Source organism: Carcharodon carcharias, chromosome 29, assembly GCF_017639515.1.
Source record: "Carcharodon carcharias isolate sCarCar2 chromosome 29, sCarCar2.pri, whole genome shotgun sequence".
NCBI lineage: Eukaryota > Metazoa > Chordata > Chondrichthyes > Lamniformes > Lamnidae > Carcharodon > Carcharodon carcharias.
Window position 1 is genome coordinate 8,072,060 of NC_054495.1, and position 72,089 is coordinate 8,144,148.

A 72,089-nucleotide genomic window follows, 5' to 3' on the forward strand; every position below is an offset into this window, starting at 1 on the left:
TGTGTCTCTGTTTCCCTCTCCGTCTCTCTCACTCCCTGTCTCTGTTTCCCTCTCTGTCTCTCTCACTCCCTGTCTCTGTTTCCCTCTCTGTCTCTCACTCCCTGTCTCTGTTTCCCTCTCTGTCTCTCTCACTCCCTGTCTCTGTTTCCCTCTCTGTCTCTCACATTCCCTGTCTCTGTTTCCCTCTCTGTCTCTCTCACTCCCTCTCTCTATTTCCCTCTCTGTCTCTCTCACTCCCTGTCTCTCTTTCCCTCTCTGTCTCTCTCACTCCGTCTCTCTTTCCCTCTCTGTCTCTCTCACTCCCTGTCTCTCTTTCCCTCTCTGTCTCTCTCACTCCCTATCTCTCTTTCCCCCTCTGTCTCTCTCACTCCCTGTCTCTCTTTCCCTCTCTGTCTCTCTCACTCCCTGTCTCTCTTTCCCTCTGTCTCTCTCACTCCCTGTCTCTGTTTCCCTCTCTGTCTCTCTCACTCCCTGTCTCTGTTTCCCTCTCTGTCTCTCACTCCCTGTCTCTATTTCCCTCTGTTTCTCTCACTCCCTGTCTCTATTTCCCTCTCTGTCTCTCACATTCCCTGTCTCTCTTTCCCTCTCTGTCTCTCTCACTCCCTGTCTCTCTTTACCTCTCTGTCTCTCTCACTCCCTGTCTCTCTTTCCCTCTCTGTCTCTCTCACTCCCTGTCTCTCTTTCCCTCTCTGTCTCTCTCACTCCCTGTCTCTCTTTCCCTCTCTGTCTCTCTTACTCCCTGTCTCTGTTTCCCTCCCTGTCTCTCTCTCTCTCTCTCTCTCTTTACCTCTCTGTCTCTCTCACTCCCTGTCTCTCTTTCCCTCTCTGTCTCTCTTACTCCCTGTCTCTGTTTCCCTCCCTGTCTCTCTTTCTCTCTCTCTATTTGCCTCTCTGTCTCTCTCACTCCCTGTCTCTGTTTCCCTCTGTCACTCTCACTCCCTGTCTCTGTTTCCCTCTCTGTTTTTCTCGCTCCCTGTCTCTATTTCCCTCTGTCTGTCTCTCACTCCCTGTCTCTGTTTCCCTCTGTCTCTCTCACTCCCTGTCTCTGTTTCCCTCTGTCTCTCTCACTCCCTGTCTCTGTTTCACTCTCTGTCTCTCTCACTCCTTGTCTCTGTTTCCCTCTCTGTCTCTCTCACTCCCTGTCTCTCTTTCCCTCTCTGTCTCTCTCACTCCCTGTCTCTCTTTCCCTCTCTGTCTCTCTCACTCCCTGTCTCTCTTTCCCTCTCTGTCTCTCTCACTCCCTGTCTCTCTTTCCCTCTCTGTCTCTCTCACTCCCTGTCTCTCTTTCCCTCCCTGTCTCTCTCTCTCTCTCTCTCTATTTGCCTCTCTGTCTCTCTCACTCCCTGTCTCTGTTTCCCACCCTGTCACTCACTCCCTGTCTCTGTTTCCCTCTCTGTCTCTCTCACTCCCTCTCTCTGTTTCCCTCTCCGTCCCTCTCACTCCCTCTCTCTGTTTCCCTCTCTGTCTCTCTCACTCCCTGTCTCTCTTTCCCTCTCTGTCTCTTGCACTTCCTGTCTCTGTTTCCCTCTCTGTCTCTCTCACTCCCTGACTCTATTTTCCTCCGTCACTCTCACTTCCTGTCTCCGTTTCCCTCTCTGTCTCTCTCACTCCCTGTCACCGTTTCCCTCTCTGACTCTCTCACTCCCTGTCTCAGTTTCCCTCTCTGTCTCTCTCACTCCCTGTCTCTGTTTCCCTCTCTGTCACTTTCACTCCCTGTCTCTGTTTCCCTCTCTGTCACTTTCACTCCCTGTCTCTGTTTCCCTCTCTGTCTCTCTCACTCCCTGTCTCAGTTTACCTCTCTGTCTCTCTCACTCCCTGTCTCTGTTTCCCTCTCTGTCACTTTCACTCCCTGTCTCTGTTTCCCTCTCTGTCTCTCTCACTCCCTGTCTCTGTTTCCCTCTCTGTCTCTCTCACTCCCTGTCTCTCTTTCCCTCTCTGTCTCTCTCACTCCCTGTCTCTGTTTCCCTCTCTGTCTCTCTCACTCCCTGTCTCTGTTTCCCTCTCTGTCTCTCTCACTCCCTGTCTCTGTTTCCCTCTCTGTCTCTCTCACTCCCTCTCTCTATTTCCCTCTCTGTCTCTCTCACTCCCTCTCTCTATTTCCCTCTCTGTCTCTCTCACTCCCTGTTTCTGTTTCCCTCTCTGTCTCTCTCACTCCCTGTATCTGTTTTCCTCTCTGTCTCACTCACTCCCTGTCTTTCTTTCCCTCTCTGCCTCTCTCCCTCCTGTCTCTACTTCCCTCTCTGTCTCTCTCACACTCTGTCACTGTTCCTCTCTCTGTCTCTCTCACTCTCTGTCACTGTTTCCCGCTATGTCTATATCTCTCTGTGCCTGTATTTGAGTGTGTAAGTGTCTATATGTGTAAGAGCAGGTATGTGAGTGTGTCTCTGTGTGCATGTGATTATGTGCCTGTGGATTTGTGAGCGTGTGTGTCTGTGGAGCTGTGTGTGAGATTCTGTTTGTGTGTGCTTAGTTTGTGTGTCTGTGAGGCTGTGTGTTTGTTTCTGTATTTTCTTTATTCATTCACAGGATGTGGGCATTGCTGGCTGAGCCCAACATTTATTGCCCATTCCTAGTTGTCCCTTGAGGAGGTGGTGGTAAGCTGCCTTCTTGAACAACTGCAGTGTATTTGCTGTGTGTTCATGCGTGTGTGTGTGTTCATGCGTGTGTGTGTGTGAAAGAGTTTTGTGCATCTGTGTGTGTGTATGCATGCATACGTGTGAATGTGAATCTGAGTGAGTGGGTGTGTCTGTGTGTGTGTCTGGTTGTTTGCGTCTGTGTGTGTGTGTGTGTGCGTGTGCGTGTGTGCGTGTGCGTGTGTGCATGTGTGTGTGTGTGAGTTTTTGAGTCTGTGTGTACTAATTGTAAGTTAAACCTTTTCTTACTGTTGTGGGGATCATGTGACTGTACAGATGAACCAGCCCTAAGCACAAGGAATCTTAGGGTGGACCTTTTTAGTCTTGGCATTGGAACAAGCATGTAGCCTCACTAGGAGTCTGTAAATAAAGTTTACTGTTTCTTACATTCCAAAGTTATTACAATTGGTGATGAGAATAAGTAGCGTTGACATAGCACCTCGCCCCACGACTGAGAGTATTTGGATGTTAAGGAATGAAAAGTAAAGAAATAAACTCACCAGCAAAGCTTCTGTTTGGCAGAATTGGCCTGTCGAGGACTGAAGTCAGTACATGTCGTTCAACTTTTTGGCAAATGAAATAACGGAGGAGGAGAAACAGAAAGCAATTCTCCTAAGTGTCTGCAGGAGCCGAGCGTATAACCTCATCCGTAGTTTTAACGGCTTCGATCATGCAAAATTCCAGATCCTTCACCGGGCTAGTAGACCTCATGAAGGACCACTTTCAGCCTAAACCACCAGTGATCAAGCAAAGATTCGAGATTAACACTCAAGTAAGGTCCCCCCGGAGAGCCGATTGCAGCACACCCCACGAAGCTTAAACAGTTAACAGAGCACTGTGTTTGTGGTGATTCTTTAAATGACATGTTGCGAGATCGTTTGATTTGTGGCGTACACAACTGCACCATTCAGCACCGTCTGCTTGCAGAAGTTGAGATGGACCTGAAGCGCGCCATGGAGATAGCGCCAGCAATGGAGAGTGCTCAGAGGGACTCGCAGGCTCTGCAGATTGGGCAACATGGCACTGCTCAACAGTTACCACAGAAGCCTGCCGGTGGGCGCGGCACAAAGATCAGGGAGGCTACAGTGAAGCGGGACACGGTGCCTGCTGCTAGAAAAATTTCAAAGAAATAACGGAAGCAGCTCAACAGTAACCCTGAAGTTAAAGTGCTACCGTTGTGGGGGAAAATCATGCGCCTAAAATCTGCAGATTTAAAGAGGCAGAATGCCATCACTGCCACAGGAAAAAAAGGGCTTGTTGTTAAACAGCATGGAACTCGATCAAAACAGCCAAGTCAGGCATCAGGTTCAAGTTTAAGTGAAGTGCACATCATGGAAGAGCCAGGAGTTACTGAGGCTGGCGTTTATTCCCTACACAATCTGAGGGCCAGGAAAACTGAACCAATCTCTGCTACACTGCGAGTAAATGGAAAACCTCTGCTCTTGGGGGTGGACATGGGAGCATTGAGAACACACCTTTTAAATACTTCAGAGAAGGTACCCAGCCATTGTGTTTGGAGATATCCGCTGCTCAGTTAAAAACATATACAGGCGAAAGCAACACAGGCGAAAGGCATCGCCTCTGTACCTGTATCATACAGGCAACAGGCATCTCAGCTGCCAATAGTTGCTGTAACAGGAGAAGGACCTAGCCTCCTGGGCCGTGATTGGTTGACAGAAATCAGACTAAACTGGTCGGAGATTTCTCAGGTCAGGACAGGAGGAATTCCAGCGTTGACATGGGAATCTGATGGTGTCTTTTGGAATGAGATGGAAGAACCAAAAAAAGGACATTCACAGGAAGCGAGCGTCCCTCAGGTCAGAGTTGGCTCCACGGGAAAACCATGAAAGGAGGCTAGATGAATGCAGTGCCACTCTGAACCAACCAAAGAAACAGTTGGCAGAAAAAAAACACCCAACAGTGTTCAAATAATTCCAGGAGGAAGCCGAAAGATAAAAAAACAAGAGAGAGAGAGAGAAATGGAGGAATCAGTTGACGGAGACAAAAGAGGCTTTAGAAGGAAAGGTCATGGAACTTTCCAAGAGGCAATTGGATAGCCCAACCCCCCGAACTGAACCCAGTTAAGATTTCACCAGAGGGAAATTTGGCCGACTGTAAAATCGGAACGAAGGAGGAGATAAAACACTAGAGCAAACACAAAAAGCAGAAACAGAAATCCAACCTGAAAAGCCGGTGGGATATGTATCCAGGACCCTTTCTGCAGCCGAGAAAGATAGCTCACAAATTGACAAAATGGGGTTTATCCATTGTACTTGGAGTAAAGAAAGTTCCATCAATATTTGCACAGTTGACGCGTCACTATAGCATCAGATCGCTGTTAGGTTTGTTCGATGAAGATAGGGCAGTCCCACCGATAGCCTGTGTTCGAATTGAAAGATGGGCTTTAATTCTGTCGATGTGCGGGTACACTTTTATGCACCATCCGGGTGTGCATATAGCAAATACAGAACGCCCTCAGTCATTTCCTTTTGCCAGATAGTATTACATTCGCACCGGTACCTCAAGAGGTGGCACGTGTGTTGAATTTCCTGGACTCTTCGCCAGTCTGCGCGAGAGAGGGATGTGGAATTGGGCAAGTCGGGATCCAATTTTTAGCAAGAGTCCGTGGACAGGTATTGCAAGGATGGTCAGATGCACCAGCCTCTGAAGAATTCTAACCATTCTTCCCCCGTATATCCGAACTGGGCTGTCAAGACAGTATCTTGTTTCGGGGAGTGAGAGTCGTTACCCCTGTGCGAGGAAGAGAACCATTATTGGAAGGACTTCATAGTGCGCATCCTGGCATTTCGAAAATAAAGATGCTCACACGAAGTTATATCTGGTGGCCAGGTATAGAAAAAAAGGTTAAACACTGTCTCCAGCGCCAGCCACAGCAGAGGATGCCCATTCCAGCTCCACTGTGAGTGGCCTGGTTGACCCTGGGTTAGGCTACATATAGACCGTGTAAGTCCTTTTTCTAGGTGCCATGTTTCTTGTGATTATCGACTCACTTTCCAAACAGACGGATGTGTTCGAAGCGAGATCACCAACATCACCTGGAAACATTGAAAAAACTGCACCAGAGCCACTGTGTCCATGGTTCACCTGAAGTTATTGTGTCAGGACAAATGATATTGGCTTTCACTGGCACTGAATTCCAAAGATCCGTGAACCTAAATGGGATTAAACACATCAGAACAGCACCGCATCATCAGCTCTGATGGAGAGTCATACGGACTCGAAACGTTAACTGTGTTCCTCTCCGCAGATGCTGTCACACCTGCTGAGTTTTCCCAGCTATTTTTGTTTTTGTACCATTTCATCTCTCATCCAATCTGTTAACAGGAAGGGCAGTACAAACCTTTAAAACAGGCGTGAAGAAACTATCCGAGGGAACGTTAGAAACATGAATTTCAACATTCCCGCTCAGCTATCGCACAACTCCTCACGCGACCACTGGTTAAACACCTTCAGAACTGTTAATGAAGTGCCGACTTCATACAAGATTGAGTCTAGTTGTCTCTAATTTAGAGGGGAAGATGGAGAGTTTACTGTGGGGGAGAAGAGTTTTTGTACGAGATTTTGCAACCGGACCGAGAGGGGTCCCCAGTACAGTCGTCTCTGGAACAGGACCATCATCTTATCAAGTGGAAGTGGAAACAGGATTGTTAGGGAACACGTGGATTATCTCAGAAGCTGAGAAACCAGTCAATCCATCTGAAATCAAAGTTGAAACCTCGACCCCCTGAGGCGCTAGATCGATAAAGAATAGACAGACCTGATGTATCTGTTGAAGTAAATAATTCTGAGCTGCCATTGTCTAGGGATGTCCCCGGAGCTGCAGTTCCTGCTCAAGTCGATCCAGTGGAGGAACCTCCAGTTATAGAGTTGCGTCCCTCTACCCGAATCCGAAAACCACATCAAAGACTAAATTTATAATGGTATGAACTGTGTATAAGTGTATATAATATGGGTTAAGATGTTTTTGTAAATAAAAAGGTAAAGCAAAGTTAAAGGGGAGGAATGTAGTAATTATAAGTTAAACATTTCCTTACTGGTATGGGGATCATGTCACTGTACAGATGAATCAGCCCTAAGTGCGGTGAATCTTAGGGGTGGAGCTTTTTAGCCTTGGTCTTGGAACAAGCATGTAATCTCGCCAGCTGTCTGTAAATAAAATTTGCTGTTTCTTACAAGAAACCAGCTCTGCATTCCAAGTTTATTATGGTGTGTATGCGTGTCTGTGAATCTGTGTGCGCGTGTGTGCGCGCGTGTGTGTGTATGTGCGTGTGTTTGTGTGAGTCTGAGTGTGTGTGCATGTGTGTATGTCTGTGAGTCTGAGTGTGTGTGTGTATGTGTGTGTTTGTGTGTGTGTGTGTCTGTGAGTCTGAATGTGTGTGTGTGAGTCTGAGTGTGTGTGTGTATGTGTGTGTGTGTGTGTATGTGTGTGTCTGAGAGTCTGAGTGTGTGTGTGTTTGTGTGTGTGTGTGTGTGTGTGTCTGTGAGTCTGTGTGTGTGTGTGTGTGTGTATGTGTGTGTGTATGTGTGTGTCTGAGAGTCTGAGTGTGTGTGTGTGTATGTGTGTGTGTTTGTGTGTGTGTATCTGAGATTCTGAGTGTGCATTTATGTGTCTGAGAGTCTGAGTGTGTCCGCATGTGTGTGTGTATGTGCATGTGTTTCTGTGAGTCTGAGTGTGTGTGCATGTGTGTATGTCTGTGAGTCTGAGTGTGTGTGTGTATGTGTGTGTGTTTGTGTGTGTGTGTCTGTGAGTCTGAGTGTGTGTGTATGTGTGAGAGTCTGCGTGTGTGTGTATGTGTGTGTGTCTGTGAATCTGAGTCTGTGTGTGTGTGTGTGTGTGTGTATGAGTCTGGGTCTTTGAGTCTGAGTGTGTGTGTATGTATTTATATATGTGTGTGTGTGTGTGTGTGTGTGTGTGTGTGTGTGTGCGCGCGCGTCTCAGAGAGTCTGAGTGTGTGTGTATGTATGTATATGTGTGTTTGTGTGTGCGTCTCAGAGAGTCTGAGTGTGTGTATCATTGCCTCCCTTGCTCTTAGGAATCATTTCAGGATTGAGACAGGCTGTGAGGAGAAAGCAGAACACTGGGGTTAGCTGGTGACTGACAAAGAGCTGTGGGGTGAGAGCGGGGAATTGGAATTAGTTTGGGATTGATAGAGGGCTGTGGGGAGAGAGAGTGGGGCAGTGGAATTAGTTTGGGATTGATACAGGGCTGTGGGGAGAGAGAGTGTGGCAATGGGATTAGTTTGAGATTGATACAGGGACATGGGGAGAGAGTGTGGCAATGGGATTAGTTTGGGATTGATACAGGTCTGTGGGGAGAGAGTGGGTCAGTGGGATTAGTTTGGGATTGACACTGTGCTGTGGGGAGAGGGCAGGACAGTGGGATTAGTTTGGGATTGATACAGGGACATGGGTAGAGAGTGGGGCAGTGGGATTAGTTTGGGATTGATACAGGGACATGGGGAGAGAGTGGGTCAGTGGGATTAGTTTGAGATTGATACAGGGGCATGGGGAGAGAGTGGGGCAATGGGATTAGTTTGGGATTGATACAGGGACATGGGGAGAGAGCGGGGCAGTGGGATTAGTTTGGGATTGATACAGGGACATGGGGAGAGAGTGGGGCTGAGGGATTAGTTTGGTATTGATACAGGGACATGGGGAGAGAGTGTGGCAATGGGATTAGTTTGGAATTGATACAGGGACATGGGGAGAGAGTGGGTCAGTAGGACTAGTTTGGGATTGATACAGGTCTGTGGGGAGAGAGTGGGTCAGTGGGATTAGTTTGGGATTGACACTGGGCTGTGGGGAGAGGGCAGGACAGTGGGATTAGTTTGGGATTGATACAGGGACATGGGGAGAGAGCGGGACAGTGGGATTAGTTTGGGATTGATACAGGGACATGGGGAGAGAGTGGGGCAATGGGATTAGTTTGGGATTGATACAGAGACATGGGGAGAGAGCGGGACAGTGGGATTAGTTTGGGATTGATACAGGGACATGGGGAGAGAGCGGGACAGTGGGATTAGTTTGGGATTGATACAGGGACATGGGGAGAGAGTGGGGCAATGGGATTAGTTTGGGATTGATATAGGGACATGGGGAGAGAGCGGGGCAGTGGGATTAGTTTGGGATTGATACAGGGACATGGGGAGAGAGTGGGGCTGTGGGATTAGTTTGGGATTGATACAGGGACATGGGGAGAGAGTGGGGCTGTGGGATTAGTTTGGGATTGATACAGGGACATGGGGAGAGAGCGGGACAATGGGATTAGTTTGGGATTGATACAGGGACATGGGGAGAGAGTGGGGCTGAGGGATTAGTTTGGGATTGATAAAGGGACATGGGGAGAGAGTGGGACAATGGGATTAGTTTGGGATTGATACAGGGACATGGGAAGAGAGCGGGGCAGTGGGATTAGTTTGGGATTGATACAGGGACATGGGAAGAGAGTGGGGCAGTGGGATTAGTTTGGGATTGATACAGGGACATGGGGAGAGAGTGGGGCAGTGGGATTAGTTTGGGATTGATACAGGGACATGGGAAGAGAGTGGGGCAGTGGGATTATTTTGGGATTGATACAGAGACATGGGGAGAGAGTGGGGAAATGGGATTAGTTTGGGATTGATACAGGGACATGGGGAGAGAGTGGGGCAGTGGGATTAGTTTGGGATTGATACAGGGACATGGGGAGAGAGTGGGGCAGTGGGATTAATTTGGTATTGATACAGGGACATGGGTAGAGAGTGGGGCAGTAGGATTAGTTTGGGATTGATACAGGGACATGGGGAGAGAGTGGGGCAGTGGGATTAGTTTGGGATTGATACAGGGACATGGGGAGAGAGTGGGGCAATGGGATTAGTTTGGGATTGATACAGGGACATGGGGAGAGAGTGGGGCAGTGGGATTAGTTTGGGATTGATACAGGGACATGGGGAGAGAGTGGGGCAGTGGGGTTAGTTTGGGATTGATACAGGGACATGGGGAGAGAGTGGGGCAATGGGATTAGTTTGGGATTCATACAGGGACATGGGGAGAGAGTGGGGCAATGGGATAACTCTGGCATGGCTCCAGTGAAGAGATGCCACAGACACAATTGGCTGAATGGTTTCTGTGCTGGGACGTTTAACGGTTCTAAGGTTTGAGGTATCTCTGGTGTCTGCACCATCGGCATTGAGTAATTACACGGACTCTCTCTCTCTCTGTCTTCCTCAGCGGTCCCCGACTCCCAGAGGGAAATGGTCACTTCGCTCTTGAGGATGATGGCTCAGTCAGTGACGCGCGATAACCTTAACCCCAACCCCAGTGTGCACATTGCCCTTAGGCTGGCCAGGGACCACAACATGGAAATGGAGAAGGTGCTCCTGCAGGAGCTGAAGGAAGGTGCTGTCAGGAAGGTGCTGGCCGGTACGTTATAGGGACGCGACGAGATGGCAACTCTGCACAGAGTCAGGCCATTCAGCCCATCTGTTCTGTCCTGGTATCGATGCTCCATCCGGGTCTCCTCCCACCCCCTCTTCATCTTACTCCATCGCCATAGCTTTCCGTTCCCCTCTTTCCCCCATGTGTTTATCAAGCCCCCCTCTCCCGTTAAATGTATCCACACCATTCACCTCAAGCACTCCCTGTGTGAGCGAGTTCCATATTCTCCCCACCCTCTGAGGTGAACAGCATCGATGCATTTAAGGGGGAAGCTGGATAAAGAAACGAGGGAGAAAGGGATAGGAGGATATGGTGATGGGGTGAGTTGAAGAGGGGGATGTGGGAGGAGGCGCATGTGGAACAGAAAGACTGGCACAGAGCAGATGGGCCGAATGCCCTGTTTCAGTGAATTTTCTGCAGCTCTTAAATTTGTTTGTCTTTACGAAACAGGTGAGGATTTCTCCTCAGGTTTGGTTGCTCTGTACACGTTGGCCGTGTCTGCATCCTGTAATGATCCCACTCAAGTCACCGCCAATGGCAACACCATCAACCTGATCGAGATTCTGCAGGAGAAATTAACAAACGAAATCAAACACATTGGTAAATATCATCCAACATTACTACACCGACAGCGTGTCCCACACTTTGTACCCAGTGTCAGCTAGAAACTCTCCCAGGACAGTGTTAGATATAGAGTAAATCTCCCTCTGCACTGTCCCCATCAAACACTCCCAGGACAGGTACAGCACGGGGTTAGATACAGAGTAAAGCTCCCTCTACACTGTCCCCATCAAACACTCCCAGGACAGGTCCAGCACAGGATTAGATACAGAGTAAATCTCCCTCTACACTGTCCCCATCAAACACTCCCAGGACAGGGACAGCACGGGGTTAGATACAGGGTAAAGCTCTTTCTACACTGTCCCCATCAAACACTCCCAGGACAGGTACAGCACGGGGTTAGATACAGAGTAAAGATCCCTCTACACTGTCCCCATCAAACACTCCCAGGACAGCTACAACACAGGGTTAGATACAGAGTAAAGCTCCCTCTACACTGTCCCCATCAAACACTCCCAGGACAGATACAGCACGGGGTTAGATACAGAGTAAATCTCCCTCTACACTGTCCCCATCAAACACTCCCAGGACAGGTACAGCACGGGGTTAAATACAGGGTAAAGCTCCCTCTACACTGTCCCCATCAAACACTCCCAGGGCAGCCCTAGCAGAACATTTTGGTATTAATTTGGAGTTCAAATGCACTCAATGTGCTGATTAATGATCAGCGATCATCTGACTTATAAGTTTGAATTTGGAGCATGTTCCTCAGGCAGTCAGCAGCATCATGGCTGCGTTTAACATCAAGTGCGATCAAAAGTGATCGTGAGACCTCTCCACCCCCTCGCACTAACCCATGTCCTCCTTCTCCACCTTCCCCTCGGGATTTTACCTCCTTGCCCGAATGTGGGAGGGAGCTCCCACCCCTCCCCCAGTCCTCTGCCTGTCCTTGGACCCTGGCTTGAATTGCCCCAGCTCTGCCCACTGCTGACTGAGGACTATCTATCGCCTGCTGCCTGCAGCTGGAGCAGGGACTCTGCCTGGACTGTCCTCCACATGCACCACTGCTGGGTCAGGCATGTGGTAGGCCAAATCCCCACCAGAACATCACATGCAGACTCAATTTATTCCCCAGTCTTAACTGCTCTTTGTGTTGGGACCTGCACCCGATTGTTTGTGGCACCTGTCAGTCAGTGTGTGTGGAACCCAGAGCACACCGAGAGTCAGAGTATGCGGGACCCGTACCCCAGTGAGAGTCAGTGTGTGTGGAACCCGTACCCCAGTGAGAGTCAGTGTGTGTGGAACCCGTACCCCAGTGAGAGTCAGTGTGTGTGGGACCCGTACCCCAGTGAGAGTCAGAGTGTGTGGGACCCGTACCCCAGTGAGTCAGTGTGTGTGGGACCCAGAGCACACCGAGAGTCAGAGTGTGTGGGACCCGTACCCCAGTCAGAGTCAGTGTGTGTGTGGAACCCATACCCCAGTGAGAGTCAGTGCATGTGGAACCCGTACCCCAGTGAGAGTCAGTGCATGTGGAACCCGTACCCCAGTGAGAGTCAGTGCATGTGGAACCCGTACCCCAGTGAGAGTCAGTGTGTGTGGGACCCGTACCCCACTGAGAGTCAGAGTGTGTGGGACCCGTACCCCAGTGAGTCAGTGTGTGTGGGACCCAGAGCACACCGAGAGTCAGAGTGTGTGGGACCCGTACCCCAGTCAGAGTCAGTGTGTGTGTGGAACCCGTACCCCAGTGAGAGTCAGTGTGTGTGGGACCTGTACCCCAGTGAGAGTCAGTGTGTGTGGAACCCATAACCCAGTGAGAGTCAGTGTGTGTCTGGGACCCGTACCCCAGTGAGAGTCAGTGCGTATGGAACCCGTACCCCAGTGAGAGTCAATGTGTGTAGGACCCGTATCCCAGTCAGTGTGCGTGGAACCCGTACCCCAGTGAGAGTCAGTGTGTGTGGGACCTGTACTCCAGTGAGAGTCAGTGTGTATGAGACCCGTACCCCAGTGAGAGTCAGTGCATGTGGGATCCGTACCCCAGTGAGAGTCAGTGCATGTGGAACCCGTACCCCAGTGAGAGTCAGTGTGTGTGGGACCCGTACCCCAGTGAGAGTCAGTGTGTGTGGGACCCGTACCCCAGTGAGAGTCAGAGTGTGTGGAACCCGTACCCCAGTGAGAGTCAATGTGTTTGAGACCCGTACCCCAGTGAGAGTCAGTGTGTTTGAGAGCCGTACCCCAGTGAGGGTCAGTGTGTGTGGAATCTTTACCCCAGTGAGAGTCAGCGTGTGTGAAACCCATACATCTCTGTCTCTCTTACTCCATCAACATCTCTCTGTCTATCTGTTTCTCTGGTCCTATGTCTGTCACTTTTGTCACTCTCTCTACCAACCATGCTTGTCAACCCTCTCTCTCTCTCTCTCTCTACTTCTCTGTCTCTCATTCTATCACTCTGTCGCTCTATATCCATAACCATTACTTACTTTGTCTTGTTTAGAAGCCACAACATTCCCCCTCAGTAGTTACTACGAAGTTAGCCTGGACGTGCTAACGCTGTGTGTGATGAATAGCCCGATTTCACAGTGCAAAATCCAGGTACTCATTGACGCAGTGTTGAAGGATAAATTCATATATGGATTGGACTTCTCAGTTGGTAAGAATTACAATTCTTGTCTCCTGTCTCTGGCTGTATGTGGGGTGAGTTGACTAAGATAGATTCAGTAAAAGGCATGATGATGGATAGGCAATGGCTAATTTTTAAGGAATGAATGTATGCATTGCAACAGTTCTACATTCCTTTCTGGTGCAAAAACTCAACAGGGAAAGCTGCCCAACCATGGCTAACAAAATATATTAAGGATAGTATTAGATCCAAAAAGAGGAGTCATATAAAGTTGCTAGAAAAAGTAGCAAGCCTGAGGATTGGGAGCAGTTTAGAATTCAACAAAGGGGGACCAAGATATTGACTGAGGGGAAAAATTGAATATAAGAGTAAACTTGCAAGGAACATAAAAGCGGACCGTAAAAGCTTCTATAAGTGTGTAAAAAGAAAATGATTAATGAAGACAAACATATGTTCCTTGCAGCCTGAAACAGGAGAATTTCTAGTAGAGAACAAGGAAATGGCAGAGCAATTAAACAACTACTTTAGTTCTGTCTTCATGGAGGAAGATGCAAATAACTTCCCAGAAATGCCAGGGAACCAAGGGTCTGGTGAGAAGGAAATTGAAGGAAATTATTATTAATAAAACAATACTGCTGGAGAAATTAATGGGACTGAAATCCTATAAATCTCCAAGGCCTGATAATCTACATACCAGGGTACTAAAGGAGGTGGCCATGGAAATAATGGATGTGTTGGTTGTCATCTTCCAAAATTCTGTAGATTCTGGAATAGTCCAGGGAGATTAGAAGGTGGCAAATGTAACCCCGCTATTTAAAAATATTTTAAAAATTTAAAAAACAGGGAGGGAGAAAACAGGGAATTACAGACTGGTTAGCCTAACATCAGTAATAAGGGAAAATGCTAGGGGCTATTATAAAGGATGTGATAACAGGACACTTAAAAAATATCAGTGGGATTGGAGAAAGTCAGCATGGACTTATGAAAGGGAAACCATGTTTGGCAAACCTATTGGAGTTTTTTGGTAAAGTCCCACATAAGAGGTTAGTGTGCAAAATTAAAGCACATGGGATTGGGAGTAATATATTGGCATGGGTTGAGAATTGGTTAGCAGACAGGAAACAGAGAGTAGGCATAAATGGGTATTTTTTGGAGTGGTAGGCAGTGACGAGTGGGGTGCCACAGAAATCACTTCTTGGGCCCCAGCCATTCACAACATATCTCAATGATTTGGATGGGGAAACCAAATGTAATATTTCCAAGTTTGCTGACAACATGAAACTTGATGTGAATGCGAGTGGTGAGGAGGATGTTAAGAGGCTTCAAGACAATTTGGACAGGTTGAGTGAGTGGACAAATGCATGGCAGATGCAGTATAACGTGGATAGGTGTGAAGTTATCCACTTTGGTAGGAAAAACAGAATGGCAGAGTATTAATTAAATGGTGATAGATTGTGAAATGTTGATGTATAAAGAGACCTGGGTGTCCTTGTGCACCAGTCACTGAAAGCAAGCATGCAGGCGCAGCAAGCAGTTAAGAAGGCAAATGGTATGTTGGCCTTCATTGCGAGAAGACTTGAGTACAGGAGCAAGGATGTTATGCTGCAGCTGTACAGGGCCTTGGTGAGACCACACCTGGAGTATTGTGTGCAGTTTAGGTCTCCTTACCTGAGAAAGGATATACTTGTCGTAGGGGGAGTGCAGTGAAGGTTCACCAGCCTGATTCCTGGGATGGCAGGAGTGTTGTATGGGGAGAGATTGAGCCAACTAGGTCTGTATTCACTGGAGTTTAGAAGAATGAGAGGGGATCTCATTGAACTGTATATAATTCTGATAGGGCTGGATGCAGCTGGAGGATCTAGAACCAGGGGCCACAATCTGAGGGTAAGGGGTCTGCCATTTAGGACCGAGATGAGGAGAAACTTCTTCACTCAGAGGCTGGTGAACCTGTGGAATTCTCTACCACAGGAGGCTGTGGAGGCCAAGTCACTGAATGTATTTAAGAAGGAAATAGTCAGGTTTCTAGGCTGTAACGTTGTCAAAGGGGTATGGGGGATGAGAGCAGGAGTATGGCTTTGAGATAGAGCCTCAGCCATGATCATATTGAACGGTGGAGCAGGCTCGAAGGGCCGAATGGTCTCCTCCTGCTCCTATTTTCTATGTCTCTATGTTTCTATGTCTCCCCCTGTCCCTGTCGGCCCCCTGTCCCTGTCTCCCCCTGTCCCTGTCGGCGCCCTGTCCCTGTCTCCCCCTGTCCCTGTCGGCCCCCTGTCTCTGTCTCCCCCTGTCTCTGTCGGCCCCCTGTCTCTGGTTGTATAAGCACAGACGTACATTCATACAGCCACATATGCAGACACACTTACGCAAATATGTTAAGATATACAGACATAGCTGCAGATATATTCTGTCAGAGGTACACCAATATGCAGATGCACATATACAGACCCGCCCACATTAAAACAGACATGATGCATATACACGCACGCGCATACAGACACACATGCACACTTATACAGACACGTACATATTCAAACACACATACAGACACACATGCAGACAGGCACACATAGAGACATACACTCACAAGCACAGACAGGCACACACAGACACACGCACGCACACACATAGATACACATGCACAGGCATATCAAGTGGTTCTGGGGAGGCACTCACAAGAATAGTTACACACAGTGGTATATAATAGCTATGAATTGTGATACATACATCAACAACTGTTGAGGAGACTGTCAGTAACAGATTGACGGAGTGGGAAGTAAACCTGATCTCACTGTCCTTTCCCCTGTAGATACAGGAGCTGTCGCTGCACTGGCTCTGAGGTGTGTGAAAGACACAGGGAACAATATGAAAACAACAGACCTTGAAAACGCTTTGTTGAAGGTCCTCACTCAGATACTACACCATGTAAAGAGTGATGGGACAATTGGCAACCGTTACAGTACAGGGCTGGCCATTCAGGTAACTCACACCGGCATGTCCGCGCACACACACACACACACGTGTACAGTGTTATGGCACAGCTGATGGTAAATGCTGAGCTGTTCAAATCCCAGAGGGGGACTTGAAACAATTACAGAATTACCTGGAAAAACTCAGCAGGTATGGCAGCATCGGCGGAGAAGAAAAGAGTTGACGTTTTGAGTCCTCATGACCCTTTTTGTTTTGGATTTCCAGCATCTGCAGTTTTTTTGTTTTTAGACTTGAAACAATTATTTGACAATTTATACTTATTTTCAGATGTATGCCTTGAAATCTTTTTCTTTATTCATTCATGGGATGTGGGCATCGCTGGCTAGGCCAGCATTTATTGCCCATCCCTAATTGTCCTTGTCCAGAGGGCATTTTTAAGAGTCAACTGCATTGCTGTGGGTCTGGAGTCACATGTAGGACAGACCAGGTAAGAACAGCAGATTTGTTTCCCTAAACAGCATTAGTGAACCAGATGAATTTTTACAACAATTAACAATGATTTCATGGTTATCATTGGACTTTTAATTCTGGATTTTTTATTGATTTCATGGTGGGATTCGAACCCTGGTCCCCAGAGCATTACTCTGGGTCTCTGGATTACTAGTCCAGCAACAATACCACTGTGCCATTGCCTCCCCTTCAGTGCTAATAAGGCCATGGAGACATCCTGTTCTTCTTGTTTCAACCTATAAGCCTGTGATCTTGTTATTACACAGTCTGGAAACAATCCAGCATGCTCTCTCTGCATCACTTCCATTGAAAACACTTCTACAGGTTGTTCAACTACCATAGGCTTCATGCACATCTGTGATCTAGCTACATCATTAGCCAGAATAAATTGAATCCCGGCAATGGGCAATTTTTCCACAACTCCAACAATCACCTCATCTGTTTTCCACTTACTCCTTAAATTTACTTTCCATAATGGAATAGGTTTAGCTTCTTCATGAGCCCCACTTGTTATCACAAGCTCCTGCAATACTCCTTCTGAACAACAAATATCACTATCCCACAACATTAAGGATTGACTAGCTCCTGTGTCTCTTAAAATTTTAACATATTTACCTTCTCCACCCTGTAGGCATGGAAAGACTTTCCCTTCACAGACAAAATATTTAAACATTTCTACAACCTGCTCCTCAGAACTCTCTTGGGTAAATTGTGAACATATTCCCACTTCTTTACCTACCACTGATTCTTCCTGTTTCACTTGTGCACAAACCACTGGTTTCTCCTGTGCCTGAACCTCAGAATTCACAATAATTTTATTTCCGGAACTTTGCTGTACCCCTATAATTCCAACAGATTTTTTCCTGCAATTTCCAACACACTGACTTTATGTGCCCCACTTTACTGCAATGAAAACGTCTCAATTTTCGAATGTCAATTCTACCCTCAGCACCTTCCTTTTTATTCTGAAAAAAAAACTTCCTGCGAATTTCTACCTACTCCTTCCTGACTACCCACCTTCCTTTCACCTTCCCACTTTCTATCCTTTACTGATTTAAAAGTGTGACGCAATAAAGATTTAGCTCTATGAACTAACTAATAATCATCAGTTACCTCTGCTGCTTGTCTTATCATTTTAACCTTCTGTTCCTCCATATGTGTTGTCACTACCGAAGGAATTGAATCTTTAAATTCTTCCAAAAGAATTAACTCTCTAAGAACTGCATTTGTCATCTTTAATGCCCATATCCAATGGTCAAAATTATTTTGTTTTACTCTTTCAAACTCAATATAAGTTTTTTCTCATATTTCTAAATTTGTTCCTGCATGCCTCAGGACCTGACTCGTATGCATTCAAAATAGCCTTTTTTAAAAAAACCACATCATAGTTCACATCTCTTCTGACAATGAAGCATAAACCTCATGTAATCTACCCACCAACCTGGATTGTAACAACAATTTTCCTGTGGCCATTTTGTCTGTTTAGCTATCTTCTCAAATGAAATAAAGAATGCTTTAGCATCTCTTTCCTCATACTTTGGGAGATTTTGTACAAATTCAACTTTCTCCCCAATGGGTTCTGATCTGGGAATAAGTCCTTCCTCTCCTCCTGGTGTCTCTTTAACTGCCAGCATTTAAAGCTGGAATCCTCTGTTTCTCTCATTTTCTCTTTCCTGCCTTTCTACCTGTTCCCTTTGAAATGCTCTTTTTCTGTCCTTTTCTTTCCCTGCTGCCTCTTAGCTCAAGTTTTTTTGTTTCATTTGTAACTGAATTTGAGCCCATTCCAATGAACCATCCCTTGGAGAACTCAGTCTCTTGGCTATTCCTTCCAGTTTTGAATGCTGTGTTATACCTTCAATTATGTCAGGTTTCCTTAAACCCTGCAAGTAACCCTAACTATAACTTACCTGCCAATTCCATTAACTTAGCCTTATTTACCTTTTGTAAACCAACCAAAATTATGACTTCAAATCCCAGACAAGTCTTAGCAACTGCCAAAGCCATATTGCAGTCTCACCACTTAAAAAAAAACTCACACCAATTCCTGAATTCAAAGTGCTTCTCGTACTCATAACCTTAAGATTCATCAGCTCTAAACCAATCCAGGGATTTCAAATATATCCCGCAAACAGCCCCCAATTTTCATTATGGCACAGTGGATGGCAAATGCTGAGTTGTTCAAATCCCAGGGGGAAACTTGAAACAACTGTCATAACCCATTTTTGCAATTTGTATTTATTTCGAGATGTGTGCCTTGAATTCGGTAGTAATAAGACCACCAAGTCTTTTAGGTTTCTTACAAAACTAAGTTAAACATTTATTAATAGAAAAATGATTTTAAGCACATACATAGGTTTACAAATTACTACTATGATAACTCCTAGCTCCCCTAGTTAATCTAACTCCCAGTTAAGCCTCCCTTAAGGCAACAGTAAAACACATAGATTTTAAAAAGACTCAGGCAAAGTGACACAATACCCTGAACAGAAGGATTCAAAGTGAGTTTTCTTCACTTCAGTTCATGTAGACAGCAAGTTGAGGCTTAGAGGCTGGAGGCTTTCACACTTGTTAGATCTTAGAATGCCTTCTCTTACACATAACCTCATCTCCTTTATACAGGTTTCTCTCTCTTTTAATGTAAATCCCATTGTCCCAATATGTCTTTTCAACTCTGCTTTTCTAATAATAAAAATCTTACATAAGACCAATTTGATCAGTAAGCTTTGGGAAAAATAAACACATTACATTTCACCACCTCTTTTGAAATTCAAATTCCTCTGGCTTATTTAAAAACGCAAATTTTCCCTTTACACCTCACATTCTAAATATTCAACCATGTTTACCCATTTAATATCTCAAACCCAGCTTCTCTTCTGACTCATGAAAGCCTTTAGACCAACTGCCTTTAATTCAATTAAGTCCCCCCCTCACTCACACTCATGTGCACAAAGGCACGTACTTCACAGACACACTCTCGCACACACACATTTAGAGACACATACTCTCAGACACACACTCGCACACACACTCAGAGACACACACTTAGTAAGACATACACTTGCAGAAACATATACACTCACAGACACATCTACACTTGCAGATACCCCATCACTCACGCAAACACACTCAGAGACACACACTTAGTAAGACGTACACTCGCAGAGACATATACACTCACAGACACATCTACACTTGCAGATACTCCCTCACTCACACAAACACACTCAGAGACACACACTACACACACACAAACACTCACACACTCACACACACACACACACACACTCATGGAGACACATAGGCCTGAATATTGTGTTCCGAGGTTGGGTGTGCCCTCATCGCACACATGAGAAATACTGAGGTTGGCAGGCGGGCGTGAGTCAGAGCAGCACCCGCCGACAATTAAAGGGCCAATTAAAGTCATTAAAAAGCCTATTGACCGGTGATTTGATGCTGCCCGTGTGATTTCTAGCTCGTCACACGGGCGAAACGGGTGGGCAGAGTTCACGTTTTGATCAATTCCTCATCCACGGGCAAGGTAACAGGCCCCCGGGGCAGCAGCACATTCTCTGTCATTGCCAGTCCTCTGCTGTGTGAGTACAGGGTTGTCCCAGAGTTTCTTGGTGTCTCGTTCGACTGTCCAGCCTGCCTTTCAGCATCTCAGGTCCTCATCTTCCCTGGAAGGTTCCCCTGAATATCGCAGCACAGAAGCCGCTTTCATTTTCAAGGCGATGCTCCTCTGTGTCCCCATCTAATGGGGACAGTGTATTCCACTGGTGGGACCTCCTCTGAAGAGGGAGAGGAGGTCAGGTGGGCACGGGGAGTGTCCCAGGGACAGAGCTTTAAGAGGAGAGGCAGGGGCTCAGTTGGTGCAGGGCCAGCAGGGATGCCAAGGCAGCAGGGCACGCTGAAGACGCAACTACCCAGCATCTAGGGTGCTCAGGCAGGGCTCCGAGTACCTCCAGCTGTCCGAGGCCCAGTGCTGCAGGGGGCTCCGCCTCTCCAGGGACACAGTGACAGCGATATATCGCACGATAAGTCCGGACTGTGTGGGCGGACACCCCATGCCAGTGACGTTGAAGGTCACAGTGGCCCTGACCCTTCTCTGTCTCCAGTTCTTCTCAGGACACAGTGGTCGGAGGAGGGGGGCGGATCTGAGCTGCGTTTCTCAAGCAACTGCTCACAGTCGTGTCAAGCCCGTGACTGACGCCATCTTTAGACACATCCGCACGCTCATCCCCTTCCAGACACAGGAGGCAAGCAAGCCGGGCGGAGAGAGTGTGAGGCTTCGCTGGGATGGCTGGGTTCCCCCTACATCCGGACTGCACTCACCTGGCCACCGAGGCACCAGTAGGTGAGCCTGGAGCCTTCCTAAACAGAAAGAGGCTCCACTCAATGACTGTTCAGATCGTCTGTGACCACGGGACGCAGGTTCTCCAGGTTTGAGCCTGTTACCCTGGGAGCTCACATGACGCTTACATCTTGCAGCACTCACAGGTACCAAGGCTGATGGTGTCTCCTGTACAGGACTATAATACCATAAGACCTGGGAGCAGAAATTAGGCCATTCGGCCCATCGAGTCTGCTCCGCCATTCAATCATGGCTGATAAGTTTCTTAACCCCATTCTCCCGCTTTCTCCCCATAACCTTTGATCCCCCTTACCAATCAAGAACCTCTCTATCTCGGTCTTAAATACACTCAATGACCTGGCCTCCACAGCCTTCTGTGGCAATGAATTCCATAGATTCACCACTCTCTGGCTAAAGAAGTTTCTTCTCATCTCTGTTCTAAAAGGTCTTCCCTTTACTCCGAGGCTGTGGATGGACAAGTAGATGGAAGGCTCGGGGGGGTGACAAGGGCTATCCCCTTGAAGAGGTGGCTGATGACCGATTACCCAAGAACTGAGGCTGAGGAGAGACACAACAGGAGTCACGCCTGCACAAGGGCAGTAGTGGAGAGGACATTCGAGCTGCTGAAGATGCATTTCAGATGCCTGGAACGGTCAGGGGGGAGCACTGCAGTGTCCCTCAGAGCGTGTCTCCCTGCACATCCTGGATCTGGCAAAGGGGAACCAATGGGGGCTGAGGAAAGCGAGGCAGCTCCACAGGCCACCGAGGATGACTCAAGTGAGGGCTCAGGAGGAAGATCCTGGGGAGGGGCAGGGTGAGGACCTCGAGGTAAAGGACAGGAACCCTCATGGAGGCAGGGACACCAGGGATGCTTTGATGCAGCGAACCTTCTGCTAGGTATCCAAGGTATCGATGCCTCATAGAGCCAATGGCTCTGTCTCCTTTGCTAAGAGTCAATAAACGAGAACCCAGCCCTGTACGGCAACACCACACAACACCATACATTTACAAGCCTGTGCTGTGTCGGTAACTATTCATAGCATCCAGCCAATTCAGCCCACTTAAATCAAAGAAATGGTTATGTTACTTCAAACAAACAAGCAAAGAATGAACAAAGTGTCCATCCCTGACACAAACGTCAAAATAATTCACGCAAACAATGTCAACCATGACACGCCCATATTGGGCTCAAGGTGCCTTCAACTTACATCTGTGGGTGCTGTGTCTTGGTGCCTCCTCCTCGTTGATAGTGGCATTGGGGGCGGCCTGCCCATTCTGCTGTCCTGGTGACCCTAATGACTGTGCCGGTCCTCCTCTGGCTGCCAGAGCCTGAGTAGCCTTCGCCCGGGAGGGTGAGTCCAGCCCCATTGGCTGGGCACTCCTCAGTCATCATGTCATGGTCAGACGCAGCGTCCACTGGCAGAGGAGGGGCAGAGGAGCTGGTGCCCTCGTCCAGAGCGCCCTGAGAGAAGCCCACAGAGATGACAGGCAGCTGGTCTGTCAGAGGGAAGTGCATATGCACCTCCCTGCTCACCACTGATGGAGGGGCACCCTGCAGGGAGACGAGCTGCCTCACCCACCTCTCACCCTGGCAGTGCCCTCCCGAGGTGCGTGCCCGTGTGAGGGCTTGGAGGTCCGAATGCTAACCCCAGGTACCCCCGAGCCTGGTCCTGAAGCTGCCTCTCTGGGAGAGCCGCCACTCTCTCAATGGACGAGGCCGTGCGCTCGGTGTCAAAGGTCAACGTAGAACTTGTGCCCCGCATGTGCATTGCTCCATGGTGGAGACCATGGCACGCAGACGCTCATGGATCTCCGCCAGTTCTCTCCGCGCATCCCGCTGGACATCCAGCATCTGCTGCCCGATGGACGGCTCCAGAGGCTTGACTCCTGCCTCGGATGCGGCATGGACTTGGTATCCAGCTGTGCTCCAATGTCAGCTCCCTGGGACCTCTCAGCCTCTGCCAGGTGCTCAAGCGAGTGTGATGTGCCCTCACCACCGTGCATTACCTGCGGAGCTGAGTGCCTAATGCCCACTAACAATGGAGACCTGCTGCATGGTGCCATCTGCATTGGCGCTCAATAGGCTTTCTGACTACGACAGTTCAGTTTCTGAGCGTTAGGACTTCTCTTCTCCTGACAGGGACAAATGGAAAGCCTCATTACTGCTCCATCTCCCCCAGAGGTCCTTCCCCTGGTTCCCCACCGCCCCCCCCACCCACCCGACTCTCCACTTCCCACCCCGGCCTAAGGGGGGCCGTGTCACTGTGGCACATCCCACCCTGCAATGCACTGAGTCCGGCCGCGCTGCCATCCTGGCCTTGGCAGGGGAGGCTTCAGTACCAGCTGGCACAAGCGCTCTTTGGCCCCTGAATGTTCTGAGCAACGGGTACCCAACTGTCCACTCAGGTCCGTGCCATCTCTGCGCTTACCCTTACTGACCGCAGCAGATCACTGAACCTTTGGCCACCCTGAAGCCACGTGCAGTGTGCCACATCGTGCCCACCGACCTGGATGCCGACCTCTGTCCAGACCTTCTTGGTCAGGTGGGGAGGCCTTCTCTTGCCGTCCCTGGGCATTAAGGTCTGCCGCCTGGCACTGACCTCCTCGACTAGCTCTCCCAGGCACTCAGCTGAGAAACAGGGGGCAGACTACCCTCCCCGACTTGCCCTCCCTCCTTTCCATGACCACCAGGGGCAGTAATGAGGCTCTCTATTTGACCCTGTCAGGGGAAGAGCAGTCAGCACGATGTGGCTGGGGCCATGACTGCACACCTGGACGTTCACTGGATTGCTGCCAGACAGCTTCCCCCACAACTCCTGGCAGCCTCCAGTGAGCTGCCGCTTTCAAACACCTTGCCGGATCCCCATTGGAGTGGCCATACACTCACAGACACACTCAGACAAACACATTCACACAGACACACTCACAGACACACTCACAGAGACACACACACTCACAGACACACTCAGACAAACACACTCACAGAGACACTCACTCAGACACACTCACAGAGACACACACACACACAGAGACACTCACACAGACACACTCACACAGACACACACACTCACAGACAAACACACTCACAGACAAACACACTCACAGAGACACTCACTCAGACACACTCACAGAGACACTCACACAGAGACACTCACACAGACACACTCACACAGACACACTCACACAGACACACACACTCACAGACACACACACTCACAGAGACACACACACTCACAGAGACACACACACTCACAGAGACACTCACAGACACACACAGACAAACACACTCACAGACACACTCACAGACACACTCAGACAAACACACTCACACAGACACACACACTCACACAGACACACACAGAGACATACACACTCACAGACACATTCAGACAAACACACTCAGAGACAGACACACACACTCACAGACACACTCAGCCAAACACACCACAGACACACACACACTGCCTGCTACTCTTTGACACACACACACTCCCTCCTACTCTCAGACACACACACACACACACACACTGCCCTACTCTCAGGCACGCACACACACAAACATACTCTCTCACCCTCACAGACACGCACACACAAACTTTCTCACACTCTCAGACACACACACTCCCTCCTTCTCTCAGGCACACACAAACAAACTCACACTCTCAGACACAAACAAACACACTCTCTCACTCTCACAGACACACAAACACACATACATTCAGTGTTGGACCCTGGACCATGGTTTGTTGGGACTGAAGGATCCAGGTTCCACACTTGTTTTGGGGTGACAGAGTTGGTCCCAAAGACAGAGAAGATCGTAGAACATTCTTAGAAGAAACACATTCTGTTTACTTACAAAAGGAACTCAGCAGCTACACTTGTGGGCTTACAACTCAAAACTCTGCCTTTACTCTTCAGACCCTAACTCAAGACCACTGACTGCAGAGGTAGCCGTGCTACTCTGCCATTGGATACCAAGATCATATGATCTTATATTACAACATTTGTCTTAAAGGTAAATGACACATCAGATTATGACACTCAGACACTCTTTCACACTCACAGACCAACTCACAGACACTCTATCACACACACACACTCAGATACTCTCTCACACTCTCAGGCACACACACACACATACACTCAGACACTCTCTCACACTCATAGACACACACACACTCAGATACGCTCTCACACTCTCAGGCACACACACACACACATACACTTAGACACTCTCTCACACTCATAGACACACACACACTCAGAGACACATACTTTCACAGAGACACATAGACGCACAGAGACACAAACTCACAGACACATACACGCACACACACACACATACACACAGACACATGCACTCACAGATAGACACACAAACACACTCACAGACACACACAGCACTCACGAGGCACACACACACACTAACAGATACATACACTCACAGACACTCATGCACACACATACACTCACAGATACATTCTGACATTCACAGACACACACACTAACAGCTATGCACACACTTACACACAAACATACAGTCACAGACACAAATACTTACACACATTCACAGATACACACACACTCACTGACACACACTCACAGACGCAAACACTCACAGACACGCACTCACAGATGCATACACACACTCAGACACACACACAGATGCATACACACACACACACTCAGCCACATACACTCACAAATGTGCACACATACACACACGGACACACACGTGAACTCACAGACACAAACACTCACAGACATGAACTCACAGATGCACACACACACTCACAGACACATACACTCACAAACACACACTCACAGATGCACGTGCACATACACACACACACAGATACATACACTCATAGACACACACTCACAGATGCACACACACACTCACAGACACATACACTCACAGTCACACTCACAGATGCACACACATACATACTCACTGATACATACACTCACAGAGCCACACTCACAGATGCACACACACACACACTCAGATGCACACACATGCATTCACAGATGTACATGCACACACACACACACACACACACGCAGATGCATACACTCATAGTCACACACTCACAGATGCACACACATACATGCTCACTAATACATACACTCACAGAACACGCACACTCAGATGCACACACACACACACACACACACACACTCAGAAGCGCACACACACTCAGATACACACACACACACTGAGAAGCACACATACACACACTCAGATACACACACACACACACACAGACACTGAGAAGCACACACACACACACACACACACTCAGATACACACACACACACACACACACCGAGAAGCACACATACACACACACTCAGATGCACACACACACACACACACACACACACTCACAGATGCAGACACACACACACTCAGATACACACACACACAGTCACACACTCCAGATGCGCACATACACTCAATCAAAGATGCATAAAATGGAGATTGGGGAATTGGAAAAATTGGAAAAAAGATGATTCACTCAGAGAGATGATACAACAATTGTGAGGCTGTTCCTGCCGGACAGACTGGACAGGCTGGAGCTCTTTTCTCTAGAAAGGAGAAGGCTGAGGGTTGACCTGATCGATGTCTTTAAAATTAGGAAATCTAAGATAAACGTGGAGAAGATGTTTCCACTTGCAGTCGAGACCAGAACTAGGGCAATGGATGTTAGTTAGTCACTAATTAACCCAATGGGGAATTCAGGAAAAATGTCTTTAACCAGAGAGTTGTTTTTTTCATTTATTCACGGGATGTGGGCTTCGCTGGCTGGGCCCAGCATTCATTGCTCATCCCTAATTGCCCCTTGAGAAGGTGGGAGTGAGCTGCCTTCTTGAACCGCTGCAGTCCCTGTGGTGTAGGTACACCCACAGTGCTGTTAGGGAGGGAGCTCCAGGATTTTGACCCAGTGACCGTGAAGGAACGGCCGATATATTTCCAAGTCAGGATGGTGAGTGACTTGGAGGGGAACTTCCAGGTGGTGGTGTTCTCATGTGTCTGCTGCCCTTGTCCTTCTAGATGGTAGCAGTCGTGGGTTTGGAAGGTGCTGTTGAAGGAGCCTTGGAGAATTCCTGCGGTGCATCCTGTAGATGGTACACACTGCTGCTATTGTGGGTTGGTGTTGGAAGGAGTGAATGTTTGTGGATGGGGCACCAATCAAGTGGGGCTGCTTTGTCCTGGATGGTGTCGAGCTTCTTGAGTGTTGTGGGAGCTGCACTCATCCATGCAAGTGGGGAGTATTCCATCACACTCCTGACTTGTGCCTTGCAGATGGTGGACAGGATTTGGGGAGTCAGGAGGTGAATTACTCATCGCATGATTCCCAGTGTTTGACATGCTCTTGTAGCCACAGTATTTACCTGGCTGGTTCAGTTCAGTTTCTGGTCAATGGTAACCCCAGGATGTTGGTAGTCGGGGATTCAGTGATGGTAATGCCATTGAACATCAAAGGGCAATGGTTGGATTCTGTCTTGTTGGAGATGGTCACTGCCTGACACTTGTGTGGCGTGAATGTTACTTGCCACTTGTCAGCCCAAGCCTGGATATTGTCCAGCTCTTGCTGCATTTGGACATGGATTGCTTCAGTATCTGAGGAGTTGCGAATGGTGCTGAACATTGTGCAAACATCAGTGAACATCCCCACTTCTGACCTTATGATGGAAGGAAGGTCAGTGATGAAGCAGCTGAAGGTTGTTGGGCCGAGGACACTACCCTGAGGAACTCCTGCAGTGATGTCCTGGAACTGAGATGATTGACCTCCAACAACCACAACCATCTTCCTTTGTGCTCGGTATGACTCCAACCAGTGGAGAGTTTTCCCCCTGATTCCCATTGACTCCAGTTTTGCTGGGGCTTCTTGATGCCACACTTGGTCAAATGCTGCCTTGATGTCAAGGGCAGTCACTCTCACCTCACCTCGGGAGTTCATTTCTTTTGTTCATGTTTGAACCAAGGCTGTTATGAGGTCGGGAGCTGAATGACTCTGGCGGAACCCAAATTGGGCATCAGTGAGCAGGTTATTGCTTAGCAAGTGCCGCTTGACAGCACTGTTGCTGACCCCTTCCATTACTTTACAGATGATGGAGAGTAGACTGATGGGGCGGTAATTGGCCGGGTTGGATTTGTCCTGCTTTTTGTGTACAGGACATACCTGGGTAATTTTCCACACAGCCGGGTAGATGCCAGTGTTGTAGCTGTACTGGAACAGCTTGGCTAGGGGCAGGGCACGTTCTGGGGCACAGGTCCTCAGTACTATTGCCGGAATATTGTCAGGGCCCATAGCCTTTGCAGTATCCAGTGCCTTCAGCCGTTTCTTGGTATCACATGGAGTGAATCGAATTGGCTGGAGACTGGCACCTGTGATGGTGGGGACCTCAGGGGAGAATGTGGACCTTGTTCCCACCCGGAGTGGTTGAGGTGGAAAAGGTGGATACAGTTCAGGGGAAGCTGGATAAACACATGAGGGAGAAAGGGATAGCAGGATATGGTGATGGGGTGAGATGGAGAGGGGGTGGGAAGAGGCTCGTGTGGATCATAAGCACCAGCATGGCGCAGATGGGCCAAATAGCCTGTTTCCAGGCCGTGAATATTCTCTAAAAGGCACTGTCCCTCTAACTGACGTGCAGTGAAACTGTCAAACTCTCCGTCTGACTCAACCTCTTCCCCGTTCTACCATCTCAGGCGCTGTCGGTCAACTCAGATCTCACCCCGACAGGATCCTGGAACCAGAGCAAGTCCCTGGAGAAGCTCCTCAGCGAGATTCACAAAGGATCCTTCTCCAATCCAGCGGCAGCGTCACAAATAGTCCCATCGCTGGAGGGGAGGACTTACTTGGACGTGACCAGGTTGAACTGTTCAGCCGATCAAGGTGAGTCTGCGGGTTGGGATGGGGGCAGCCCGAGGGAAGTGGGACATTGCGTATCGATAGGGGGCATCTCGCTGCTTCAGCACCTCCCACAGTCACTCACTGCCACTGAGGGACCTTCGGCAAAGCGTGGCCGCTTTGGCATTTGGGAAACTCGGCCGCCAAATTGCGCACAGCAAGCAGCCACAAATAATGGTGTGATAATGACCCAGACCATCTGTTTTACAGATGTTGCTCTCGAGGGATGATTATTGGCCCCAGGACACTGGGGAGAACTCCTCAGCTCCACTGGCTCCCTCAGGCCCACCCTCAGATCCACTGGCTCCCTCAGGCCCACCCTCAGATCCACTGGCTCCCCCAGAAAGACCCTCAGCTCCACTGGCTCCCCCAGACACACTCTCAGCTCCTCTGCTCTCCGCCACTCGTCTGCCTTACTCGTCGGCTCCCCTCCTCAAACCCTCTCCTCACCATCTCCCCTCAGACCCACTCCTCCTACAACAGAGGCCAGGTCGTTATCTATGTCCACCAGAGAGGAGAAAGAGGAGCTCAGTTTAACAATTTATCCGAAACACAACAAACTGGACACTGCAGCACTCCCTCAGTACTGACCCTCTGACAGTGCAGCATTCCCTCAGTACTGACTCTCTGACAGTGCGGCACTCCCTCAGTACTAACCGTCCAACTGTGCAGCACTCCCTCAGTACTGACCCTCTGACTGTGCAGCACTCCCTCAGTACTGACCCTCTGACAGTGCAGCACCCCCTCAGTACTAACCGTCCAAATGTGCAGCACTCCCTCAGTACTGACCCTCTGACAGTGCAGCACTCCCTCAGTACTGACCCTCTGACAGTGCAGCACTCCCTCAGTACTGACCCTCTGATAGTGCAGCACCCCCTCAGTACTAACCGTCCAAATGTGCAGCACTCCCTCAGTACTGACCCTCTGACAGTGCAGCACTCCCTCAGTACTGACCCTCTGACAGTGCAGCACTCCCTCAGTACTGACTCTCTGACAGTGCGGCACTCCCTCAGTACTAACCGTCCAACTGTGCAGCACTCCCTCAGTACTGACCCTCTGACTGTGCAGCACTCCCTCAGTACTGACCCTCTGACAGTGCAGCACCCCCTCAGTACTAACCGTCCAAATGTGCAGCACTCCCTCAGTACTGACCCTCTGACAGTGCAGCACTCCCTCAGTACTGACCCTCTGACAGTGCAGCACTCCCTCAGTACTGACCCTCTGATAGTGCAGCACTCCCTCAGTACTGACCCTCTGACAGTGCAGCACTCCCTCAGTACTGACCCTCTGACAGTGCAGCACTTCCTCAGTACTGACCCTCTGACAGTGCAGCACTCCCTCAGTACTGACCCTCTGATAGTGCAGCACTCCCTCAGTACTGACCCTCTGACAGTGCAGCACTCCCTCAGTAATGACCCTCCGACAGTGCAGCAATCCCTCAGTACTGACCTTCCGACAGTGAAGCAATACCTCATTACTGACCCTCCGATAGTGCAGCAATCCCTCAGTACTGACCCTCCGACAGTGCAGCAATCCCTCAGTACTGACCCTCTAACAGTGCAGCTCTCCCTCAGTACTGACCCTCCGACAGTGCAGCGCTCCCTCAGTACTGACCCTCTGACAGTGCAGCACTCCCTCAATACTGACCCTCTGACAGTGTAGCAATCCCTCAGTACTGATCCTCTGACAGTGCGGCTCTCCCTCAGTACTGACCCTCCGACAGTGCAGAACTCCCTTAGTACAGACCCTCCGGCAGTGCAGCACTCCCTCAGTACTGATCCTCTGACACTGCAGCACTCCCTCAGTACTGACCCACGGACAGTGCAGTGCTCGCTCAGTACTGACCCTCTGACAGTGCAGCACTCCCTCAGTATTGACCCTTTGACAGTGCAGCAATCCCTCTCAATACTGACCCTCTGACAGTGCAGCACTCCCTTAGTACAGACCCTCCGGCAGTGCAGCACTCCCTCAGTACTGACCCTCTGACAGTGCAGAACTCCCTCAGTACTAACCGTCCAACTGTGCAGCAATCACTCAGTACTGACCCTCCCACAGTGCAGCACTCCCTCAGTACTGACCCTCTGACAGTGCAGCACTCCCTCAGGACTGACCCTCTGACAGTGCAGCACTCCCTCAGTACTAACCGTCCAACTGTGCAGCACTCACTCAGTACTGACCCTCTGACAGTGCAGCACTCCCTCAGTACTGACCCTCTGACAGTGCGGCACTCCCTCAGTACTAACCGTCCAACTGTGCAGCATTCCCTCAGTACTGACCCTCCGACTGTGCAGCACTCCCTCAGTACTGACCCTCTGACAGTGCAGCACTCCCTCAGTACTAACCGTCCAACTGTGCAGCACTCACTCAGTACTGACCCTCCGACAGTGCAGTACTCCCTCAGTACTGACCCTCTGACAGTGCAGCGCTCCCTCAGTACTAACCTTCCAACTGTGCAGCACTCACTCAGTACTGACCGTCTGACAGTGCAGCACTCCCTCAGTACTAACCGTCCAACTGTGCAGCATTCCCTCAGTACTGACCCTCCGACTGTGCAGCACTCCCTCAGTACTGACCCTCTGACAGTGCAGCACTCCCTCAGTACTGACCCGCCGACAGTGCAGCACTTCCTCAGTACTGACCCCCTGACAGTGCAGCACTCCCTCAGTACTGACCCTCTGATAGTGCAGCACTCCCTCAGTACTGACCCTCTGACAGTGCAGCACTCCCTCAGTAGTGACCCTCTGACAGTGCAGCACTCCCTCAGTACTGACCCGCCGACAGTGCAGCACTTCCTCAGTAATGACCCTCCGACAGTGCAGCAATCCCTCATTACTGACCCTCCGACAGTGAAGCATTCCCTCATTACTGACCCTCCGACAGTGCAGCAATCCCTCAGTACTGACCCTCCGACAGTGCAGCAATCCCTCAGTACTGACCCTCTAACAGTGCAGCTCTCCCTCAGTACTAACCCTCCGACAGTGCAGCGCTCCCTCAGTACTGACCCTCTGACAGTGCAGCACTCACTCAATACTGACCCTCTGACAGTGTAGCAATCCCTCAGTACTGATCCTCTGACAGTGCGGCTCTCCCTCAGTACTGACCCTCCGACAGTGCAGCACTCCCTTAGTACAGACCCTCCGGCAGTGCAGCACTCCCTCAGTACTGATCCTCTGACAGTGCAGCACTCCCTCAGTACTGACCCACGGACAGTGCAGCGCTCGCTCAGTACTGACCCTCTGACAGTGCAGCACTCCCTCAGTATTGACCCTCTGACAGTGCAGCACTCCCTCTCAATACTGACCCTCTGACAGTGCAGCACTCCCTTAGTACAGACCCTCCGGCAGTGCAGCACCCCCTTAGTACTGACACTTTGACAGTGCAGCACTCCCTCAGCACTGACCCACTGACAGTGCAGCGCTCGCTCAGTACTGATCCTCTGACAGTGCAGTGCTCCCTCAGTACTGACCCACCGACAGTGCAGCACTCCTTCAGTACTGACCCTCCGACAGTGCAGCACTCCCTCAGTACTGATCCTCTGACAGTGCAGTGCTCCCTCAGTACTGACCCACCGACAGTGCACCACTCCCTGAGTACTGTCCCACCGACAGTGCAGTACTCCCTCAGTACTGACGCTCCGACAGTGCAGCAGCCCCTCAGGACTGACCCTCCGACAGTGCAGCACTTCCTCAGTACAGACCCTCCGACAGTGCAGCACCCCCTCAGGACTGACCATCCGACAGTGCAGCACTTCCTCAGTACTGACCCTCTCACAGTGCAGCACCCCCTTTGTACTGACACTTTGACAGTGCAGCACTCCCTCAGTACTGACCCACGGACAGTGAAGCGCTCGCTCAGTACTGACCCTCGGACAGTGCAGCACTCCCTCAGTACTGACCCTCTCACAGTGCAGCACTCCCTCAGTACTGACCCTCTGACAGTGCAGTACTCCCTCAGTACTGACCCACCGACAGTGCAGCGCTCGCTCAGTACTGATCCTCTGACAGTGCAGTGCTCCCTCAGTACTGACCCTCTGACAGTGCAGCAATCCCTCAGTACTTACCCTCTGACAGTGAAGCACTCCCTCATTACTGACACTCCGACAGTGCACCACTCCCTGAGTACTGACCCTCCGACAGTGCAGCACTCCCTCAGTACTGACCCTCCGACAGTGCAGCACCCCCTCAGGACTGACCATCCGACAGTGTAGCACTCCCTCAGTCCGGACCCTCCGACAATGCAGCACTCCCTCAGTACTGACCCTCTGACAGTGCAGCACTCCCTCAGTACTGACCCTCTGACAGTGCAGCACTCCCTCAGTACTGACCCGCCGACAGTGCAGCACTTCCTCAGTAATGACCCTCCGACAGTGCAGCAATCCCTCAGTACTGACCCTCCAACAGTGAAGCATTCCCTCATTACTGACCCTCCGACAGTGCAGCAATCCCTCAGTACTGACCCTCCGACAGTGCAGCAATCCCTCAGTACTGACCCTCTAACAGTGCAGCTCTCCCTCAGTACTGACCCTCCGACAGTGCAGCGCTCCCTCAGTACTGACCCTCTGACAGTGCAGCACTCACTCTATACTGACCCTCTGACAGTGTAGCAATCCCTCAGTACTGATCCTCTGACAGTGCGGCTCTCCCTCAGTACTGACCCTCCGACAGTGCAGCACTCCCTTAGTACAGACCCTCCGGCAGTGCAGCACTCCCTCAGTACTGATCCTCTGACAGTGCAGCACTCCCTCAGTACTGACCCACGGACAGTGCAGCGCTCGCTCAGTACTGACCCTCTGACAGTGCAGCACTCCCTCAGTATTGACCCTCTGACAGTGCAGCACTCCCTCAGTATTGACCCTCTGACAGTGCAGCACTCCCTCTCAATACTGACCCTCTGACAGTGCAGCACTCCCTCAGTACTGACCCACCGACAGTGCACCACTCCCTGAGTACTGTCCCACCGACAGTGCAGTACTCCCTCAGTACTGACCCACCGACAGTGCACCACTCCCTGAGTACTGTCCCACCGACAGTGCAGTACTCCCTCAGTACTGACGCTCCGACAGTGCAGCAGCCCCTCAGGACTGACCCTCCGACAGTGCAGCACTTCCTCAGTACAGACCCTCCGACAGTGCAGCACCCCCTCAGGACTGACCATCCGACAGTGCAGCACTTCCTCAGTACTGACCCTCTCACAGTGCAGCACCCCCTTTGTACTGACACTTTGACAGTGCAGCACTCCCTCAGTACTGACCCACGGACAGTGAAGCGCTCGCTCAGTACTGACCCTCGGACAGTGCAGCACTCCCTCAGTACTGACCCTCTCACAGTGCAGCACTCCCTCTCAATACTGACCCTCTGACAGTGCAGCACTCCCTCAGTACTGACCCTCTGACAGTGCAGTACTCCCTCAGTACTGACCACCGACAGTGCAGCGCTCGCTCAGTACTGATCCTCTGACAGTGCAGTGCTCCCTCAGTACTGACCCTCTGACAGTGCAGCACTCCCTCAGTACTTACCCTCTGACAGTGAAGCACTCCCTCATTACTGACACTCCGACAGTGCACCACTCCCTGAGTACTGACCCTCCGACAGTGCAGCACTCCCTCAGTACTGACCCTCCGACAGTGCAGCACCCCCTCAGGACTGACCATCCGACAGTGCAGCACTCCCTCAGTACTGACCCTCTGACAGTGCAGCACTCCCGCAGTACTTACCCTCCGAAAGTGCAGCACTCCCTTAGTACTGATCCTCTGACAGTACAGCACTCCCTCAATACTGAGCCTCCGACATTGCAGCACTCCCTCAGTACTGACTCTCAGAGTGTAGCACTCCCTCAGTCCGGACCCTCCGACAGTGCAGCACTCCCTCAATACTGACCCTCCGACAGTGCAGCACTCCCTCAGTACTGACCCTCTGACAGTGCAGCGTTATCTCAGTACTGACCCTTTGACAATGCAGCCTTCCCTCAGTACTGACCCTCAGATAGTGCAGCACTCCCTTATTACTGGCCCTCTGACAGTGCAGCACTCCCTCAGTACTGACCCTCCGATTGTGCAGCACTCCCTCAGTACTGACCCTCCGACAGTGCAGCACTCCCTCAGTACTGACCCACTGACAGTGCAGCACTCCCTCAGTACTGACCCTCCGACAGTGCAGCACTCCCTCAGTACTGACCCTCCGACAGAGCAGCACTCTCTCAGTACTGTCCCTCAGACGGTGCAGCACTCCCTTATTACTGATCCTCTGACAGGGCAGCACTCCCTCAGTACTGATGCTCCGACAGTGCAGCACTCCCTCAGTACTGACCCTCTGACAGTGCAGCCTTCCCTCAGTACTGACCCTCAGGCAGTGCTGCACTCCCTCAGTACTGACCCTCCGACAGTGCAGCACTCCCTCAGTACTGACTCTCCGACAGTGCAGCACTCCCTCAGTACTGACCCTCTGACAGTGTAGCACTCCCTCAGTACTCTGTTGCTATTTTGAATGATTTTTATGCCTGTACCGTCAGGTCCCTCTGTCCTCTGCCTTTTTTTCACCTTTATTTTCCAAGCTTTGCCTGCCTGTTATTCTGCCTGTGTTGTTCCACTGTTTTCCTTTTCTCTCCTTGCCTGTAGACAATCTGACCTTGCCGGGGACCAGCACCAGCTCTCCCCCTGTCACCAAAGGTGTTCCCATCACCGTCGAGTACAACATTGCGGACACTCTGATGCACACCTTCAGTGATGCGGTGAACATGACTGTGCCAAAAGGCAGCCCTCTGATCCAGGTGTTGGAGGCGGCTCAACATCTGTATCCTGTGCGATTCAGGTAGGGGCCACTGAGAGGGTGCCACACTGTCGCTGTTCTCTGCTTCTCCCATGTGGTTCTGTAAGAGGCTGGTGGGGAGATGCTGGTGTGGGAAGTGTGACTTTGTTTGTGTGTGTGTGTGTATGTGTGTGTGTGTGTGTGTGTGTGTTTGTGTGTGTGTATTTGTGTGCATGTGTGTGTGTGTGTGTGTGCTTGAGTGTGTGTGTGTGTGCATGAATGTGCGTGTGTGTGTGTTTTTGTGTGTGTGTGTGTGCATGTGTGTTTGTGTGTGTGTGTGTGTGTGTGTGCGGTTTGTGTGTTTGTGTGTGTGTGTTTGTGTGTGCGTGTGTTTTGTGTGTAAGTGTATGTGTTTGTGTGTGTGTTTTTGTGTGCGTGTGTTTGTGTGTGTGTGTGTGTGTTTGTGTGTGTGTTTGTATGTTTGTGTTTGTGCGTGTGTTTGTGTGTGTGTGTTTGTGTGTGTTTGTGTGTGTGTGTGTGTTTGTGTGTGTTTGTGTGAGTGTGTGTGTGTGAGTGTTTGTGTGTGTGTGTGTTTGTGTGTGTGTGTGTTTGTGTGTAAGTGTATGTGTTTGTCTGTGTTTTTGTGTGCGTGTGTGTGTTTGTGTGTGTGTGTCTGTTTGTGTGTGTGTGTTTGTGTGTGTGTGTTTGTGTGTGTGTGTTTGTGTGTGTGTGTTTGTGCGTGTGTTTGTGTGTGTGTTTGTGTGTGTGTGTTTGTGTGTGTTTGTGTGTGTGTGTTTGTGTGTGTTTGTGTGAGTGTGTGTGAGTGAGTGTTTGTGTGTGTATGTTTGTGTTTGTGTTTGTGTTTGTGTTTGTGTGTGTTTGTGTGTGTGTGTGTTTCTGTGTTTGTGTGTGTGTTTCTGTGTTTGTGTGTGTGTGTGTGTTTGTGTGTGTGAGTGTTTGTGTGTTTGCGTTTGTGTGTGTTTTTGTGTGTGTGTGTGTTTGTGTGTGTGTGTTTCTGTGTTTGTGTGTGTGTGTTTCTGTGTTTGTGTGTGTGTGTTTGTGTGTGTGAGTGTGTGTGTGTGTTTGTGTGTGCATGTGTGCTTGTGTGTGTGTGTGTCTGTGTGTGTCTGTGTGTGTGTGTGGGTTGGGCGAACGCGTCTCCCTAACAGGAGTAGTCCTTCCTCAGCCTGTGTTTTGAATTGCCAGTGAGCTGCATTTAGAGAGAGTGAGCCGTCCGATGACCTCAGTTGAACCAGCCTCCACCGCAGCACATTCCAAAACCTGGCTACTTGCTGGATGAAACTGTTTTTTCTCATCTTGCATTTTCTTCTTTGGAAAACACTTTAAAACTGGTTGTCGATCTGTTTACCAATGGGAACAGTTTCTCCCTATCTACCCCATCCATACCCCTCATGATTTTGGAAATATCTATCAAGCCTCCTCTCAGCCTTCTCCCCTCCAGGAAGAACAGTCCCAACCTCTCCAATCTTTCCTCATAGCTGAACTGTCTCATCCCTGGAGCCATACTTGTAAACCTCTCCTGCACTCTCTCCAACGTGTTCACATCATTCCTATAGTGTGGCGCCCAGAACTGTACACAACCTCTCTCACTCTGTATTTTCTCACTCTCCCTGTCTTAGTCTCTGTTTCTTTTTCTCCCTGTTTCTCTCTCTCCCTTTCTCTATCTCACTCTCTGACGATCTCACTCACTATCTACCTCTTTAGGTCTCTTTTCATTTCTATTTTTCTCTCCCTCCCTCTGACATCCGACCTGTGACCACCATCTTTTTGCCTGGTGGACTATTTTACATTAAACCCTTCAGATGCAGGGAGAGATAGAGAGAGAGAGAGAGAGCTGCACAGGGACAAAGAATGAGAGGGAGAGACAGAAAGAGAGAAAGGGGCAGAGAAGGAGAGAGAGAGAGTGAGGGGTGGTGACAATGGGTGTAATTCTGTGCCTTGCTCGATCTGATTATCAGTCTGTCTCACATTCTGTTCTCTGTTCAAAGCTTTAGTGTCACAATGACAAAGTGGGGTCCATCTCTGACCAGAATTCGAGGCCTTTCAGCTTCCAGAGAAGACAGAACATACTGGAAGCTTCTGAATGGATCGAAACCACTGGATCAGGGTAAGAATTAGCGTAAGAATGACAAACATGCATGCAGACTATAGCTAAATGCATAAATAATCCAGTAATATAACCCCTACACCACTGCACTCTGGATAATTCATTCAGTAATATAACCCCTACACTACTGTACCCTGGATTATTCATCCAGTAATATAACCCCTACACAACTGTAAACTGGATTATTCATCCACTAATATAACCCCTACAAAACTGTACCCTCGATAATTCATCCAGTAATAAACACCCTAGACTACTGTACCCTGGATTATTCATCAAGTAATATAACCCCTACAAAAAAGTACCCTGGATTATTCATCCAGTAATATAACCCCTACACTACTGTACCCTGGATTATTCATCCAGTAATATGACCCTTAAACAACTGTACCCTGGATTATTCAGTCAGTAATATAACCCCAACACTACTGTACCCTGGATTATTCATCCAGGAATATAAACACTACACTTGTATACCCTGGATTATTCATCAATTAATAGAACTCCTACACAACTGTACCCTGGATTATTCATCCAGTAAAATGAACCCTACACAACTGAACCCTGGATTATTCATCCAGTAGCATAACCCTTACACAACTGTACCCTGGATTATTCATCCAGTAATATAACCCCTACACTACTGTACCCTGGATTATTCATGCAGGAATATAACCCCTACACTACTGTACCCTGGAATATTAGTCAAGTAATATAACCCCTACACTGCTGTACCCTGGATTATTCATCCAGTAATGTAACCCCTACACTACTGTACCCTGGATTATTAGTCAAGTAATATAACCCCTACACTGCTGTACCCTGGATTATTCATCCAGTAATATAACCCCAACACTGCTGTAACCTGGATTATTCCTCCAGTAATATAGCCCCTACACTACTGTACCCTGGATTATTCATCAAGTAATATAACCACTTCACAACTGTACCATGGATTATTCATCCAGTAATATGAACCCTACACTACTGTACCCTGGATTATTCATGCAGGAATATGAGCCGTACACTACTGTACCCTGGATTATTCATCAAGTAATATAATCCCTTCACAACTGTACCCTGGATTATTCATCCATTAATATTCACCCTACACTACTGTACACTGGAATATTAGTCAAGTAATATAACCCCTACACTGCTGTACCCTGGATTATTCATCTATAATATAACCCCTACACTACTGTACAGTGGATTATTCATCCAGGAATATAATCCCTACACTACTGTAGCCTGGATTATTCATCAAGTAATATAACCTCTTCACAAATGTACCATGGATTATTCATCCAGTAATACGAGCCTACACTACTGTACCCTGGATTATTCATCCAGTAATATAACCCCTACACTACTGTGCCCTGGATTATTCATCCAATAATATACCCCCTACAGTACTGTAGCCTGAATTATTAGTCAAGTAATATAACTCCTACACTGCTGTACCCTGGATTATTCATCCAGTAATATAACCCCTACACAACTGTACCCTGGATTATTCATCCAGTACTATAACCCCTACACTACTGTACCCTGGATTATTCATCAAGTAATATAACCCCTACAAAACTGTAAACTGCATTATTCATCCAGTAATATAACCCCTACACTACTGTACCCTGTATTATTCATCCAGTAATATAACCCCAAAACTACTGTACCCTGGATTATTCATCCAGGAATATAACCCCAAACTACTGTACCCTGGATTATTCATCAAGTAATATAACTCCTACACAACTGTACCCTGGATTATTTATCCAGTAATATGAACCCTACACAACTGTACCCTGGATTATACATCCAGTAATATAACCCCTACACTACTGTACCCTTGATTATTCATCTAGTAATATAACCCTTAAGCAACTGTACCCTGGATTATTCATCCAGTAATATAACCCCAACACTACTGTAACCTGGATTATTCATCCAGGAATATAGCCCCTACACTACTGTACCCTGGATTATTCATCAAGTACTTTATCACCTATACAATTGTACCCTGGATTAATTATCCAGTGATATCAACCCTACACAACTGTACCCTGGATTATTCATCCAGTTATATAACCATTACACAACTGTACCCTGGATTATTCATCCAGTAATATAACCCCTACACTACTGTACCCTGGATTATTCATGCAGGAATATAAACCGTACACTACTGTACCCTGGATTATTCATCAAGTAAATTAATCCCTTCACAACTGTACCCTGGATTATTCATCCATTAATATTCACCCTACACTACTGTACACTGGATTATTAGTCAAGTAATATAACCCCTACACTGCTGTACCCTGGATTATTCATCCATAATATAACCCCTACACTACTGTACTGTGGATTATTCATCCAGGAATATAACCCCTACACTACTGTACCCTGGATTATTCATCAAGTAATATAACCTCTTCACAAATGTACCATGGATTATTCATCCAGTAATATGAGCCTACACTACGGTACCCTGGATTATTCATCCAGTAATATAACCCCTACACTACTGTCCCCTGGATTATTCATCCAATAATATACCCCCTACAGTACTGTAGCCTGAATTATTAGTCAAGTAATATAACTCCTACACTGCTGTACCCTGGATTATTCATCCAGTAATATAACCCCTACACAACTGTACCCTGGATTATTCATCCAGTACTATAACCCCTACACTACTGTACCCTGGATTATTCATCAAGTAATATAACCCCTACAAAACTGTAAACTGCATTATTCATCCAGTAATATAACCCCTACACTACTGTACCCTGTATTATTCATCCAGTAATATAACCCCAAAACTACTGTACCCTGGATTATTCATCCAGGAATATAACCCCAAACTACTGTACCCTGGATTATTCATCAAGTAATATAACTCCTACACAACTGTACCCTGGATTATTTATCCAGTAATATGAACCCTACACAACTGTACCCTGGATTATACATCCAGTAATATAACCCCTACACTACTGTACCCTTGATTATTCATCTAGTAATATAACCCTTAAGCAACTGTACCCTGGATTATTCATCCAGTAATATAACCCCAACACTACTGTAACCTGGATTATTCATCCAGGAATATAGCCCCTACACTACTGTACCCTGGATTATTCATCAAGTACTTTAACACCTACACAATTGTACCCTGGATTAATTATCCAGTGATATCAACCCTACACAACTGTAAACTGGATTATTCATCCAGTTATATAACCATTACACAACTGTACCCTGGATTATTCATCCAGTAATATAACCCCTACACTACTGTACCCTGGATTATTCATGCAGGAATATAAACCGTACACTACTGTACCCTGGATTATTCATCAAGTAACTTAATCCCTTCACAACTGTACCCTGGATTATTCATCCATTAATATTCACCCTACACTACTGTACACTGGATTATTAGTCAAGTAATATAACCCCTACACTGCTGTACCCTGGATTATTCATCCATAATATAACCCCTACGCTACTGTACTGTGGATTATTCATCCAGGAATATAACCCCTACACTACTGTACCCTGGATTATTCATCAAGTAATATAACCTCTTCACAAATGTACCATGGATTATTCATCCAGTAATATGAGCCTACACTACTGTACCCTGGATTATTCATCCAGTAATATAACCCCTACACTACTGTGCCCTGGATTATTCATCCAATAATATACCCCCTACAGTACTGTAGCCTGAATTATTAGTCAAGTAATATAACTCCTACACTGCTGTACCCTGGATTATTCATCCAGTAATATAACCCCTACACAACTGTACCCTGGATTATTCATCAAGTAATATAACCCCTACAAAACTGTAAACTGCATTATTCATCCAGGAATATAACCCCTACACTACTGTACCCTGGATTATTCATCAAGTAATATAACTCCTACACAACTGTACCCTGGATTATTTATCCTATAATATGAACCCTACACAACTGTACCCTGGATTATTCATCCAGTAATATAACCCTTAAGCAACTGTACCCTGGATTATTCATCCAGTAATATAACCCCAACACTACTGTAACCTGGATTATTCATCCAGGAATATAACCCCTACACTACTGTACCCTGGATTATTCATTAAGTAATATAACTCCTACACAACTGTACCCTGGATTATTTATCCTGTAATATGAAACCTACATAACTGTACCCTGGATCATTCATCCAGTAATATAACCCTTACACAACTGTACCCTGGATTATTCATCCAGTAATATAACCCCTACACTACTGTACCCTGGATTATTCATACAGGAATATAAGGCCTACACTACTGTACCCTGGATTATTCATCAAGTAATATAATCCCTTCACAACTGTACCCTTGATTATTCATCCAGTAATATTCACCCTACAGAACTGTACCCTGGAATATTAGTCAAGTAATATAACCCCTACACTGCTGTATCCTGGATTATTCATCCAATAATATAACCCTTAAACTACTGTACCCTGGATTATTCATCCAGTAATATTCACCCTACACTACTGTAGCCTGAATTATTAGTCAAGTAATATAACCCCTACACTGCTGTACCCGGGATTATTCATCCAGTAATATTCACCCTACACTACTGTAGCCTGAATTATTAGTCAAGTAATATAACCCCTACACTGCTGTACCCTAGATTATTCATCCAGTAATATAACCCCTACACAACTGTACCCTGGATTATTCATCCAGTACTATAACCCCTACAAAACTGTACACTGCATTATTCATCCAGTAATATAACCCCTACACTACTGTACCCTGTATTATTCATCCAGTAATATAACCCTTAGTCAACTGTACCCTGGATTATTCATCCAGTAATATAACCCTTAGACAACTATACCCTGGATTATTCATCCAGTAATATAACCCCAACACTACTGTACCCTGGATTATTCATCCAGGAATATAACCCCTACACTACTGTACCCTGGATTATTCATCAAGTAATATAAACCCTTCACAACTGTACCCTGGATTATTCATCCATTAATATTCACCCTACACTACTGTACACTAGAATATTAGTCAAGTAATATAACCGCTACACTGCTGTACCCTGGATTATTCATCCATAATATAACCCCTACACTACTGTACCGTGGATTATTCATCCAGGAATATAACCCCTACACTACTGTATGCTGGATTATTCATCAAGTAATATAACCTCTTCACAACTGTACCATGGATTATTCATCCAGTAATATGAGCCTACACTACTGTACCCTGGATTATTCATCCAGTAATATTCACCCTACACTACTGTAGCCTGAATTATTAGTCAAGTAATATAACCCCTGCACTGCTGTACCCTGGATTATTCATCCAGTAATATAACCCCTACACAACTGTACCCTGGATTATTCATCAAGTACTATAACCCCGACACTACTGTACCCTGGATTATTCATCAAGTAATATAACCCCTACAAAACTGTACACTGCATTATTCATCCAGTAATATAACCCCTACACTACTGTAGCCTGTATTATGCATCCAGTAATATAACCCTTAGACAACTGTACCCTGGATTATTCATCCAGTAATATAACCCCAACACTACTGTACCCTGGATTATTCATCCAGGAATATAACCCCTACACTACTGTACCCTGGATTATTCATCAAGTAGTATAACCCCTACAAAACTGTACACTGCATTATTCATCCAGTAATATAACCCCTACACTACTGTACCCTGTATTATTCATTCAGTAATATAACCCTTAGACAACTGTAGCCTGTATTATTCATCCAGTAATATAACCCCTACACTGCTGTACCCTGGATTATTCATCCATAATATAACCCATACACTACTGTACTGTGGATTATTCATCCAGGAATATAACCCCTACACTACTGTACCCTGGATTATTCATCAAGTAATATAACCTCTTCACAACTGTACCATGGATTATTCATCCAGTAATATGAGCCTACACTACTGTACCCTGGATTATTCATCCAGTAATATTCACCCTACACTACTGTAGCCTGAATTATTAGTCAAGTAATATAACACCTACACTGCTGTACCCTGGATTATTCATCCAGTAATATAACCCCTACACAACTGTACCCTGGATTATTCATCCAGTAATATAACCCTAAAGCAACTGTACCCTGGATTATTCATCCAGTAATATAACCCCAACACTACTGTACCCTGGATTATTCATCCAGTAAAATGAACCCTACACAACTGAACCCTGGATTATTCATCCAGTAATATAACCCTTACACAACTGTACCCTGGATTATTCATCCAGTAATATAACCCCTACACTACTGTACCCTGGATTATTCATGCAGGAATATAACCCCTACACTACTGTACCCTGGAATATTAGTGAAGTAATATAACCCCTACACAACTGTACCCTGGATTATTCATCCAGTACTATAACCCCTACACTTCTGTACCCTGGATTATTCATCAAGTAATATAACCCCTACAAAACTGTACCCTGGATTATTCATCCAGTAATATAACTCCTACACTACTGTACCCTGGATTATTCATCCAGTAATATAACCCTTAAGCATCTGTACCCTGGATTATTAATCAAGTAATATAACCCCAACACAACTGTAACCTGGATTATTCATCCAGGAATATAACCCCTACACTACTGTACCCTGGATTATTCATCCAATAATATAACTCCTACACAACTGTACCCTGCATTATTCATGCAGGAATATAAGCCGTACACTACTGTACCCTGGCTTATTCATCAAGTAATATAATCCCTTCACAAATGTACCCTGGATTATTCATCCATTAATATTCACCCTACACTACTGTACACTGGAATATTAGTCAAGTAATATAACCCCTACACTGCAGTACCCTGGATTATTCATCCATAATATAACCCCTACACTACTGTACAGTGGATTATTCATCCAGGAATCTAATCCCTACACTACTGTAGCCTGGATTATTCATCAAGTAATATAACCTCTTCTCAACTGTACCATGGATTATTCATCCAGTAATATGAGCCTACACCACTGTACCCTGGATTATTCATCCAGTAATATAACCCCTACACTACTGTGCCCTGGATTATTCATCCAATAATATACCCCCTACACTGCTGTACCCTGGATTATTCATCCAGTAATATAACCCTTAAACTACTGTACACTGGATTATACATCAAGTAATATAACCCCTACAAAACTGTACACTGCATTATTCATCCAGTAATATAACCCCTACACTACTGTACCCTGTATTATTCATCCAGTAATATAACCCTTAGACAACTGTACCCTGGATTATTCATCCAGTAATATAACCCCAAAACTACTGTACCCTGGATTATTCATCCAGGAATATAACCCCTACACTACTGTACCCTGGAGTATTCATCAAGTAATATAACTGCTACACAACTGTACCATGGATTATTTATCCAGTAATATGAACCCTACACAACTGTACCCTGGATTAATCATCCAGTAATATAACCCCTACACTACTGTACCCTGGATTATTCATCTAGTAATATAACCCTTAAGCAACTGTACCCTGGATTATTCATCCAGTAATATAACCCCAACACTACTGTAACCTAGATTATTCATCCAGGAATATAGCCCCTACACTACTGTACCCTGGATTATTCATCAAGTACTTTAACTCCTATACAATTGTACCCTGGATTATTTATCCAGTAATATCAACCCTACACAACTGTACCCTGGATTATTCATCCAGTAATATAACCCTTACACAACTGTACACTGCATTATTCATCCAGTAATATAACCCCTACACTACTGTAGCCTGTATTATGCATCCAGTAATATAACCCTTAGACAACTGTACCCTGGATTATTCATCCAGTAATATAACCCCAACACTACTGTACCCTGGATTATTCATCCAGGAATATAACCCCTACACTACTGTACCCTGGATTATTCATCAAGTAGTATAACCCCTACAAAACTGTACACTGCATTATTCATCCAGTAATTTAACCCCTACACTACTGTACCCTGTATTATTCATTCAGTAATATAACCCTTAGACAACTGTAGCCTGTATTATTCATCCAGTAATATAACCCTTAGACAACTGTACCCTGGATTATTCATCAAGTAATATAACTCCTACACAACTGTACCCTGGATTATTTATCCTATAATATGAACCCTACACATGTACCCTGGATTATTCATCCAGTAATATAACCCTTAAGCAACTGTACCCTGGATTATTCATCCAGTAATATAACCCCAACACTACTGTAACCTGGATTATTCATCCAGGAATATAACCCCTACACTACTGTACCCTGGATTATTCATCAAGTAATATAACTCCTACACAACTGTACCCTGGATTATTTATCCAGTAATATGAAACCTACATAACTGTACCCTGGATCATTCATCCAGTAATATAACCCTCACACAACTGTACCCTGGATTATTCATCCAGTAATATAACCCCTACACTACTGTACCCTGGATTATTCATACAGGAATATAAGGCCTACACTACTGTACCCTGGATTATTCATCAAGTAATATAATCCCTTCACAACTGTACCCTTGATTATTCATCCAGTAATATTCACCCTACACTACTGTACCCTGGAATATTAGTCAAGTAATATAACCCCTACACTGCTGTATCCTGGATTATTCATCCAGTAATATAACCCTTAAACTACTGTACCCTGGATTATTCATCCAGTAATATTCACCCTACACTACTGTAGCCTGAATTATTAGTCAAGTAATATAACCCCTACACTGCTGTACCCGGGATTATTCATCCAGTAATATTCACCCTACACAACTGTAGCCTGAATTATTAGTCAAGTAATATAACCCCTACACTGCTGTACCCTAGATTATTCATCCAGTAATATAACCACTACACAACTGTACCCTGGATTATTCATCCAGTACTATAACCCCTACAAAACTGTACACTGCATTATTCATCCAGTAATATGACCCCTACACTACTGTACCCTGTATTATTCATTCAGTAATATAACCCTTAGTCAACTGTACCCTGGATTATTCATCCAGTAATATAACCCTTAGACAACTATACCCTGGATTATTCGTCCATTAATATAACCCCAACACTACTGTACCCTGGATTATTCATCCAGGAATATAACCCCTACACTACTTTACCCTGGATTATTCATCAAGTAATATAAACCCTTCACAACTGTACCCTGGATTATTCATCCATTAATATTCACCCTACACTACTGTACACTGGAATATTAGTCAAGTAATATAACCCCTACACTGCTGTACCCTGGATTATTCATCCATAATATAATCCCTACACTACTGTACCATGGATTATTCATCCAGGAATATAACCCCTACACTACTGTACGCTGGATTATTCATCAAGTAATATAACCTCTTCACAACTGTACCATGGATTATTCATCCAGTAATATGAGCCTACACTACTGTACCCTGGATTATTCATCCAGTAATATTCACCCTACACTACTGTAGCCAGAATTATTAGTCAAGTAATATAACCCCTGCACTGCTGTACCCTGGATTATTCATCCAGTAATATAACCCCTACACAACTGTACCCTGGATTATTCATCAAGTACTATAACCCCGACACTACTGTACCCTGGATTATTCATCAAGTAATATAACCCCTACAAAACTGTACACTGCATTATTCATCCAGTAATATAACCCCTACACTACTGTAGCCTGTATTATGCATCCAGTAATATAACCCTTAGACAACTGTACCCTGGATTATTCATCCAGTAATATAACCCCAACACTACTGTACCCTGGGTTATTCATCCAGGAATATAACCCCTACACTACTGTACCCTGGATTATTCATCAAGTAGTATAACCCCTACAAAACTGTACACTGCATTATTCATCCAGTAATTTAACCCCTACACTACTGTACCCTGTATTATTCATTCAGTAATATAACCCTTAGACAACTGTAGCCTGTATTATTCATCCAGTAATATAACCCTTAGACAACTGTACCCTGGATTATTCATCAAGTAATATAACTCCTACACAACTGTACCCTGGATTATTTATCCTATAATATGAACCCTACACAACTGTACCCTGGATTATTCATCCAGTAATATAACCCTTAAGCAACTGTACCCTGGATTATTCATCCAGTAATATAACCCCAACACTACTGTAACCTGGATTATTCATCCAGGAATATAACCCCTACACTACTGTACCCTGGATTATTCATCAAGTAATATAACTCCTACACAACTGTACCCTGGATTATTTATCCAGTAATATGAAACCTACATAACTGTACCCTGGATCATTCATCCAGTAATATAACCCTTACACAACTGTACCCTGGATTATTCATCCAGTAATATAACCCCTACACTACTGTACCCTGGATTATTCATACAGGAATATAAGGCCTACACTACTGTACCCTGGATTATTCATCAAGTAATATAATCCCTTCACAACTGTACCCTTGATTATTCATCCAGTAATATTCACCCTACACTACTGTACCCTGGAATATTAGTCAAGTAATATAACCCCTACACTGCTGTATCCTGGATTATTCATCCAGTAATATAACCCTTAAACTACTGTACCCTGGATTATTCATCCAGTAATATTCACCCTACACTACTGTAGCCTGAATTATTAGTCAAGTAATATAACCCCTACACTGCTGTACCCGGGATTATTCATCCAGTAATATTCACCCTACACTACTGTAGCCTGAATTATTAGTCAAGTAATATAACCCCTACACTGCTGTACCCTAGATTATTCATCCAGTAATATAACCCCTACACAACTGTACCCTGGATTATTCATCCAGTACTATAACCCCTACAAAACTGTACACTGCATTATTCATCCAGTAATATAACCCCTACACTACTGTACCCTGTATTATTCATCCAGTAATATAACCCTTAGTCAACTGTACCCTGGATTATTCATCCAGTAATATAACCCTTAGACAACTATACCCTGGATTATTCATCCATTAATATAACCCCAACACTACTGTACCCTGGATTATTAATCCAGGAATATAACCCCTACACTACTGTACCCTGGATTATTCATCAAGTAATATAAACCCTTCACAACTGTACCCTGGATTATTCATCCATTAATATTCACCCTACACTACTGTACACTGGAATATTAGTCAAGTAATATAACCCCTACACTGCTGTACCCTGGATTATTCATCCATAATATAACCCCTACACTACTGTACCGTGGATTATTCATCCAGGAATATAACCCCTACACTACTGTACGCTGGATTATTCATCAAGTAATATAACCTCTTCACAACTGTACCATGGATTATTCATCCATTAATATGAGCCTACACTACTGTACCCTGGATTATTCATCCAGTAATATTCACCCTACACTACTGTAGCCTGAATTATTAGTCAAGTAATATAACCCCTGCACTGCTGTACCCTGGATTATTCATCCAGTAATATAACCCCTACACAACTGTACCCTGGATTATTCATCAAGTACTATAACCCCGACACTACTGTACCCTGGATTATTCATCAAGTAATATAACCCCTACAAAACTGTACACTGCATTATTCATCCAGTAATATAACCCCTGCACTACTGTAGCCTGTATTATGCATCCAGTAATATAACCCTTAGACAACTGTACCCTGGATTATTCATCCAGTAATATAACCCCAACACTACTGTACCCTGGATTATTCATCCAGGAATATAACCCCTACACTACTGTACCCTGGATTATTCATCAAGTAGTATAACCCCTACAAAACTGTACACTGCATTATTCATCCAGTAATATAACCCCTACACTACTGTACCCTGTATTATTCATTCAGTAATATAACCCTTAGACAACTGTAGCCTGTATTATTCATCCAGTAATATAACCCCTACACTGCTGTACCCTGGATTATTCATCCAGTAATATAACCCCAACACTACTGTACCATGGATTATTCATCCAGGAATATAACCCCTACACTACTGTACCCTGGATTATTCATCAAGTAATATAACTCCTAAACAACTATACCCTGGATTATTTATCCAATAATTTGAACCCTACACAACAGTACCCTGGATTATTCATCCAGTAATATAGCCCCTACACTACTGTACCCTGGATTATTCATCCAGTAATATAACCCTAAAGTAACTGTACCCTGGATTATTCATCCAGTAATATAACACCAACACTACTGTAACCTGGATTATTCATCCAGGAATATAACCCCTACACTACTGTACCCTGGATTATTCATCAAGTAATATAACTCCTACACAACTGTACCCTGGATTATTCATCCAGTAATTTAACCCTTACACAACTGTACCCTGGATTATTCATCCAGTAATATAACCCCTACACTACTGTACCCTGGATTATTCATGCAGGAATATAAACTGTACACTACTGTACCCTGGATTATTCATCAAGTAACATAATCCCTTCACAACTGTACCCTGCATTATTCATCCATTAATATTCACCCTACACTACTGTACACTGGAATATTAGTCAAGTAATATAACCCCTACACTGCTGTACCCTGGATTATTCATCCATAATATAACCCCTACACTACTGTACCGTGGATTATTCATCCAGGAATATAGCCCCTACACTACTCTACGCTGGATTATTCATCAAGTAATATAACCTCTTCACAACTGTACCATGGATTATTCATCCAGTAATATGAGCCTACACTACTGTACCCTGGATTATTCATCCAGTAATATTCACCTTACACTACTGTAGCCTGAATTATTAGTCAAGTAATATAACCCCTGCACTGCTGTACCCTGGATTATTGATCCAGTAATATAACCCCTACACAACTGTACCCTGGATTATTCATGCAGTACTATAACCCCGACACTACTGTACCCTGGATTATTCATCAAGTAATATAACACCTACAAAACTGTACACTGCATTATTCATCCAGTAATATAACCCCTTCACTACTGTAGCCTGTATTATTCATCCAGTAATATAACCCTTAGACAACTGTACCCTGGATTATTCATCCAGTAATATAAACCCAATACTACTGTACCCTGGATTATTCATCCAGGAATATAACCCCTAAACTACTGTACCCTGGATTATTCTTCAAGTAATATAACTCCTACACAACTGAACCCTGGATTATTTATCCAGTAATATGAACCCTACACAACTGTACCCTGGATTATTCATCCAGTAATATAACCCCTACGCTACTGTACCCTGGATTATTCATCCAGGAATATAACCCCTACACTACTGTACCCTGGATTATTCATCTATAATATAACCCCTACACTACTGTACCGTGGATTATTCATCCTGGAATATAACCCCTACACAACTGTACCCTGGATTATTCATCAAGTAATATAACCTCTTCACAACTGTACCATGGATTATTCATCCAGTAATATGAACCCTACACTACTGTACCCGGGATTATTCATCCAGTAATATAAACCCTACACTACTGTACCCTGGATTATTCATCAAGTAATATAACTCCTACACAACTGGACACTGGATTATTCATCCAGTGATATAACCCCAACACTACTGTACCCTGGATTATTCATCCAGGAATATAACCCCTACACTACTGTACCCTGGATTATTCATCAAGTAATATAACTCCTACACAACTGTACCCTTGATTATTTATCCTATAATATGAACCCTACACAACTGTACCCTGGATTATTCATCCAGTAATATAACCCTTAAGCAACTGTACCCTGGATTATTCATCCAGTAATATAACCCCTACACTACTTTAACCTGGATTATTCATCCAGGTATATAACCCCTACACTACTCTACCCTGGATTATTCATCAAGTAATATAACTCCTACACAACTGTACCCTGGATTATTCATCCAGTAATATTCACCCTACACTACTGTACCCTGGAATATTAGTCAAGTAATATAACCCCTACACTGCTGTATCCTGGATTATTCATCCAGTAATATAACCCTTAAGCTACTGTACTCTGGATTATTCATCCAGTAATATTCACCCTACACTACTGTAGCCTGAATTATTAGTCAAGTAATATAACCCCTACACTGCTGTACCCTGGATTATTCATCCAGTAATATTCACCCTACACTACTGTAGCCTGAATTATTAGTCAAGTAATATAACCCCTACACTGCTGTACCCTAGATTATTCATCCAGTAATATAACCCCTACACAACTGTACCCTGGATTATTCATCCAGTACTATAACCCCTACAAAACTGTACACTGCATTATTCATCCAGTAATATAACCCCTACACTACTGTACCCTGTATTATTCATCCAGTAATATAACCCTTAGTCAACTGTACCCTGGATTATTCAACCAGTAATATAACCCTTAGACAACTGTACCCTGGATTATTCATCCAGTAATATAACCCCAACACTACTGTACCCTGGATTATTCATCCAGGAATATAACCCCTACACTACTGTACCCTGGATTATTCATCAAGTAATATAATCCCTTCACAACTGTACCCTGGATTATTCATCCATTAATATTCACCCTACACTACTGTACACTGGAATATTAGTCAAGTAATATAACCCCTACACTGCTGTACCCTGGATTATTCATCCATAATATAACCCCTACACTACTGTACCGTGGATTATTCATCCAGGAATATAACCCCTACACTACTGTACGCTGGATTATTCATCCAGTAATATTCACCCTACACTACTGTAGCCAGAATTATTAGTCAAGTAATATAACCCCTGCACTGCTGTACCCTGGATTATTCATCCAGTAATATAACCCCTACACAACTGTACCCTGGATTATTCATCAAGTACTATAACCCCGACACTACTGTACCCTGGATTATTCATCAAGTAATATAACCCCTACAAAACTGTACACTGCATTATTCATCCAGTAATATAACCCCTACACTACTGTAGCCTGTATTATGCATCCAGTAATATAACCCTTAGACAACTGTACCCTGGATTATTCATCCAGTAATATAACCCCAACACTACTGTACCCTGGATTATTCATCCAGGAATATAACCCCTACACTACTGTACCCTGGATTATTCATCAAGTAGTATAACCCCTACAAAACTGTACACTGCATTATTCATCCAGTAATATTACCCCTACACTACTGTACCCTGTATTATTCATTCAGTAATATAACCCTTAGACAACTGTAGCCTGTATTATTCCTCCAGTAATATAACCCTTAGACAACTGTACCCTGGATTATTTATCCAGTAATATAACCCCAACACTACTGTACCATGGCTTATTCATCCAGGAATATAACCCCTACACTACTGTACCCTGGATTATTCATCAAGTAATATAACTCCTAAACAACTGTACCCTGGATTATTTATCCAATAATGTGAACCCTACACAACAGTACCCTGGATTATTCATCCAGGAATATAACCCCTACACTACTGTACCCTGGATTATTCATCAAGTAATATAACTCCTACACAACTGTACCCTGGATTATTCATCCAGTAATTTAACCCTTACACAACTGTACCCTGGATTATTCATCCAGTAATATAACCCCTACACTACTGTACCCTGGATTATTCATGCAGGAATATAAACTGTACACTACTGTACCCTGGATTATTCATCAAGTAATATAATCCCTTCACAACTGTACCCTGCATTATTCATCCATTAATATTCACCCTACACTACTGTACACTGGAATATTAGTCAAGTAATATAACCCCTACACTGCTGTACCCTGGATTATTCATCCATAATATAACCCCTACACTACTGTACCGTGGATTATTCATCCAGGAATATAGCCCCTACACTACTGTACGCTGGATTATTCATCAAGTAATACAACCTCTTCACAACTGTACCATGGATTATTCATCCAGTAATATGAGCCTACACTACTGTACCCTGGATTATTCATCCAGTAATATTCACCTTACACTACTGTAGCCTGAATTATTAGTCAAGTAATATAACCCCTGCACTGCTGTACCCTGGATTATTCATCCAGTAATATAACCCCTGCACAACTGTACCCTGGATTATTCATCCAGTACTATAACCCCGACACTACTGTACCCTGGATTATTCATCAAGTAATATAACACCTACAAAACTGTACACTGCATTATTCATCCAGTAATATAACCCCTACACTACTGTAGCCTGTATTATTCATCCAGCAATATAACCCTTAGACAACTGTAGCCTGGATTATTCATCCAGTAATATAACCCCAATACTACTGTACCCTGGATTATTCATCCAGGAATATAACCCCTAAACTACTGTACCCTGGATTATTCTTCAAGTAATATAACTCCTACACAACTGAACCCTGGATTATTTATCCAGTAATATGAACCCTACACAACTGTACCCTGGATTATTCATCCAGTAATATAACCCTTACACAACTGTACCCTGGATTATTCATCCAGTAATATAACCCCTACGCTACTGTACCCTGGATTATTCATCCAGGAATATAACCCCTACACTACTGTACCCTGGATTATTCATCTATAATATAACCCCTGCACTACTGTACCGTGGATTATTCATCCAGGAATATAACCCTTACATAACTGTACCCTGGATTATTCATCAAGTAATATAACCTCTTCACAACTGTACCATGGATTATTCATCCAGTAATATGAACCTTACACTACTGTACCCGGGATTATTCATCCAGTAATATAACCCCTACACTACTGTACCCTGGATTATTCATCAAGTAATATAACCTCTTCACAACTGTAACCCTTTATTATTCATCAAGTAATATAACTCCTACACAACTGTACCCTGGATTATTTATCCAGTAATATGAACCCTACATAACTGTACCCTTGATTATTCATCCAGTACTATAACCCCTACACTACTGTACCCTGGATTATTCATCAAGTAATATAACCCCTACAAAACTGTACATTGCATTATTCATCCAGTAATATAACCCCTACACTACCGTACCCTGTATTATTCATCCAGTAATATAACCCTTAGACAACTTTACCCTGGATTATTCATCCAGTAATATAACCCTTAGACAACTGTACCCTGGATTATTCATCCAGTAATAAAACCCCAACACTACTGTACCCTGGATTATTCATCAAGTAATATAACTCCCACACAACTGTACCCTGGATTATTTATCCAGTAATATGAACCCTACATAACTGTACCCTGGATTATTCATCCAGTAATATAACCCTTACACAAATTTACCCTGGATTATTCATCCAGTAATATAACCCCTACACTACTGTACCCTGGATTATTCATACAGGAATATAAGGCCTACACTACTGTACCCTGGATTATTCATCAAGTAATATAATCCCTTCACAACTGTACCCTTGATTATTCATCCAGTAATATTCACCCTACACTACTGTACCCTGGAATATTAGTCAAGTAATATAACCCCTGCACTGCTGTACCCTGGATTATTCATCCAGTAATGTAACCCCTACACTACTGTACCGTGGATTATTAGTCAAGTAATATAACCCCTACACTACTGTACCATGGATTATTCCTCCAGTAATATAGCCCCTACACTACTGTACCCTGGATTATTCATCAATAATATATCCCCTACACAACTGTACCCTGGATTATTCATCCAGTAATATAACCCCTACACTACTGTACCCTGGATTTTTCATCAATAATATATCCCCTACACAACTGTACCCTGGATTATTCTTCCAGTAATATAACCCCTACACTACTGTACCCTGGATTATTCATCAATAATATATCCCCTACACAACTGTACCCTGGATTATTCATCCAGTAATAAAACCCCTACACTACTGTACCCTGGATTATTCATCAAGTAATATAATCCCTTCACAACTGTACCCTTGATTATTCATCCAGTAATATTCACCCTACACTACTGTACCCTGGAATATTAGTCAAGTAATATAACCCCTACACTGCTGTACCCTGGATTATTCATCCAGTAATGTAACCCCTTCACTACTGTACCGTGGATTATTAGTCAAGTAATATAACTCCTACACTACTGTACCATGGATTATTCCTCCAGTAATATAGCCCCTACACTACTGTACCCTGGATTATTCATCAATAATATATCCTCTACACAACTGTACCCTGGATTATTCATCCAGTAATATAACCCCTACACAACTGTATCCTGGATTATTCATCCAGTAATATAAACCCTGCCCGACTGTACCCTGGATTATTCATCCACTAATAAATCCCCTACACTACTGTACCCTGGATTATTCATCCAGTAATATAACCCGAACACTGCTGTATCCTGGATTATTCATCCAGTAATATAACCCCTACACTGCTGTACCCTGGATTATTCATCCAGTAATATAACCCTTACACTACTGTACCCTGGATTATTCATACAGTAATATTCACCCTACACTACTGTACCCTGGATTATTAGTCAAGTAATATAACCCCTACACTGCTGTACCCTTGGATTATTCATCCAGGAATATAACCTCTACACTATTGTACCCTGCATTATTCTTCCAGTAATATAACCCCTACACAACTGTCCCCTCAATTATTCATCCATTAATATAACCCCTACACAACTGTACCCTGTATTATTCATTTAGTAATATAACCCTTATAGTGCGGTACCCTGTATTATTCATCCTTTAATATAACCCCTACAAGTCTGTACCCTGTATTATTCTTCCAGTAATATAACCCCATACGCTACTGTATCCTGGATTATTCATCCAGGATTATAACTCCTACACTACTGTACCCTGGATTATTCATCCAGTAACAGAAACACTACATTACTTTAATCTGGGTTGTTGGCCCAGTAGGACATAAGAATTAGGAGCAGGAGTAGTCCATTCAGCCCCTCAAGCCTGCTCTGTCATTGATAAGATCTTGGCTGATCTGGTTGTGGTCTCAACTCCACTTTCCAGCCTGTCACCCATAACCCTCGGCCCCCTTATCAGTCACAAACCTCTCTGACTCAGCCGTGAATATATTCACTGACCTGGCCTCCACTGCTCTCTGGGGAAGGGAGTCCCACTCACCAACCACCCTCTGAGAGAAAAAAAAATTCTCCTCATCTCCGTCTTAAAAGGGAGACCCCTTATTTTTAAAATGTATCCCCTAGTTCTAGACTACCCTCTCAGCATCTACCCCCTCAAGACCCCCCCCGCCCTCAGGACCTTATATGTTTCACACGCTCATCTCTCATCCTCCTAAACTCCAACGAGTACAGACCCAACCTGCTCAACCTCTCCTCATAAGGTGACCCCTTCATCCCAGATGTTAGACCCGCCGGCCTGTAGTTTCCCGTTCCCTGTCGCTCTCCTTTCTTGATCAGAGGTGTCACATCTGCAGTCTTCCAATCTGCTGGGTCTTTCCCGGAATCTGGGAATCTTGGAAGGTCACAACACTTCTTTTCGGACTCAAGACTTCAGGTGCAGGGGTCTTGTCACCCTTGAGTTCTAAGAGCTTTCCCAGATCCTTCCCGCCTAGTAATTGTTATTGTTTTAAGTTCCTCCGTCCCTTTTACCTTGCGATTTTCAAGTATTCCTTTTTGTGTCTTCTACAGTGAAGACAGACACAAAATGCCTACTCAATGCTTCTGCCATTTCCTTGTTTTCCATTATTAATTCCCCAGTCTCGCCCTCTAAGTGGCCAGCGCTCACTTTAGCTACTCTTTTCCTTTTTAAATACTTGTAGAAACTCTTACTATGTGCTTTTATATTTCTAGCCAGCTTTCTCTCATACTCTAAATTCTCCCTCATTTTTTTCCAGTCATCCTTTGCTGTTTTTTTAAAATCTGTCCAACCTTCTGACCTACTATTAATCCTCACAATATCACAGTATTTTTCTTCCAATTTGATGCTCTCCTTAACTTCTTTAGTTGGTCAAGGATGGTGCATCCTTCTCGTAGAATCTTTCTTTTTCATAGGAATATATCTTTACCGACAGTTCTGAAATATCTCCTTAAATGTCTTCCTCTGTTCCTCTACTGTCCTACCTTTTAACTTATTTTCCCAGTTCACTTTAGCCAACTCTGCCCTCATACCCTTGTAATTGGCTTACTTTAAGTGTAAGACACTAGTCACAGACCCACACTTCTCACCATCAAACTGAATGTAACATTCTATCATGTTATGATCGCTGTGGTCTAGACTAATAATCCACCCTCCCACCCAATAACTCTCTCTCTCCCTCTCTCTCTTTCCATCTTGACATATTTCTATTTCGCCCCTCCTTTCTTCTCTAGACATTTAGCATTTAGAGATATCCTTCTGATTAAGTTTCTTGTTTCTCTTAACAGGCATTGGTGATTACAGACCAGTCAATGGGGAACGTATCTTTGCAAAGCTCAGTCACTACTGATGTGAATCCGGATGGTCGGGGATGGTGTCGAGATGGGAAAATGATGGGAAGGGAGGGCTGCCAGAGGAAGCCTCTCCCCAGCCCGTTGGCGTTCACCATTCCAAACTGCCTCCTCTGTTGGGCTGAAAGTCATGGCCCCTGCTCGCTCTCCAACTCCGCAAGCTTCAGCATGCCCAAAATTCTGCTGTCCAATATCCTAACTTGCACCACATCCCACTCACCTCAGCACCTCTGCTCGCCGACTATCTCGGGTTCTCAGTCCAGCACAGCCTCCATTACTAATTTGTCCTTTTCTCATCTTCAAGTCTCTCCCTGTTCTTTCTCCCTCCCTATCTCCAACACCTCCAGCCTGCACAACCCTCTCTATCTCTGTGACCTCCTCCATTCCCAACAACCCTCCCTATCTCTGTGACCTCCTCCATTCCCAACAACCCTCCCTATCTCTGTAACCTCCTCCATTCCCAACAACCCTCCCTATCTCTGTAACCTCCTCCATTCCCAACAACCTTCCCTATCTCTGTAACCTCCTCCATTCCCAACAACCTTCCCTATCTCTGTAACCTCCTCCATTCCCAACAACCCTCCCTATCTCTGTAACCTCCTCCATTCCCAACAACCTTCCCTATCTCTGTAACCTCCTCCATTCCCAATAACCCTCCCTATCTCTGTAACCTCCTCCATTCCCAACAACCCTCCCTATCTCTGTAACCTCCTCCATTCCCAACAACCTTCCCTATCTCTGTAACCTCCTCCATTCCCAACAACCCTCCCTATCTCTGTAACCTCCTCCATTTCCAACAACCTTCCCTATCTTTATAACCTCCTCCATTCCCAACAACCCTCCCTATCTCTGTAATCTCTTCCAGTCCCTACAACCCTCCCTATCTCTGTAACCTCCTCCAGCCCCTACAACCTCCCTATCTTTGTAACCTCCTCCAGCCCCTACAACCCTCCCTATCTCTGTAACCTCCTCCAGCCCCTACAACCCTCCCTATTTCTGTAACCTCCTCCAGCCCCTACAGCCCTCCCTATCTCTGTAACCTCCTCCAGACCCTACAACCCTCCAAGATCTCTGTGCTCCTCCAATTCCGGCCTCTTGAGCATCCCCCTGTTCCCATCGCTCCACCATTGGCGACCGTGCCTTCAGCTGCCTGGGGCCCTGAGCTCTGGAATTCCCCCCCTAAACCTTTCTGCCTCTCCCTCTCCCTCACTCTCTCTCTCTCTCCTTGACGATTTTGCTGAAAACCTATTTCTTTGGCCTGGCTAATGGTGGGTGGGTGGGTGGGGGGGGTGGAGGGGGCAGACCTAGCCATGATGTTCTGTCCATCGTGAGGTGTGTGGAGGGCTGGAAGAACCTCCCCATCAATGTTATATGTTGGTTATATCCTTTCCACTGTTGCCTTGGTGATTTTCTCAACCCTTGTTCCTTTAACCAGTGGAGTTGCTAATTCTAAATGTGATGCATTCCCTCTCAGTCTCCAGCTTCTGGAAAAGTCATGGATGCTGTCTGTTTTCTTTTGGGGTTTATCTCAACTAATTAAAGGTCTCTGTAATTTATGGACTGGAGTGTCCTTTACTGTGGTATTTTAGCTAAACAGGCCATTGCCTTCAGTTATTCAGTGGTCCCCCTGAATCTAAGTATGGGAGCAGGAGGAGGCCTGAGGCCTGCTTCTCCATTCAGTACGATTATGACTGATCTTCTGCCTCAACTCTATTTTCCCACCCTATCTCTGAGCGTCCCAGGTATCTATCGCTCTCATGCGTGGAGGGACTCTGTGACTGAGTTCCCACAGCTCTCTGGGGTAGAGGATTTTAGAGAATTCCAAAGGTTCGCAGCCCCCGATCTAAGAGGTTTCTCCTCAACTCAGTCGAAAATGGCCAACCTTTTATCCTAAGACTGTGAACTCCCCAGAACTCTGCGCTCCTCCAATTCTGGCCTCTTATCCATTCCCCCTGATTTCCATTGCTCCAACATTGGCGGGGCTGTGGGTGAGGGGTTGGGGTGGGGTGGGGGGGGGGTGGGCAGTGGGCGGTGGGTGGGTGGGGGAAGGACCTCTCAGTGTCTACCCTGTCAAACCTGCTAAGTAGGGAGGTCATGTTGGAGTTGTATAGAACTTTGGTGAGGCCACAGCTGGAGTACTGTGTGCAGTTCTGGTCACCACATTATAGGAAGGATGTGATCGCACTGGAGGGGATGCAGAGGAGATTCACCAGGATGTTGCCTGGGATGAAACATTTAAGTTATGAAGAGAGGTTGGATAGACTTGGGTTGTTTTCCTTGGAGCAGAGAAGACTGAGGGGTGACCTGATCGAGGTGTACAAGATTATGAGGGCCATGGACAGGGTGAATAGGGAGCAGACGTTCCCCTTAGTTGAAGGGTCGGTCACAAGGGGGCATAAGTTCAAGGTGAGGGGCAGGAGGTTTAGGGGGGATGTGAGGTAAAACTTTTTTACCCAGAGGGTGGTGACGGTTTGGAATACGCTGCGTGGGAGGGTGGTGGAGGCGGGTTGCCTCACATTCTTTAAAAAGTACCTAGATGAGCACTTGGCGCATCATAACCTTCAAGGCTATGGGCCAAGTGCTGGTCAATGGGATGAGGTAGGTAGGTCGGGTGTTTCTCAAGTGTCGGTGCAGACTCGATGGGCCGAAGGGCCTCTTCTGCACTCTGTGATTCTGTGAAGATTATACGTTCCAATGAGCTCACCTCTCACTCTTCTAACCTCCAGAGCTGGTTGGCCCATTCTACACAATGCAAGTGGTGGCCCACCTTCCTGCTAACTCCTGTTATCCAGCCGCACATCTGCGTTGGGACAATTTTCCAAACAGACTGCCTCACCTACGACCATGGCTTTCTGCTGTGGAGGTCACCCCATTGTAAAGCCTCTGATGTAGAGGTTGTGTTTTAATGGCATTGCCCACCAGCTGAATTCAGGGGGTCTTCTGAGAGCAAGTTGGCCGATGACCTTTGTGGGGGGAGGGGGGGGTGTGGGAGTATTTTTCCCTTGGTGAGGGGTGGGCAGGAAGCCAATCACCGCCCGCGATGAGGGCCCGGAACGTGATCTTCACGTTGGCCGGGCCAATTCACGCCTCATGCCCGCTCAGCGCTGGCTGCCTGGCAGGGGGGTGCGGGGAGGGGGGGGTGTGGATGGGGGGGGCGGTGCGGGGGTGGGGGCCACGTTGTTAATTAAATTTTTTAAAAGATTTTTGTTTTATTTTTATTTGCTGTTGGAAACCTCATCCCGCCCGTGGATGAGATTTCCTAAAAATCGAAAAGGCCCAAGGCCGCTTGGCCTCTTAGCCTTGTCGCCAACTCCCAAGGGCAGTGAGAAATTACCTTTTTAATGGCCTTAATGGGCCTTTTAATTGCCGGCGGGCGCTCTGCCAACCCTGGCACACGCCAGCCGACCAAAATTTCGCGCGATGATGCCTGTCCGACGAGCAGAAAATTCTGGCCATCGTCACCATGGCAACAAAGGGTAGTTAGTCTGGCAGCATCATCCCCGCCCCTGATTTCAGCCCCACTGGGTTTTAGGACGAGGAACTTTGTTTCGCTGACCGTCTCTTATTTTGGTACTTGTTTCACTTACCGCTCTGTTTTGTCATTTAATCCCCTCCTGCCTTCCGCCCTATGACAGATCTTCACTTTGGTCCCTCCCTGTGCCGTTGCCTCTGTATTTGCCTAAAGCAGCACCTCCCAAACTCATGGCCGCTACCATCTAGAAGGACAAGGGCAGCAGACACATGGGGAACACCACCACCTGGAAGTTCCCCTCCAAACCACTCACCATCCTGACTTGGAAATATATCGGCCGTTCCTTCACTGTCGCTGGGTCAAAATCCTGGAACTCCCTCCCTAACAGCACTGTGGGTGTACCTACACCACATGGGCTGCAGCAGTTCAAGAAGGCAGCTCACCACCACCTTCTCAAGGAGCAACTAGGGATGGGCAATAAATGCTGGGACCCAGCCAGCGACGCCCACATCCCTTGAACGAATTTTTAAAAAACCTGTTTCGTTCCTAGCGGAGTTGATGTTACCATTCATCAGAAGTGGAAAAAGTTAGCTGATGTAAAAGAGGGTAAACAAATGCAGAGGCAAGGGAAGGGAGGGAAGGGGTGAAAGGACACAAGGGAATGCCTTTGATTGGGTGGATGAAAAGAGAGATTAAATGGCAAAAGGATTGATGGAGTAAGGAAAGAGTGGTTGGTAATGGGACTAGTGAAGGAGCAAAAGAGGGGTCCAGAGGTGTTGAGAATGGTTATAGCTTAATTATCATCAACAGATGTAGTATGAAAGAATGGGAGCAATTGTTATGTTCTGAAATTGCTGAAGTCATTGTTGAAGGCTGTAAAGTGTTTAATTTAAAAATGAGGTGCTCTTAATTGACCTTGTGTTGAGCTCCATTGGGAGACTGCAGCAGACCGAGGACAGAGAGGTCAGAGTGGGAGTGGGGCGGTGAATTCAAATGACTGGCAACCAGAAGGTCAGGGTCACACTTGCAGTGTGAACGGTGGTGCCCTGCAAAGTGGTCACCCAGTCTATGTTTGGTGTCCCTCATGCAGAGGACACCACATTGCCAAAGGTACAGGAGGCTAAATTGAAAGCAGTACCAGTGATTCGCCACTTCCCATGGAAGGGGTTTTTGGAGCAGTAAGAAGGGAGGAGGTAAAGAGGTGTTACGCCTCCTGTATTTGCATGGGAAGGTGCCAAGCGATTGGATGGGTGTTGAGAGGCGAACCAGGGTGGCGAGGAGGGAGCAGTCCCTCCAGAAGACTGATGAGGGAGGAGAGGGGAAGATGTGGTTGACAGTTTTATGTGTTAACAAAAACTAAAAGCCCATCAATATCCCCCTACGAACCAGCCCAGGAGACCCTACATTCCATCTCTTCAACATTTTCGCTTGCTTCTACCTTCCAATCCTCGATTGGCGGAACCCAAATTGGGCGTTAGTGAGCAGGTTATTGCTAAGCGAGTGCCGCTTGATAGCACTGTTGATGACCCCTTCCATTACTTTACTGATGTGGAGAGTAGACTGATGGGGCGGTAATTGGCCAGGTTGGATTTGTCCTGCTTTTTGTGTTCAGGACGTACCTGGGTAATTTTCCACATAGCTGGGCAGATGCCAGTGTTGTAGCTGTACTGGAACAGCTTGGCTAGGGGCGCGGCAAGTTCTGGTACACAAGTCTTCAGCACTATTGCTGGAATATTGTCAGGGCCCATAGCCTTTGCAGTATCCAGTGCCTTCAGCTGTTTCTTGATATCACGTGGAGTGAATTGGATTGGCTGAAGATTGGCATCTGTGATGTTGGGGACCTCTGGAGGAGGTGTTCAAAATCATGAGGGGTTTCGATAGAGTAAATAAGGAGAAACTGTTTCCAGTGGCAGGAGGGTCGGTAACCAGAGGGACACAGATTGAAGAGAATCAGGGAAAGAACCAGAGGGGGAGATGAGGAGAATTTTATTTTTTGAAACAGCGATTTGTTGTGATCTGGAAGGCGCTGCCTGAAAGGGCGGTGGAAGCAGATACAATAGGGGAACATTCAAAAGGGGAATTGGATATATAAATTTGCAGGATTATGGGGGAAAGAGCAGGGGCAAAGTGGGGACTAATTGGATAGATCTTTCAAAGAGCCAGCACAGGCACGATGGGCTGAATGGCCTCCTCCTGTGAGGTGTGATTTTCAATTTGAAAATGAATATCTAAGAGATCTGGTGCTACAATCTCTGCAGAGACTGATAACTTATAAAAAAGAAATTTGAAATTTGCTGAACAGATAACGTGACAAGATTTCACATTTTAAGAGTTTTACTGTAACAAACTAAAAGCACTATTGAGTAAACACTATTTTCTTAGGCAACTTAGACATTAAACTACAGAACAAGACTTTTCTCTTTTACTTTTAACACAATGGATAAACACATTTCCTCGTTGTACATTGCACTCTCCTTCAATTCTTCCAGAATCAGTCCAAAATGATTCTTGCCCCCCCACCACCCTCGAACCACACCCCCCCCCGTCCACCCCCCCCACCCCCCCCCCACCCGCCCCCCTGACCCACCCAACCACCCCCATCATTTAATTCTGGTCCTTCCCTTTCCCAGCCAGGAAACATTTAACTCCAGAACTGTCTTTCACAGTGCGACTTTTCCTGGAGACTTCTCCCTGTAGCTAAAGCTAGGTGAATCTTCCAGCCTTGTTTTAAACCCTCACCAATTTGATCTTTACAATCTGACTGTGAGCTCCCACCTACGTTCTTGCATGATGAAGCATAGAGGCTTTCGGCCCCTCGGTGCTGTCTCTCTCTCTCTTGCTCCTGCATCCCAGCAGATCACCTGTGCCTTTGAGTTTTCATGGATCCCTTAGAAATCCTTCTCTTCTCAAACCCCCATCTCCATGGCAAGGTGAATCACATGGGCCTTGTATCCAAGTAAAAATGCCGATGAGCTCTCTTTTCTCTTGGAAGTAAATGAACAGCTTAGAGCATAACTGCTTTAAACCTGACATTCTCAATATCATCCTCGGACACTGGCGACTAGCAGCCTAGAAACTGAAAGCACAGGTGCTATTACCATTGTCTTCAAGTATGAACACCTTGCAACTTATTTTCAGTAAACACTTCCAGTTGATCTTTAACAGCCATGTCAACAAGGCATGTTGTCAGCAAAATTCAGAACAGGACACATGACATTCTTCATTTCAACCCAAGTTAAAGACACAGTCCCAGAACATAAGCGATCTTACAATCATATTTATAACCCTGGGAACCTACTCTCCACACATTGTGCCACATAGATTTTCCACTGGGATTGCAAAAGATATTTCACCAAAACCAGGGACGTTTCTTCGATGGATTCTCACTGTTGGAGCAAGAGCGACCTGTAATCTTATAGCACCAATGACAGAGTAAGAGATCTCAAGGCACTTAACAGGCGTAGTTAGCAAGGAGGCTGTGAAGAGGTTACAGAGTTAGGTAGGGTTTTAGGGGCTGGAGGAGGTTACAGAGATAGGGAGGATTATAGGGGCTGGAGGAGGTCACAGAGATAGGGAGGGTTGTAGGGGCTGGAGGAGGTTACAGAGATAGGGAGGGTTGTAAGGGCTGGAGGAGTTAACAGAGATAGGGAGGGTTGTAGGTGCTGGAGGAGTTAACAGAGATAGGGAGGGCTGTAGGTGCTGGAGGAGGTTACAGAGATAGGGAGGGTTGTAGGGATGGAGGAGGTTACAGAGATAGGGAGGGTTATAGGGGCTGGAGGACGTTACAGAGATAGGAAGGGTTGTAGCGGCTGGAGGAGGTTACAAAGATAGGGAGGGTTGTAGGGGCTGGAGGAGGTTACAGAGATAGGAAGGGTTGAAGGTGGTGCAGGAGATTACAGAGAGATCACGGAGACATGGAGGAGGGATTCAGCAGCTGATGGAGCTGAGACAGGAGCAAAGCCGGGTGATGTTACAGAGGTGGGAATGGGTGGTCTCAGTGTTGGAATTGGTTATGAGGCTGGAACTCAACACGGGCTGAAATGTCTCACCCAAATGCCCAGGTAGTGATTTATTTTCCAATTAGACGTTCTCCAGCCCTCACGGATGTTTAACCACCTCAAAGCACACACACAATTCCGGGAGGATGTTGGAATTCAGTGGGGATGAAAGACAATCGACTCATTGCAAAACTTTGGATCAGGCACATGTGAGAAATCGTTTCCAATCTCAAGACGTTGCTGTGTAACCACTTCAAAGGAAAATCAATCAAACTCTGTCTTAGTCCACAGCCCTCCTCAGTCACAGATTGTTCTAGTCCTACATTGGTGCCAGCCCCTTATTCACTAGCTCTGTTCCGAGGCACGTTACAGGGCGTTGTGAGTTCAGGGAGAGAGGGCCCATCACACACGCTGGGATGAATTTCTCCTGAAGGTCACACAGGTTTGGAAGTGGCTGAGAAGCTTGCTGAGCTCACATTAACAGGGGTGGGGGGCTGGCTCAGCTGATCTCCAGTCTTTGGTTTCAAGAGAGTTTCTGAGTGGTCTCTCCCTCAACTCTGAGTCAGAAGGTCCTGGGTTCAAATCCCCACACCGAAGGCTCAGTCCGCAGTATCTAGACCAACATTCCCACGGCCTGTATTGAGGGAGCTCAGCATAATAGGGAGGGCAGTACTGAGGGAGTGCTGCAGTGTCAGAGGGATGTTTAGAGAGAGGGCTGCAATATCAGTGGGTCAGTACTGAGGGAGCACTGAAGTGTCAGAGGGTCAGTACTGAGGGAGTGCTGCAGTGTTGGAGGGCCTGTAATGTAGCAGTGCTGCACTGTCAGAGGGTCAGTAACTGGGGCAGTGGTGTACTCTTGGAGGGCCAGTACTGAGGGAATACTGCACTGTCGGAGAGCCAGTACTGAGTTAGCACTGCACTGTCGGAGAGTCAGTACTGAGAAAGTGAAAAAGTGTCAGAGGGTCAGTACTGAGGGAGTGCTGCACTGTCAGAGGGTCAGTACTGAGGGAGAGCTGCACTGTCAGAGGGTCAGTACTGTGGGAGTGCTGCACTGTTGGAGGTCAGTACTGAGGGAGTGCTGCACTGTCAAAGGGTCAATACTGAGGGAGTACTGCACTGTTGGACAGTCAGTACTGAGGGAGTGCCTCCCTGTTAATGTTAGGTAAGGGTTTAGGAGGAGGATGAGGTCACAGTGATGAAGCAATTTTTAGGGGCTGGAGGAGGTCACAGAGATAGGGAGGGTTTTAGGGGCTGGAGGAGGTTACAGAGAAAGGGAGGGTTGTAGGGGCTGGAGGAGGTTACAGAGAACGGGAGGGTTGAAGGGGCTGGAGGACGTTACAGAGATAGGGAGGGTTGTAGGGGCTGGAGGAGGTTACAGAGAAAGGGAGGGTTGTAGGGGCTGGAGGAGGTTACAGAGATAGGGAGCGTTGTAGGGGTGGAGGAGGTTACAGAGATAGGGAGGGTTGTAGGAGGTTACAGAGATAGGGAGGGTTGTGGGGGCTGGAGGAGGTTACAGAGAAAGGGAGGGTTGTAGGGGCTGGAGGAGGTTACAGAGATAGGGGGGGTTGTAGGGGCTGGAGGAGATTACAGAGAAAGGGAGGGTTGTAGGGGCTGGAGGAGGTTACAGAGATAGGGAGGGTTGTCAGGGCTGGAGGTTACACAGATAGGGAGGGTTGTCGGGGCTGGAGGTTACAGAGCTAGGGAGGGTTGTCGGGGCTGGAGGTTACAGAGATAGGGAGGGTTGTCGGGGCTGGAGGTTACAGAGATAGGGAGGGTTGTCGGGGCTGGAGGTTACAGAGATAGGGAGGGTTGTTGAGGCTGGAGGTTACAGAGATAGGGAGGGTTATCGGGGCTGGAGGTTACAGAGATAGGGAGGGTTGTAGGGGTTGGAGGAGGTTACAGAGATAGGGAGGGTTGTAGGGGTTGGAGGAGGTTACAGAGATAGGGAGGGTTGTAGGGGTTGGAGGAGGTTACAGAGATAGGGAGGGTTGTCGGGGCTGGAGGTTGCAGAGATAGGGAGGGTTGTCGGGGCTGGAGGTTACAGAGATAGGGAGGGTTGTAGGGGTTGGAGGAGGTTACAGAGATAGGGAGGGTTGTAGGTGTTGGCAGAGGTTACAGAGATAGGGAGGGTTGTAGGGGCTGGAGGTTGCAGAGATAGGGAGGGTTGTCGGGGCTGGAGGTTACAGAGATAGGGAGGGTTGTCGGGGCTGGAGGAGGTTACAGAGATAGGGAGGGTTGTAGGGTCTGGAGGAGGTTACAGAGATAGGGAGGGTTGTAGGGGTTGGAGGAGGTTACAGAGATAGGGAGGGTTGTAGGTGTTGGCAGAGGTTACAGAGATAGGGAGGGTTGTAGGGGCTGGAGGAGGTTACAGAGATAGGGAGGGTTGTCGGGGCTGGAGGAGGTTACAGAGATAGGGAGGGTTGTCGGGGCTGGAGGAGGTTACAGAGATAGGGAGGGTTGTCGGGGCTGGAGGAGGTTACAGAAATAGGGAGGGTTGTCGGGGCTGGAGGAGGTTACAGAGATAGGGAGGGTTGTCGGGGCTGGAGGAGGTTACAGAGATAGGGAGGGTTGTAGGGGCTGGAGGAGGTTACAGAGATAGGGAGGATTGTAGGGGCTGGAGGAGGTTACAGAGATAGGGAGGGTTGTAGGGGCTGGAGCAGGTTACAGAGATAGGGAGGATTGTAGGGGCTCGAGGAGGTTACAGAGATAGGGAGGGTTGTAGGGTCTGGAGGAGGTTACAGAGATAGGGAGGGTTGTTGGGGCTGGAGGAGGTTACAGAGGTAGGTTGGGTTGTCGGGGCTGGAGGAGGTTACAGATATAGAAGCTCTGAAGTGATTTGAAAACAACTAGGAAAATTTGAAAATCGGGGTTGACCTGTGTCGGTCAGTGAGCACCGGCACGGTGGGGTGGTGGTGCTGCGGATGTGACTAGGGAACGGGATTCGGTGCGAGTTGGGAAACGGGGCAGCAGGTGTTTTGGATGAGCCAAGGTTTACGGAGGGTGGGATGTGGTAGAACAGCCGGGAATGTGTTGGGATACTCGAGTCGAGAGGTGAAGGAGACACGGAGGAGGGATTCAGGAGCAAAGCCGGGCGATGTTACGGAGGTGGGAATGGGTGGTCTCAGTGTTGGAATTGGTTATGAGGCTGGAACTCAACACGGGCTGAAATGTCTCACCCAAATGCCCAGGCAGTGATTTATTTTCCAATTAGACGTTCTCCAGCCCTCACGGATGTTTAACCACCTCAAAGCACACACACAATTCCGGGAGGATGTTGGAATTCAGTGGGGATGAAAGACAATCGACTCATTGCAAAACTTTGGGTCAGGCACCTTTGAGAAATCGTTTCCAATCTCAAGACGTTGCTGTGTAACCACTTCAAAGGAAAATCAATCAAACTCTGTCTTAGTCCACAGCCCTCCTCAGTCACAGATTGTTCTAGTCCTGCATTGGTGCCAACCCCTTATTCTCTAGCTCTGTTCCGAGGCACGTTACAGGGCGTTGTGAGTTCAGGGAGAGAGGGCCCATCACACACGCTGGGATGAATTTCTCCTGAAGGTCACACAGGTTTGGAAGTGGCTGAGAAACTTGCTGAGCTCACATTAACAGGAGGGGAAGGGGTGTGGGGGCTGGCTCAGCTGAGCTCCAGTCCTTGGTTTCAAGAGAGTTTCTGAGTGGTCTCTCCCTCAACTCTGAGTCAGAAGGTCCTGGGTTCAAATCCCCACACCGAAGGCTCAGTCCGCAGTATCTAGACCAACATTCCCACGGCCTGTATTGAGGGAGCTGCGCACAATATGGAGGTCAGTACTGAGGGAGTGCTGCAGTGTCAGCGGGTCAGTGGAGAGTGCGTGCTGCACTGCAGAGGCTCAGCACTGAGGCAGTGCTGCATTCTTGGAGGGTCAGAACTCAGGGAGTGCTGAACTGTTTGAGGGTCAGGACTGAGGGAGTGCAGCAGTGTCAGAAGGTCATTGCAGAGTGCATGCTGCACTCTTGGAGGGTCACTACTCAGGGAGTGCTGAACAGTTGCACGGTCAGTACTGAGGGAGAGCTGCACTGTTGGACAGTCAGTACCGAGGGGGTGCTGCACTGTGAGAGGGTCAGTACTGAGGGAGTGCCGCACTGTTGGAGGGTCAGTACTGAGGGAGTGCCGCACTGTTGGGGGGTCAGTACTGAGGAAGTGCTGCAGTGTCGGAGGGTCAGTACTGAGGGAGAGCTGCACTGTCGGAAGGTCAGTACTGAGGGAGTGCTGCGCTGTTGGAGAGTTGGTACTGATGTTGAACTGCAGTATCAGAGATCGGGAGGGTTGTAGGGGCTGGATGAAGTTACAGGGATGGGGATGGTTGTAGGGGCTGGAGGAGGTTACAGAGATAGGCAGGTTTGTAGGGGCTGGAGGAGGTTACAGAGATAGGGAGTGTTGTAAGGGCTGGAGGAGGTTAGAGAGATAGGGAAGGTTGTAGGGGCTGGAGGAGGTTACAGAGATAGGGAGTGTTGTAGGGGCTGGAGGAGGTTACAGAGATAGGGAAGTGGAGGCTCTGAAGGGACTTGAAAACAAGTAGGGGAATTTGAAAATTGAGGCTGACACGTGTTGCTCAGTGAGCAGCGGGGGTGATTGGTCCCTCCCTCAACTCTGAGTCAGAAGGTCCTGTGTTCAAATCCCCACATCAAAGGCTCAATCTGCAGCATCTAGCCCAAAATTCCCACTGATTGAGAGAGTTCAGCACGATCGGGCATCAATACTGTGGGAGTGCTGCACTGTTGGAGTGTCAGTACTGAGGGAGAGCCGCACTGTCAGAGGATCAGTACTGAGGGGGTGCTGCACTGTCAGAGGGTCAGTACTGAGGGAGTACCGCACTATCAGAGGGTCAGTACTGAGGGAGTGCCGCACTATCAGAGGGTCAGTTCTGAGGGAGTGCTGCACTGTCAGAGGGTCAGTACTGAGGGAGTGCTGCACTGTTGGAGGGTCAGCACTGAGGGAATGCTCCATTGTCAGAGGGTCAGTACTGAGGGAGTGCTGCACTGTCGGAGGGTCAGCACTGAGGAAGTGCTGCACTGTCGGAGTGCAAATATTGAGGGAGTGCTGCACTGTCGGAGGATCAGCACTGAGGGAGTGCTGTACTGTTGAAGGGTCAGTACTGAGGGAGTGCTGAACTGTTGGAGGGTCAGTGCTAAGGGAGTGCTGTACTGTTGGAAGGCGAGTACTGAGGGAGTGATGCACTGTTAGAGGGTCAGTACCGAGGGAGTGCTGCACTGTCTGAAGGCCAGCAATGAGGGCATGCTACACTCAGAGGGTCAGTACTGAGGGAGAACTGCACTGTTGGAGGGTCAGTACTGAAGGAATGCTGCACTGTCAGAGGGTCAGTACTGAGGGAGTGCTGCACTGTCGGAGGCTCAGTACTGAGGGAGTGCTGCACTGTCAGAGGGTCAGTACTGTGGGAGTGCTGCACTGTCGCAGGGTCAGTACTGAGGGAGTGCTGCAATATCAGAGGGTCAGTACTGAGGGAATGCTGCACTGTTGGAGGGTCAGTACTGAGGGAGTGCTGCACTGTCAGAGGGTCAGTACTGAGGGAGTGCTGCATTGTCTGAAGGCCAGCAATGAGGGCATGCTACACTCAGAGGGTCAGTACTGAGGGAGAGCTGCACTGTTGGAGGGTCAGTACTGAAAGAATGCTGCACTGTCAGAGGGTCAGTACTGAGGGAGTGCTGCACTGTCGCAGAGTTAGTAATGAGGGAGTGCTGCACTGTCAGCGGGTCAGTACTGAGGGAGTGCTGCACTGTCAGAGGGTCAGTACTGAGGGAGTGCTGCACTGTCAGAGGGTCAGTACTGAGGGAGTGCTGCACTGTCATAGGGTCAATACTGAGGGAATGCTGCACTGTCAGCCGGTCAGTACTGAGGGAGTGCTGCACTGTCAGAGGGTCAGTAATGAGGGAGTGGTGCACTGTCGGAGAGTCAGTGCTGAGGGAGTGTTGCACTGCCAGAGGTACTATGGGAGTGCTGCACCGTTGGAGGGTCAGTACTGAGGGAGTGCTGCACTGTCAGAGGTACTGTGGGAGTGCTGCACTGTCGCAGGGTTGATACTGAGGGAGTACTGCAATATCAGAGGGTCAGTACTGAGGGAGTGCTGCACTGACCGAGGGTCAGTACTGAGGGATTGCTGCACTGTCAGAGGGTCAGTACTGAGGGATTGCTGCACTGTCAGAGGGTCAGTACTGAGGGATTGCTGCACTGTCAGAGGGTCAGTACT

The 72,089-nt window shown here is 46.8% G+C and overlaps 1 protein-coding gene across 1 annotated transcript; it reads left to right on the plus strand.

Annotated features, from left to right (window-relative positions):
- The first annotated feature begins 9,910 nt into the window (after positions 1-9,910).
- Positions 9,911-58,376, plus strand: LOC121271018 (cobalamin binding intrinsic factor-like). The gene is made up of 9 exons (XM_041176701.1): positions 9,911-10,055; positions 10,521-10,670; positions 13,123-13,278; positions 16,055-16,224; positions 20,159-20,224; positions 28,758-28,944; positions 35,573-35,765; positions 37,712-37,830; positions 58,315-58,376. The coding sequence occupies exons 1-9, from the start codon at positions 9,911-9,913 to the stop codon at positions 58,374-58,376; spliced, it is 1,248 nt and encodes a 415-aa protein (XP_041032635.1).
- The last annotated feature ends 13,713 nt before the right edge of the window (positions 58,377-72,089 follow it).

Bases quoted from the DNA above. Each gene is read 5' to 3' on its own strand.
- LOC121271018 (XM_041176701.1), top strand. From the start codon at position 9,911: ATGGCTCAGTCAGTGACGCGCGATAACCTTAACCCCAACCCCAGTGTG. The intron at 10,056-10,520 runs GTACGTTATAGG...TTTACGAAACAG, and splicing joins TGTCAGGAAGGTGCTGGCCG to GTGAGGATTTCTCCTCAGGT. The intron at 35,766-37,711 runs GTAGGGGCCACT...CTCTGTTCAAAG, and splicing joins CTGTATCCTGTGCGATTCAG to CTTTAGTGTCACAATGACAA.